We start from the raw sequence: 67,179 nt of genomic DNA, 5'->3' as shown, positions 1-67,179 counted from the left end.
GACAGGTTGTGCAATTAAGGACAATGAAGTCATCACCCAGCCAAGAACCTGCCTCTCTACAGAATCACTTCACCCTGTTCTCTTATCAGACATTTATTGAAAAGCTTTTAAGAAGCTAGTTCAGAAGTGAGGAAGCCTTCATATATTTTTTTTATTCATGGCCAAAGGTGGTTAGCATTTGGGGTAATCTTTTTAGAATATAGCACACAGGAGACTGCCTACTGATTTCTGAATATACATCTGCAGCTAGTTTGAATGGGAACTCGGCCACCTATTGTACAGTCATGCCCTACAGCCAGGATGGCAACTAAAGATAGTCCAGCGTTAATACATTCACATTTCTGATATTAATTTAATTTTATCCATGTTGAACAGGTTTTTTCTGAAATATCCCCCGGGCCTGACCTACTTACACAGCTGGAATGCTGATGAAAGCGATTTAAGGTAAGTGCATTGATGCTGTATTGTTCAGTATGATTCAAAATTCTAATCATGCTAAAAGGATCATGTGCACACATTTGCCAGTGTACACACAATCACACACACACACACACACAGACACACACACAGACAAACATACACACACACATGCAAATGCATGCACACACATTTGTTTTATTATTATTGTAAGGACCCTGTACTGATACAATTATTAATGCAGCTCAATAATGCTATGCCTACACCTAAATCTAACCGTAACCTCAACCACAGTATATATATATATATATATATATATATATATATATATATATATATATATATATATATATATATATATATTTATTTATTTATTAATGAAAGCTTTTGGCTCATTTATGTGTTTGTTTATTTATTCATTAAATAAAAGCATGTGTGTATATATATATTTTTTTTTTCATTGTGGGGACCACGCGAATATCCCCACAAGGTCAAAACAGTCTAATATTTAGCTGGAGCTCATGAGTGACACAACAAAAGACGCATTCACCCTTTTGTCAGAAGATAACAAGTTCCTATGAGATCCCAACAATGCCACAGTCATTTGTATGTATATCACATATTCCATACCCAAGCAAGCCTAGCAAAGTCACAAGAAAGATGAGAAAATCATATATCAAATTATCAAATATGAGACAATAACATATATTCACCATTTCTTATTAGTTTGTTATTGTGTGTGTGTATATATATATATATATATATATATATATATATATATATAATTTTTATTTGCTTTATTTCTTTAAACCTTTAAAATATCTTAAAACAGTACAACAGCAGAGCTTTACTTTTGAAAACTATATTTAAAGATAACACATTTTTACTTAAAAAAAAAAAAGGTGATACATAAGAAGGGCGCCATGGTGGTGTAGTGGTTAGCACTGTCGCCTTGCACCTCCAGGGTCCGGGTTTGATTCCCCTCTCTGTGTGAATGGAGTTTGCATGTTCTCCCCATGCTTGGTAAATTCCCTACGACAGGTCAACGACATGTAGATTAGGCTAATTGGTGTTCCCAAATTGCCTATAGTGTGTGAATAAGTGTATGTGTGTGTGTGCCCTGCAATGGATTGGCACCCTGTCCAGGGTGTACTCCGCCTTGTGTCCTAAGCCTCCTGAGATAGGCTTCAGGTCCCTGTGACCCTGAATACGGGATAAAGTGGTATAGAAGATGAGTGAGTGAGTGTTACATAAAAACATGCTTTTACTTTGCTGACATTGCAGTGTTATGTAAACATATTATTTCAGCAGGTCATAGAGCAAGAGTGCAGAAGATGAAGATATCACCCCGGCCAACATTCCCACAGACAGCCAATTCAATCATAACATTTATGGAGCACTGTACTGTGGTTCATCATTCGTTTAGGTTACACTTGTGACCACTCGGGTGTCTGTATCACATTAAACTGAGAGAGAGACAGATGCACACTCCTGCAGAAATACATTTGAGCTCTGCTATGGGAGTTCCTATTACAGATTAACTTATTTATCCAGACAAGATAAATGAGCGACGGAGTGCACTCAATTTTATTCGATTTGAAAAAGGCAAGGATTATGTTGAGCAACCTTCCACCTCAAATTCAATATTGTGTGTACTGTATGCGTGTGCTTGTGAGAATAGATAAACACAGGAGTATAAATAGCATGGAATGTGTTTAGAAACACACTTATTGTTGCTCCAAAATGTAGTTACTGCTTATCCATTCCTATAGTAACTCATGACATACTGCTTTATCATAATTAGCAGAATTAAAAGAATATAATATTAATGAAAAAGAGAAAAAGTAGTTCACAAATAGGTCAAATGAATTGTCATGCTCAGTGGACAAAGAAATATTATTTTTTATAGGGCAGATAGGCCATTAATGTACATCATTCATCCATTGCCTTGTTATGCCACCATTACATCACCATCTAAGAGTAGGGATGTAAATGGTTCTTTATAGCAGCAGTTCTCTTCTTTCGCAGTCAGGGACCTCTTTACTGGTAAATAAAATACACAAAACCTTCATAATCCAACTACTGATGCACTGTATACATCTCATCTACTGTACAATGTGTACATTAGTATCAAGGCTGTTTACTATATCCAGAGAGCTTTTTATTCCTGAACTGGCCTAAGTTGAAATCCATGCTAACAGTTATTAAATTTTTTACTGAGTTGTTAGAGGTATTAATGAGTTTGTGCAGTCATTTGATTAATAACTCTAACAACTAAAAAGTTTCATAATTTTGGGATGTGATTTCTACCACTGTAACAAAATACAAAATATAGACAAACTGTATATGCTTTACATACTGCACTTTGATAACTTCTGTTATATACAGCATGTCTAAGTATCTCTGGTAAAAATGTATAAATCACAAACATCTATTGCTCACTAAGGCCGCCAGTGACTGTTAGCTACTTGTCAATCAAACTTAGATTAGCATCTAATTATGTCAGTTTAGCATCTAATTATTTCAGTTTAGCGTCCAATCGGGTTTGTAAATGTAGAAAAAAAAATCTTAACTGGGTAGATATTCTTGTGCTTTTACAGATGGCTAAGCTGCCAGATTGCAGAGTGGAATTTGAGAAAGAGAACCCATGCTCTGAGACCCTACCACAGAAATATGTTTCAGTATGCAAAGTAAGCAAAGACTTGAATAATTTTTTTTTTACAATCCCAAAGCTTGTTACTGTGATTTAATTTTCTCTTATTGGCTGATGAAATAAAACTTCTGTGTTTTTATGTTTTCCTGTTTTCTTTGCTAATGAAAGGATAGACTAGCATCTCCAGCTACCATAACAAACATAATGGCTAAAGGTAAAAGTAAGTCATGTTTTTGGCCCAAAAAAAAAGCACTGCTACTTTAAAACCAAATGAACCTCTAGCAGTTAAAAAAAAATTTTTTTTAGTTTTTTTGAAGTTACTGTTTACATGGAAATATGACATTAGCTTAATTTGATAATAATTTTATTTACATTTTGGTTTTAATGCTTGGGTACATTTATAGGTAGCACCTTTTACTGTCAATTAAGTCCATTTGTAATTAAGTAATTAAGCAAATTAAGTAAATAAGCAAACTTATAAGACTAAATTATATTTTCAGGCAAACCAGCATAGTTGCTACTGAACAAAATAGTTCTTTTTAGATGGTGCAGTGGGGGCTCAGAGGGTTAAGGCACTGAGTTACTGATCTAAAGATCGGCAGCTTTTAAGCGCCAGCTTTACCAGGTTGACACTGTTGGGCCCTTGAGCAAGGCCCTTAACTCTATCTCCTCCAGGGGTGCTGTATCATACAGTAGATGACCCTGCGCTCTGACCCCAGTTACGCTGAGATATGCGAAGAAATAAACTTAACTTAAAACTTAACTTAAACATTTTCAGATAAATAATAAAAGTTATTTGAGAAGACATTGTAGCTGACTGGAGCCTATTGCCTTCTGATAGACAATAATAATCCAATTTACCAGTGTTGGAGAGAACAGCTATTGTAAGACCTGCTCTCGTTCTCATACTCGTTTCATGCAATGTCATATACAGTACAGTGGTGGCCAAAAGTGTTAAGCCATTAAAAACCAACCTGGGTCATCTCCAGACCAAAACTCAATAGAAAACTGTTGGACAATGGTGAAGAAGGCAATAGAAGGCAAGAAACTGTCTTCTGTACATGACCTTCAGGAAGCAGTCAAGCAAGAATGGATTGAGTCAGTGACACCAGAATGCTGCAGACATCTTTTTGACTCTATGCCCAGTCTGATCCAGCAGATTTTAAGGACTATATGCTGATTATTAATTGTTTTTTATAGCAATTTAACTGTAAAAAATAACAAATTACATTGATTGTCATTTTTTTTAATAAAATTTGAGAATGTCATTAATACATTGAATTTCACTTATGTCTCAATATTTTGTCACTACTGCACCTGCACATTTTAAACAATAACAAATAAGTTCCCTTCATCTTCTACTACAGGTAAGTTTTAAGAAAACTAAAGTAAGGTTTTCTATTCTTTTTAATACAGACAAACATGTCGCAATCATTGTATGTTGCAGTCCCAGTTACATTACTGATGCAGTGGAAAGCGATTAGGTATAATAAAATCCCAATAGACAGCTTGTAACTTAAATTACTTTTCTAAATTAAAAATGTAGGTTTGTCCTTGTATGAGACACATTGCTGTTGTGGAGTACTTGTAGTCCATTAGGCTTTACACTTCAATATTGATTTTTTTTTTTTTTTTGAAATTCAAACCAAGGCATTGCTTTGGTGACTGTTCCAGTGTACTCTCAGTGTCTATCTTTACATCTTTGCAGGTTGCACTTGAGATGTATAATTTCATGTGCAAGGTTTTTTTTTCATGTTTCCTAATTAAACTTGGGTGCCAAAACAGGCCTGTCTTCCATCTTCCTGAAAACATGTTTATTGTGCTGTACTGTGCAAAAGTCTTATGCACATGCAAATAAATGTTATAGAGCAAGTATGCCTTCCAATATATACTATAAAAGTTCATATTTAAAAGTTCAGATCTGATTTCTATTCAAGGTCAAAGGTCTGGGACGATTGGTGCTAAGCAAATTACTTTTATTAAACTTAATTATAACTTACAAGCAACATACATCCAACGCTTAAGGAAGTCTGAGACAAAATACATTCAAACCTATTGGATTTGGGCCATAAGAGATAGCAGGAATTTTTTTTTTGCTAACATACTGTGTTCAGCATCTGTAAGTTCAACATGTTAACATGGAGTCCACTTCAGTTCAGCACCAGGATGAGTCAAATGAGGTGCAGAGGGCAGAGGGGGTCTGGATCACTGGGAACTCGGTAGCAGCGTGTGTAGCTCCAAACCATCTTGAATCAGAATCCAGCTGAAGGTGGTCCTTCTCTGGATGCCTCAGGATCCTTGCAGGGTTTGCCTCTGTCTACTGCAGCTGGCACAATCTCCAGATGCCTCAGGATGGGTAGAAAAAGAAAGAACAGGTGGGAAAGAAGCGTAATTGCTGTTCATTATATTAGCAGCACTAGATGAGAGTGTGCATTTAAATGTACTGGAGTATGAGGTTATGGGATGAATTATGTGTATGCCAGGCTAAAGAGGTGTGTCTTAAGTCTGCTTTTAAACTGGGAGACTGTGTTTATAATTAATGAAAAAGAAATTGCACAGTTTGCTTATAAATTGATGCTTGTGAACCTCAACAGCTCCAGCTTTTAATATTAAAAAGTTTACAGGTGTTTTAAAATAAATTTTAACTACAATAAAAAAAAAATCTTAAAATAAGCATCTAAATAAGTAAAGTGTATTTGCTTTGATGCCCCCCCCCCCCCCAAAAAAAAAAAAAATTATTCAACAAACTGACCTTAAAGGACATCACAACAAGACGTTGTAATAGCAAATTTATGTTTAAGTAAAAGTTACATGGTACCCTAAGGGGCCAGTCACATTATATTTAAAACCGCATAGGAAAAAAAAGCTTTCGTTTTCTTTCCCAAGAGGCGTGGCATCTGCTGTTGCTAAGCAACCATTAGCAGCATGCTCTATGATGACAGGGAAGTTGCAGGATATAAATGGATTTCTGGCACTGGAATTTTCTTGCATTAAGCTCTGCTACTAAATTTATCTGTGGACAAGTGAAGAAAAAATATGTGCTTGGGTGCTTCCCATTCTTCAAGCATAAAGAAAACATGAAGAATTTTACCAGATGATCCAGCAAGACAGAATCAGTGAAACTGATTGGTTCGTTCTTGTAAGATGACCTGGCTTTCTGAAAAGTTTATTTTTTATCTAGTTACGGTATAGACACACATGGAAAATGCATGAACGTTGCAATGGTGTCACTCTTTATTGTAAACACGCTTGTTTTGTGTGTCTATTTAAAATAACACAATTAAGCACACAAAAGACATGTGCTAAGACACGTGAATGACTTTAAAGACAGTCAAACTACATATCATACTAGTCTGAGAAATGAGCAGTCTGACTTCAATTAGCTGCCTTAACTTTGGCATAAAAGTTGTGGTCGCTAGAAGGAGACACTAACCTTTTCTTTGCATATATGGATCATGACATCCTCACCGAACAGGGAATCTAATGTACACTGACAGACGCCAAGGTCTTGTTTTTTCCCATGCCTGCAGGACAGAACATGAAATCTTGTTGGCTGTTAGCTCAAGGGCTAATTTATTGTCCAGACTTTGAAAACCCCTGCTTTAGAGCATTTATTTGATGAAGGCTTAAAACAAAAACTTCCAGTTGCTATTTTAAGACACAAAGGTCAGCTGTTCTGCAACGATTCTTGCAAGAACAGTATTTTCAAACGTATTTGCAAAACTTATTAAGCACCATGATAAAACTGGCTCTTATGAACACCATCCTAGGAAAGCAAGACCACAACATACCTCTACTGCAAAGGAAAAATTCATTTAGAGTTACCAGCCTCAAAAATCACCAATTTACAGCACCTCAGATTAAAGCTGTTATGAAGGCTTTACAGAGCAGAAGTAGCAGTGTGTGTGTGTGTGTGTGTGTGTGTGTACAATTGTGCTCAAAAGTTTTGCATACCTTGGCAGAATTTGCAAGATTTTTTTAATGAAAAGGGAAAATACATTTATTTTATTTCTTATAGGACTCGAGTTCATATGTAAGGCATAACAGACATGATAAAGATAATCAGGAAATAATTTATTTTAGTTTTTAATATTGTATACCTGTATTCCTCCCTTTAGCATCAATGGTGACATGCAGTCTTTTGTAATAATTGTACATCAGGTCCTTAAATCTCTCAGATGGTATAGCTGCCTATGGGAAAATGCCTCCAGTTCCTGTTCAAGTACCCCCTTATTGCGCTAACTGAAAAAACAACACTACTTTTTTTTTTTAGAGCAGCCTGTATTTCTCTCGAATTGTCTGGTTTTCCTTTAGCCTCAAAAAGTTCTTCTTGCAGCAGTGAGTGAAATCGTTCTTGGTCTACCTGACTGTTGCTTAGTATTAACAGAACCTTTTATCTTTCACCTCTTTTATCAGAGTTTGAACAGTACTGCCTGGCATTTTCAAGTGTTGAGATATCTTTTAATATCCTTTTCCTGCTTTATAAAGTTCAGCTACCTTATTACACAGGTCGATTGGCCGTTCTTTTGTCTTTCCCATGGTGCAGGATCCAGCCAAGTCAGTGCATCACCTCTACTTCTGCAGAGACAATAATTACAATTATAATGAGTGACTGGTGTGGAAACCTCCTTTTAACACACCTGTGAATAAAATATTCAATTATTTGTCACATGTACTTTACAGCACAGTGAAATGTCTTCTTCGCATATCCCAATTAGGAAACTGGGGTCAGAGCGCAGGGTCAGCCAGCTTACAGCGCCCCTGGAGCAGATGTGTGTGTTAACCAGTGTGTCATTCAAGGATATGTAAGCTTTTGATCAGGGTTGTTCGTGTGATTTCAGTTATCATTAAGTTTTAAATTCGCTTTTGATGACCCCATCCTTGACTAAGAAGAAATTCCTTTCCATCATCAGTCATATCTTCCAAATAAATGGCAATGTTTAATAGTTTCCTTCAGGGTGGCAAACTTTTGAGCAATGAATGTACATCATTATTGACTATGTATATATAGCATGAGCTATAAGCAGTGATGTGAACACTGCCATCCTTAGAGGTACATAAACGTATTCACATTGCACCTATAATTCAATTAGATGTTTAAAAAAGGGCACATAAAACAATGGCAGTAAGCATATGTAAGTAAAATAAAAAGAAAGTAGTTAGTAGTTTGGTCATTACAAAGGTGTTTTTCTTCATACCGGGTGTTTAATATCAGTGCTTGGATTATTTTACATAAAAAAATCCATATCAAGTAGTATACTGTTTGTTTTATCAATCTTATTTATAAGTTAGTGAAGCTCTTGGTTACTGACAGTCGACTGTGTAGAGTGTGTGTGCAGACAGCTTTGAGAGTCATCTGTAGTGAAAAAATAGCTATTGGTAAAAAGAAAGAGGGGAAAATGTAAAACATATCATGCATGTAATCAATGTATGATTATATTCTTTGTTTTCTTAAAGAGAATACCTCAGAAGGAAAAGAAGCTTAAAACTCTTAATTTAATGACAGATGGTAGTGCTTCTGTCTTGAATGTTCATGTACTATATCAGTGTCTGAGAATACAATTTAAAATGTAATATGGTACACTACTTTCTTAGATCAATTATATTGAAAACCTTAAAAAGTGCTTTCACTGCTTGTCTTTTCAGTTCTTTTAATATATTCACTAAGTGGTGACTAATAGCACATAAAACAACAAAAGAAAAGTACATTATTATTAAAAAAAATTTTTTTTACCACTGATCATTCAAATATGGAGATAATGTATTGTTAATTACTATTTAACTATTTGGGGTTAATATCTGTGTAATATTTACTTGGTTAGATCTACAACCAATTAATGATTCACAGTGTCCAGGACAATTCATAACTGTATCATGTATGCGTTCTCTATTTAGTAGCACAGCTTATTATTTAGTTCCAGGTCGCTTGTTCAGCTTAGTCTTCAGATTTTGAGTCGACAAACTTTATATGATGTGAATCAGTTTTCACTGGGTTTCTACAAATTATTCCAGTGGAGAAGAAAAATGATACTGTCTCTATCATTTTATTTCATAGCCACGTTGACTTTGGAAAATGCATATTTTAAATATGAAGCAAAAAAAAAAAAAAAAAAAACCCTATCTTCCTACATGTATTTTTTCTTGCTTCTTTAAACATGTCGAAATTCTATCATCCCTATATGGGAAGATAGAATATTTGTATCTTTATCAAATAATTCAGTTCATGACATCTCCAAAAGGCTCATCTGTTCAACATGCAGAATATGATTTATATTCACTCAGTCTGGTATCTGACCTTTAAAAGACTAAAATTATCCAGTATCTCATATCCCATTCTAGTGTGTCCTGCAGACAAATGACGACCTCAAAACAGACTTTTGTTTGCCAAAATTTGTTTAATATTTTATGCCCCAGCACAATGTTTGATCTGGTCAACAATCACATGTGATTGCCCTACGTATGCCCTGTGCAGATGTCCTTCTCTTTTTATTTTGTGTACACAGGCTCAGTCTCATTTTTCCCCTATAATTTACCATGCTATCAAGATAGAGGAGATATCTTGTAAGGTGATAACGTCCCCAGCTGTAGGACATGAGGACAGGGAGATCGGAAGCATTTTATATGGTGGGTGTTGGAATCTTAAGCGGGATATGGGTGATGTGCTTTTCTTTTAACGGGTATTCTGCTGATTACAATTATACTGTATATTACAATGAAAGCTTAAATAAAGGCTAGTGTGTACATTGTATACTGTATATCTACATTGTACATGTGCATCCCTGTTTCCAGAAAACAAAGAAGGACTAAATCTCTATTTAATTAGGAGACACAAAATCAGGATCCCTTATGGGTTAATATCAATATGAGAATATGAAACAAAAATAAAAATAAATACAAACTCATTATTTAAAGTGTGTATACTAATATAATTTTAACCATTACAGTTGAAAAGCTACAGTTACAGCAATGATTTTATACTTGTATCAGCTAATGCTTTTATTTACCCTATAGAATGCAATTTAGATTAATAATTTAGATGTATAAACCAAGTCATGTAAGTTACCTCAACCATGTGCTGTTTTCAACTGGATTCACTCCACTCACTTATTCTCTTAACTGCTTATCCTATATGGGGTCTCAGGAGGCCTGGAGCCTATATCAGGAGACTCTGGGCATAAGATGGGGTACACACTGGATGGGGTGCCAGTCCATTTCAGGCATACAAGCACACAAATGTACACAATCATACATGGTACTGGGGATTTAAAAATGCCAATTTGCCTAATTTGCATGTCTTTTTACTCTGGGAGGAAAGTGGTGCAGCCAGAGGAAACCCACCAAGCACAGGGAGGACATGCAAACTCCATGCACACAGGCAGGAACCAAATTGTTGACCTTGGAGGTTTAAGGCCAAAGTACTAGTTATTATGTCACCATACAGCCTCAACCAGATTTATATTTTATATATATTTTATATATATTTCACAGCACTACAGAATTGCTCTACTAATTATATAATATGCAATTAATTATTATTTTAATACCCCATTATATTATATAAAATATTTTAGACCAAATCCACATGTACAGTATATTTCAAGCAACTTAATTTATATTGGGAATTTCTGAAACTGTACTCTGTAACATTACTAGGGTGATTTCAGCCCCTGAAGTAGGCAAAATCAGTTTTAGAACAAAAAAGTCTTAATTTAATTTAAATTGAATTTAAATCATAAAGTAGGTGTTAGGGGGAAAATAATAAACCCTGATCATATTGTCTCCAAAGACTCTTTTCTAGAATGAAAAATCTGAACAATAACCAGACCTAATGAAGTTAAACATACTGGAGGGGAAAGAGATGCAAATTACAAAATTCTCTGAAAGTGAGAGCATAGGCAGGTGGTACCTCTCCCTATTTTCCATAAAAAGGTTACAGAAACTAGTTGAGAGATCATGGTCCACTCCTCCAAATCCTTTGGTTTGTGTACCAGAACAAAGGTTTTCATTAGAGTTGAAATCCCTAGAAAATGCACAAGAATCAACAGAAGTTTTAAATAGGTCTTTTTTTAAATCTCTTTTTTCTTCCTCCTCACTCTCACTGTGTGAGGAACAATATGCTCTTGAATCCTGGCAAACTGTCAATCATGTAAACTTCTGTGTCAAGCCAAAGTCAAAGTCAAGCCAAAGTCAAAGTGCCTTTTATTGTCATTGCAACCATATGTAGTAGTAAAGTACAGAGTATAACAGATTTTTTTTTCCCTCCAGGACCATGGTGCTACACAAGACTATGCATAACTAAAAAACAAACAAACCAAAACATACACTAAGAATCCTAAATACAGAACATGCACAAGTGCAAGCCTAGGCAATCAATGCAACACAAACAATGGATAAGACAATTAGTTGGACAAGACAATGTGAAATATAATGATAACAATTAATAACAGTGCAGCGCCAGCACAAGTTCTGATGAGAGTAAAACAGTAACAACAAGATATATTGCAATATATTAATAACAAATTGCTCTTGTTCACATCTTTGTGAGCTCATGGGTAAACATAGTACTTGTGCCAGCATTGTTGTAATTATTGTTATCATATACTGTACAAGTACAGGGCAGGGCACATTGTCCTGCTGAAAGATGCTCTGCTATTAGAACACAATTTTGATAGGGGGTGTACTTGGTACACCCACATGAATGCATGGAGCCAAGGTTTCCCAGCAGAACATTGTCCAGAGCATCACAGTGTCTCCACTAGTTCGCTTTCTTCCCATAGTGCATCCTACCTCCATCTCTTCCCCAGGACAGTCATGCGCATGCACCTGCCCATCCACATGATGTAAAAGAAAAATGTGATTCGGCAGAACAGACCACCTTCTTCCATTGCAACTTGATCCGGTTCTGATGCTTACGTGCCCATTTTAAGAGCTTTTGGCACCTGAAAGCTCAGCTGAAGTACTATAGAATAGAACTGGACAAACCTTCTTTGACAATATTAATATTTGTTTTGGAAGAAAGGTTTTGAATCTAAACTGTGGGAGCTCTTGGCAGGAGCTGTCAGCGGTTTGAATGGAGCCAGCCTTTTGGTTGGAACACACTTCTATTTACCTTAGTTGCCACAGGCTAGTTAGCTTGGCTGGTAAAATTATATGCTAATGTTACTTTACATTTGATTGAATTCCGTCATCGATACTCCCTACATTGTCAACTATTACATTTCTTATGGTAAGTTAAACTACAGTATAACATAACGGTCTGTTAGTACAATTAACCCTAAAGCCATATTAGCCTTAAAATAAGAATATGAATGCTTTGCAAGGTGTACACAGTTGAGAAGTCAAGTCCACCGATTCCATTTAGCTGGTTAGCTTAAATTATGCATAGCAGAGAGCTAGCGGATTGACCTGTCACTCAAAATCGACCATGCTCCCAATTATGTATAATTGTTTACAGAAAAAAGAGGGGGTTTTTTATAAGTTACATAAAAATTCACCCATAAAAGTTTTTCATCTAGCTATGGAGATCAAAATTATTATTGATAGTAATAGTCAAAAATAAATATATTTTAATAGTTATTATTATCCGGCTCCAAACTTTTATTTCTATTGTTTTCTATTATTGAAAATGGTGGCATGGTGGCTCAGTGGTTAACACAGTCGCCTTACATCTGGTTTAATTCTTATGTGCATGGAGTTTGCATGTGCTTGGTGGGTTTCCTCCAGGTCCCCTGGTTTCCTCCCACAGTCCAAAGACATGCAGATTAGGCTAACTAGCGAGCACAAATTGCCCATAGTGTGTGAATAAGCATGTGTATGTGTGCCCTGCAATGGATTGGCACAATGTCCAGGGTGTACCCCGCCTTGTGCCCTCTCCTGGGATAGACTCCAGGCCCTCCGCGACCCTGTACACTGGATAAAGCACTATATACACTGAATGAGAGTGTGTGTCTATGGGACTGACTGACTTTTTGAGCCAGCATTAACTTTTTCAGTTATTTATGCTGCGGCAGCTGTTCTGTTGGTTCAGACAAGCCAGGCTAGCCTCCATCTCCCTCCACACACATCAATAAGGCCTGGGCACCTGACCCTGTCACATGTTTAATGGTTGTCCTTTCATCGACCACTTTTTTTTTTAGCTACTTACCGCTGCACCCACTGCACTAACCACCTGTAGTTTTGAAGAACTGCAATCATCTAGTCATCACAATTTATTTCTTGTCAGATTCGCTCAGATCCTTACACTCGCCCATTTTTTCTGCTTCCAACACATCATCATTAAGAACTGACTGTACATTTGTTGCTTAATATATTCCACCCCTAAGTGGTGCCACTGTAATGAGAATGTTAATCACTTCAGATTTTAATGCTTTTCATTTCTGGTTTCTGAATTCTGTACATAACTCAAAGCCTTCATTAAACAGTTTGTTTTCTGTAATACTAACTAAGCTGTACAAAACAAAATGTAGATAACTCAAAATTTGTTCTCATTTTTTTTTTTTTAAGTAACAGAATAGGAATGCGACTTGTGTTGTTTTTAATTAGGTCCGAGGCTTCACGTGCTTTTCAGTTGCGTACTCGTATATTCCACCGGTGGGTGGCGCTATATCACCTTCTGTGTTCATTTTCCAAAGAAAGTATGAACGTTTCTCTTTGATTGGGTTTGCTCGGGGAAATGTATTTATATACACGCTTTCTGTTTTTATTTGTCATGATCTAAATCAGTCTTAAAGAGAAACCTTCATTTACCAGGCAGATAATAACCATAATCTTTCTTCTGTAAGTTTTATTACTACTACTATTGCTACAGTAGTTTGCCTGAAAGTATGAGCTGCTTCTCTTTCCATTTGAGCAATTTCATCACCATTTTATTTGCTTTATTTTACTTTGATACAAATACTTTGACTTTAAAATACTTGAATTTCAATCAAGCAAGGCACAGAACAAGTTCAAGAAGGTATTATACTGTAGCATCTATAGGACACTCAATAAAATAATAGATGGAAGACGAAAATAAGTCAAATAATGTCAAAATAAATGAATAAACGGATGGTAATAATATCAATAATGAAAAGAAGAAGCAGAAGAAGAATAAAAATTGTATATTTGTAAACAACTTAATATTTATTGATGATGTTGAACTCCTGGCATGTATTAAGGAGCTTTATCCTATTTTTCTTTTACATGCGTTTTAGTGTAGACATTATTTTCTAGGTGTTTTGTGAAAACAGAAATACAGATCTGGTTTTTAAGTAATTAAAAAAAAAATCCAATGTAATGGAATGGCATTTACAAAAAGAAAAAAGGAAGAAAAATCAGCTGGTTTTACTACTTTAAAAGTGACATGTGAAGATGAACAGCTGTGTATAAGCACTTATTTGGGGTTGTGTAACAGTCAGTGTGAGTGATACAGCGTGTAGCCAATGAGAGTTAACCGTGAGCGATAACTCATCTCCTGCCCCGCCCACACCGCTCACCCACAACACTGCTCTTAACAGCCAGAGGAAGTGAGAAGTACTGCAGCTTTAGATCAGTTTACCTCTCCTTTACCGAGAGACGACAAAACTTTTGACTTACAATGAGATAAAGCCATGAAGGCAAAGCTAGGATCAGTCCGGGATGCTGCCCGAGTGTTTGCTGCACTTTGGTGTGTGTTCAGCGCGCACGCGCTTCAGCTGGTCCGCGCTCAGGAAGGTATAGTAAGTTCACCCACCTCGAGCTAAGTGACGCACAGATACTGTACACTTCTATATGAGTGTTCAGAATGTGTGAATATTTCTCTGACATCGTTTGTAAAGGAAGATTCTTCATGCATTAGGATCAGGAACTTGTGTGACCAGGCAGAGCACTAAACTTTGTATTATAGATTTTTACTTTACTGCATGGAAGATTTTCTTTTCTATAGTCTATGTGAAGTCTTTATTTCTTTTCTCCATGTGTTTTTTTCTGCATCTTGTCAGATCATACAAGAGGTAATACAATAAAACGCTTGATTTTAGCTTTGCTTATTCATTATGCTTTTTCTGTTAGACGTTATACATTTTTATGGAGTTTAATACATTTAAAAAACATAAAGAAACAGATGATATTTGCATAACAGAATCTTCAACAGTCGGCACATTGGCATAGAGGTTATTACTGTCACCTTGCACCTCCAGGGTCTGGGTTCGACCCCACCCCCCTCAGGTCTGTGTGCATGGAGTTTGCATGTACTCCCTGTGCTTTCTGGATTTCCTCTGAGTAATCTGTTTCCTCCCACAGTTCAAAGACATGCAGGATAGACTAATTGTTGTTCCCAATTTGCCCCGAGTGTGTGAATGGGCGTGTAAGTGTGTGTATGTCTGTGCCCTGTGATGGATTGGCACCCAGTCTAGGGTGTACCCCGCCTCATACCCCAAGTCTCCTGGGATAGACTTCAGGCCACACGCGACCCTTAATAGACGATGAGTGAGTGAGTGAGTGAGTGAGTGAGTAAGAATCTTCAACAGGTTCAGTTTAGAATAATGGACATTTCCCCAAGCTTTGTATATAATAAAGCACTCGACTATGTTATAGATAACTTACTCATATATTCAGTTTCACTACATGTGACCGAGATTGTGAACATAAAATTTCTATTTTGCATACATGAACAATAAAAGGTCAGTAGGCCATCACAGACACACCATTTCCCAAAAGCATCTACAGGAAGTTTAGTGACTGTGAGAGTGAGAAAGTGTTCATTATGATACTTTCAATGTGCGATATTTTAGTGATCTGAAACTTGTTTAGGATTGTAATGGACTATCTAAGCATCAGTTTCCTTTGTATTTACCTTTACACACACTAGTTTGTCCCGACATGAGTGGGGTCAGAGTGACTCACTATGGCCACGTCTACAGACTTAGGAGGTAAGGATTACTGGATAAACAGACTCACTTGCCAAGTCTCTGTGTACTCTGTCTACACAGCAGGGAGCAAGCCTCTGGATTCCAGCAGCATCATTACAGAGGAAGCTGACTGATGCTAGTGTTATTACTTTACATGATTCATCTGTATTAACACGCCACAGAGATTTTACGAGTCATTGAAGTTACGCAACGTAAGGAGCAGAAAGGAAGAGCTCCTGAGGTGAATTCGCTGTCAGTACATGATGGACAGAAAGGTGTTATGAAGGTGACAGGCTAAAGAGCTGAATATCCTGGCAGGCCGGCGGGAAAGTGTCCACACCACTGAGGTGGAAATAAAAATGACATGTCCCCTGATGGTTTGTGATGCCTTGCTGAAATCTAAAGCTCTTGTTTCACTTGGCCTTTGACTTGACTTTGAAGTGATCTCTTTGAAAAGATTAGATTTATTTATTTGAAGGGATGTGAATTACCCATTTAATTCGCTATGGCTTTTAAGTCACTATCATTCCTAAGAGAAGAATGTGATGAAAAACATGAAACATAAACGTTTTTCTCTGTTAACATGAACACATTGATGTATTAATTTATTTATTTTTTAATGGCTAGTATTAAGCTAAGGTTACAGCAATTGAAGCACCACAAATTAAAATACACCCTGGCATGTCTCAGCATGACTAGGGTCCCTAAAAGTAATTACTGCTGGAAGATCAAGTCCCAGTTTTTCACAGTCTCTGCTTCATTACAGGAAGAGTATTCAGCATAATGAGACTATGATGCTAAAGATGGACCTAAAAAAACATTAGGATAATGTTGTAAAACTACAGCATCAAAAAGATTTTCTAGATCGGAAAAATTTCTCATTTTCACTCGAGGTGGGGGCGAATACAACCACTCTGTCGTCCATGACTACAGCCCATGTCTCTGGTATTTCCAGGGAATCTCAGGGGACGTGCGTGGGAGGGAAAGAGGGCGAGAAAACAAATGAGTGGCAAACTGATGAAGATAGAGTCAATGGTGTGATGTGAAAGTGGAACTGGAACACATACTGTAAGCTCACCTCATCATGGACCTTGAGTATGGAGTGAAAAATTCCGTTTACAGATGTATCATCCAGGTCCATCTCATAAGACTTCCCGCAAAATCATAGTGTCAGCATTTTGGCTACGGTGAGTCACAGCTTTGTGAAATAAGGGTCGTTAACTGTCTGACCACAATTGTGGGTTTGTTTTCCTGTCCTGATGATATAGACTTGTTCATAGCAACAAATGGTTTCTAATGATGCTTACTTTAAACATAGGACACAGTGGGTCACTGGAACCTAACTTGCATATTTATTAAAAACGTGGGAATTTCCGTGTGGTCTGGGAATAAGAATGAAAACTAAAAAAGTCTTACGGATTTATACATGGTAAAGACATTAGTGTTTCATACAATAAGCATGGAAATGCCACAAAAAGATGTCCGGAACTCCTGATTACTCACCATCACTTCAACCTTATAATTACCAAAGACTGACTGTACTGTAATTATCATTTTGACACAAACATAAACTGAAAACCCCCTACAGTGGGGGAGAAATAAGAAAACTTGGCAGACTCCAGTTCCGCATAGGACTCAGCTGTTCCGCTTACATTGCTTAGCCATTATTACACTTGGTATGCCAGCGCATCAGTGCAATGCTATGGATGAAACCTACCACCTGCACATTGCTAACAGTGTATTATTAACACCGCCACTACACTATACCCACCCCTTACTGGTATTCTGGTGAGAGATACTGTATAAACACAACGACTTTGGGAATACATACAAGATGAAAGTAGTGTATATCATTCCCTCACAGAAAGCAAAATCTAGACATGCATTACAATTTTATCATTGATATTTATAGCTATTGTTTATAGTTGAATGATCATTTAAGTAAAATTAATAAGACCACAACAAGCTGAAGTTATTAGCATTTTGAAAACATCTGTTCCACAAGACTGCATTGTGTTTGTCCAATATTTGTGCGTAGCTTGTCTTGCTGTGATTATGTCTCGTAAATAAGCCAATTTGTATCAAATCAGGAAATAAGATTAATAATAATTGAAAAAGAAATTGAGGAATGAATGTGTTTTCTTTTGAGAAAAACACATTTTTGAGTGTTGTTTCCTCTTTAGGTGATGGGTGTGGACACACAATCCTGAGGCCCATGAGTGGCACCGTGGCCTCACGGAACTACCCCGGCACCTACCCCAACCACACGCAGTGTGCATGGAGCCTGAAAGTGCCAACAGGATACACACTCAACCTCACCTTTGGGGACTTTGACCTGGAGTGGAGTAAGGACTGCAAAGCTGGCTCGCTAACCATCACTGACAAAAGCAAAGCCATCATCTTGGGTAAGGAATTCATGCTGTCATTTTTAAACAGCAAGATACACAATACCCTGAAGCAAAATGAAATGCAAAACTATTAGCAGAACACAATCACCTTCCAAATGGGTCCCACAAGGACCAGGTGGTTCCTATGCACAGATCTGCCATAATATTAAAACCACTGACAGGTGTATAACATTGATTGTCTTATTACAGTGTCACCCATTAAGAGATGAGATTTATTAGGAAAGAAATGAACAGTCACTGTGTTGGAAGCAAGAAAAATGGGCAAACATAAGGAACTGAGCAACTCTGACCCAAATTGTGATGGCTAGACACCTGAGAGAGAGCATCTCCAAAACCACAGGTCTTGTCATCCAACGAAGGATAATCGATGAACTGGTGACAGGGTCATTGGCACACACGGCTCATTGACGCAGTGTGGCTGCCTGGTCTGATCCCACACAAGAACTACTATAGCACAAAATTGCTGAAAAAAATAATGATGACTCTGATAGAAAGGTCTCAGAACAAACAGTGCATGAGAGCTTGAGTATGGGACCTCTTGTAGTGCATGTGCTGAGTCCAGTCATCTGCTGAAAGTGATAACAATGGGCACATGAGGAAGAAGTTGGTCTGGTCTAATGGATCATGTTTTCTTTTACATCATGTTATGTATCTGGAGGAAGAGATGGCACCAGGATGAACTATAAGGGAAAGACAAGGCGGTGGAGGCAGTGTCGATGTTGGCAATGTTCTGCTAGAAAATATTGCTTTCTGTAATTCATGTGGACACTTTATTAACACTTACCACTTGCCTAAACATTATGGCTGACCAAGTACACTTCTTCATGGAAACAGTATTCCCTGGTGGCAGTGACCTCTTTCAGCAGAATAATCACTTTACCACACTGTAAAAGAATCCTTTCCAGGAATGTTTTTGGGAACTTGGTCTTTTGCAGAAACCAAAGCAGAATTGCAGAAACCAATGTTTTCTTTGCAGAAAATAATGAGAGTGCCTCCACATGACTTGGTTTCCAAATTTTCCAGATTTTATTTCAATCAAACATCTTAAAGGATTGGCTGCTGGACAACATAGCATGCCATCAGAGGTGTTGAGTCCATGCCTTGATAGGGCAAATCTGTCTTAGCAGCACAAGGGGGACATACTCAGTATTAGGGGGGTAGTTTTAATGATATCGCTGGCTGGTGTATGTAAGAATCCCTGTTATGTTTACTGTTACATTTACATTTAGGCATTTGACAGACAGGTCGACTAACAAAGGGGCTTGGAAGTTTCCGTCATCGGATAGGTCCTTAAACTGGTTACTAGATTAAACACTGTTGGCAATGTTTGTTTTTTTTTATTAATAAAAAACTGTTAAAACTATAGCTAATTAACTAAGTAGCTATACACAATGGGCCTCATTTATAATTTCCTTTTAATTAAAGTTATCACTAAATTTCTTTATAGGCCAAACCAAGCTACAAATCAATTTAATCCGTGTATAAAATTCCACCAGTGATAAATTATTAAGTCCTAAATCGAGATTCACATTAGCGAGTCTCTATATGGAAACTCAAAAGGTCCCTTAGGATACTTAAAAAAAAACACAATAAAAGTAACTGGATTTTCATTAACACAATATTTTGGTCTAAATGCTTCTGTGAATGATTTATTGTACATATAAATTTGTTCACATCCAGCCTGACTAATGAGGCCCAATGAGAAATATGTACGCTTCCATGCTCATTAATCTGATTTAAAAGATATTCATACATCTGAATTTAATAAACCAACAGTGATCGTGTGTCACCTGAAAACAGCTTCAGATCAGTTTATATCCAGAGGATAAGCTGAAGTCCAGTTTGCACTGAGGTGCTACTACTCTATAAGTACACCACTTATTGTGTTGTTGTTATTGGCAAATTCCAGATGGCATTCTCACTCTGTCCTTCAGCTCCTGCCAAGCTGTGTGCCTGTAAAAGCAGGTAGCACACCACTCAGCAGAACTTGCGTGATAGTAATTCTCTGTTGAAATGCACTCACACATACATTGTGCAGTGGCAAGAATGTGACTTAGCATGAGGAATTCAGGCTCCCTGGGGCATACTATATCTCTCTGAGGTACTTCAGGATATGCATTTGCGTGTGTAACTGTCTGTGCCATTTTTAGCAGCAAGGGAGTGTGATTGTGCAGGTCTAGTAAGCCCTGAGGGTTGTGTGTTTCTAAGTGATTCAAGCACTGAGAGACACGTTCTGTTAGCACTGTTAGTATGAGTCAGTAATTATGGCAGCTTCTCTCAGGAACACATTCCCTGCAACCCTATGTTTTGTGTTTTTGAAGTTTGCCTGATACAGTGGATTAGGTGAGATGTGTACTGTCGAGTGTGCGAGTGTGTGCGTGACAAATTGGCAAGCACTTTGAAAAACAATTGTTCATGCTTTTGTGTATGTTAAACAGGACCTGTTTGTGGGAAACTGGCTGCCTTGGACAAGAACATTTGGGTGAACAGTAGTGAAGTCACTGTGCACTTTGTGTCCAGCACTCACCGGTCTGGACGGGGCTTCCTGCTGTCCTACTCAACCAACCAACACCCAGGTATCAAACATTAGTCATTTCAACAAGTTGTGATTGCCAGAATACTTTATACTCACACTTGAAACCCCACAGTTAATGTTCCAGCCCAAAAAAAAAAATCAATATTTTGTTCCACATCTCTCTCGTACTGGTCCGCACAATACGCACGAGTCTTTAACCCAAGTGTTACAAGCCAGGTGTCTACCTTGCTAGAGAGCCTGATACTTTTCATTACCAAACACGCCTACAGTATCCTGCTTTCAGACGAAAAAAAAACATTTGAATGATGTTATAAGATGGAAAAGCATATAAAAGATGTCAGATTCTCTGAGCCTTGAGCAGAAGATCTGAGACTCGGAAAGTCTGACATCTTTTGTATGCTTTGACATCCACAAGCTTTAGAATCATGAATGTATCCACACTTCTTTTTTTTTTCAGTTCAGCCTTTATTCGTCACATATACATTACTGCACAGTGAAATTTTTATTCTTCTCATATTCCAGCTTCTTGTTAGTAGGCTGGGGTCAGAGCGCAGGGTCAGCCATTATACGGCGCCCTTGGAACAGACATGGTTAAGGGCCTTGCTCAAGGACCCAACAGCGGAAACTTGGCGCAGCTGGGGAGCTGGAGGCGCTGTTGCATACATATGTTTCTGAAAGCAAATCAATCTTAGGAACACTGTAGCACAATGTGCTTACTAAATCATGAGAAAAATCACTAAAAGGGCAAAGTATCACAGTATCTTATACAGAGAATCTTATCACAGTAAATTATCAGTCCATTATTTTATCTTTTGTTTGTAACATCATTCAGATGGTTTCTTCACTATTCTGAATAACATTCTTTCTCATATAATCAGAAAAATGCTAAGTCAATTCAATTAGTTTTTTTATGTATAGCACTTTTAACACTGCACATTGTGGCAAAGCCGCTATAAAAAACTGTATATAAATTTTCTATACCAGTTTTTACACTTGGGCGACACGGTGGCGTAGTTGTTAGCACTGTCACTTTGAACTTCCAGGGTCCGGGTTTAATTCCTGTGTGTGCCCTGCGATGGGTGCCAATCCAGGGCACACACAGGATTGACACACACGGATTGGGTGTACCCTGCCTCATGCCCTACGTCTACTAATGGGACAGGCTCCAGGCTCCTCACCGTTATCCTGTATACAGGATTAAGCAGTATAGACGATGAGTGTGTGAGAGTGAGTAAGTAAGTGAGTTTTACACTTTTAAAATCATCTCTAATTAGCAACCCAGGTTTGGATGGTGGCAAGAAAAAAAACCCTGAGACTACATGAAAAGCCTTGAGAGTTTGCAGATTCCAGATTCAAAATGGAACTCATCCTCTTCTGAGTGACACCAGATAGTACAATTTTAAATAAGTTATCTTCTGTATATAATATGGTTTAATTTGATTTTAAAATGTTAAAAAATAATAACAAACTGCAATAAATTAAATAAATTAAAGTGTATACTATATAGTCAAAAAGTGTCAATTGTGTTAACAGGACCTATTTGGAACATCAGAGATAAATCTAAATTCATTTTATATGTAACTTTAGGCCTCTTGCATTGTAGTTTATTGTTGAAATCAGACGTTATTCACTGCGCTTAGCAATTGTACTTTTAAGACAGTCCTTAAGCAATTAGAGATTTTCACGTCACTAAAACTTGCAAACATACAAAAAATGGGTTTCAGTATATTTTGGCCTTTGGCCTCCACATCCAAACTCCATAGTAGATAATTAAAAACAGACATTTTAAAAAACCCTTTTAGGGAGAAAATATTTAGAAACTTATGTTTTCAGTGTTGACGGAAAAACCTGCAGTTTTAGCTTGTAAGAGTGCACGCCGAGTGCATCATATCTCCCGTGTTTGATGTCAGAGTGTGACCTACCCTGTGATTACTTTCTTCAGGCTTAAGATTATCTACAGTTATGTCCCAGACCCTCTAAAAGCCCTGTTTTTAAAAGTATAAAAAAACAAACATTATAGTTTATACAGTTGTATATCGGATGTATGTACTGTGTACAGTATATATATATATATATATGTTGCCTCATATTTTACCCGAATCAGGTTAGTGGTTTAGAAATTTTATTTAGATTTCCTATTATTTAAGTTTAAACATGTTTCTCCCTAGGAATTAGGGCTGAAAAATTCTATAAAAAAATTCACGTTGTGTTTTTTTTTGGTTACATATTGTTCTTTTAATTTAAACTTTAATATTTTGCTATTAAATGCACAAATTTATTTATATGTATTTAAATGTATTTAATGTATACAGAATAGCAAATAATGGCTCTAGGAGTAGTTGCATGAAGCCAACTTATATTTCCTCTCACGTGTTTATTAGTTTCTGAAATTCCTCTTTAACAACCACTGACTTTTGCTAAGTAACTTGTGACAGCATCCGTGATTTTCTGTTCCATGTTTACTCATTCGGCATAATGCCTGCAAGTTCTTCATATTAATTATTTATATTAATATTCAAAAATCAAACAATTTGCCTCTTCTGGTTACCCAAACCACCCACACAACTAATTTAAAACAAATGGACTGATGAATGAGACTTTTGGTTGGATAGTTTTAGCTTAAGAGTCCATATGCTCCACACAAAAACTTACTGACCATGCATACATTACTCTTATATATTGCACCTTTTTGCCATTAGATAATTGCACAGGTTCATATGGTGATTTTGATTTTTATGCAATTAATTGGACAGCTGTACTAGGGATGGACTGAAAGTTAGTTTTCTTTGTGTCTGATCGTTATGTATGATATATATAGAGGGATATACTGTATACTACACATTATAACTAGAATAGACACTGCGCTTGCTTCTTTCCAACTGCCTATGTTTCACAATAAACTTAAGTCAGATGAATGTTCTAATGAAAGCCAGAAAGAAAAAAAAATATTGCTGTGTGCTTTTTATTTTAGTAGGTCTACGAAAACAGCATTTTGTATTAGTTTAACTTTCTGCTTTTATTGTTTGGATATTGTTATAGTTTCTATTCATCTAATCCTCCCAGTATATCTTATATATATACATATAACATCTTTATTTACAGTATATATATGATATATTTATTTACAGTGTATATATATATATATATATATATATATATATATATATACGGTATGTATATAAAGATATCATGTTTCACACTGATTCATCTGTTTACTACTTCTTTTAATGTACCAAATGTAGTGTCTTTTCAGTCATTCTTCTTCGGGGACATACTGCAAAAGAGTACTATCACATTCCAGATACATGCTGTGCTAAAAAGGTGAAAATGCTCATGGTCTAGAAGACAAACACTATGTGGCCGTAAAACGATCTTTGAGGCACATATATATGTGTGTCTTTATTTGTGTGTGTATGTGTGTGTGTGTGTGTGTGTCAGTGAGGCTAACATATTGGAATGTGACTGTCCTGCTTCACTGAGCTAAAAAGTGTTTGCTCTGTAAGCAGAACAGCAGGCCTCCTCTTCTACCCTGAATAGAGGAAGAGGCCTTTGAGTGTGGCCACACATGGGGAGCTGGGGAATAGCGATGTTCCCCTCCTACTTCACTTCCTCCTCCTCTACAGAGCACATAGCCTGGCAGGTTAACCATCACATCCCCACACTGACACGACCAGTAGCTCAGTTCATTAGTTATTCCCCATAGTTCTTCTATGAAATGGAAATGAGTTTGCAGCTAATCCCCAAAGTTGTTGTAGACTATTAATCATATTTAATCATGATTGCGATTTTGCTTCCTCATTTAATTAAGCACAGTGGGGGTATTGGTGAGCTCTGCTAATGTTAATTGACTACTGGTGTAACAATACACTCCAGTCAGGATTTGAATTGATTCACGTTTCTGGCTAGATGATTTACTTTCAGGTATCAGCAAATTTTTAACAACATTTTAATGAAGAGTAATTATTACTGAATGTCCGTCTGTATATATTTAAATCAGTGACATTTGTGATATGAACAGAGGTTTAATATCGTTTAGGAATTTGTTACAGGTTAAATATATGTTAGACGTAAAAAGTTTAAACATAGAAGCATATAATGCTACATTTTAACCATTAAAAGAGCTTTAAAGTCGGCTAAAATGATTGAACCCTGATGCTTCTGTCTCTGCACATTGGATTGCTGTAGCTTGGGGCCAGTGTTGTCTAAAAGTAGCTCTCAGTCGTCAAACGATTGTGTAACCATTAACCTATAACACATATCTGTCACTTCACAAATGCAGATGATTCACAGTAGTGGCATATCATAAGATCCGCATACAATTATTTATTTATTTATTGCATACTTGGCTTATTTATATATTGACTCTATTTTACTACAGTCAATATTTACACCCATCAGCCATAACATTACAACACAAAACATTAAGCCCAATATTGTGCAGGTTCCACTTGTGCCACCAGGGCAGCCCTGGCCCCTTGAGGCATGACTCTACAAAACGTCTGGGGGTGTGCTACGGTGTTAGTGGTGGATCCTTTAGCAGCTGTGATGCACTGGGTGTTGTGATGCCTTTCTCTTGTGGCCAGCATTGGCTTTTTTCAGCATTTTGTTTTCTATTGGCTTTTCTGAGGCAATTGACTGCATACTGGCTTTTGGTCTGCACATGCATTACACAGGCCTTGTGTGGCCATAATCCATAATCCATAGTCACCAGTTTACTGGTATATAATTGATAATCAATGTTATTCAAGTCACCTGGTTGTGGTGTTAATGTTATGGCTGACTGGTGTATATGACGTGCTTAACTAATGTGATCAAGGGCAAAGCTTTTATTCTCAATGTGTATTGGCCCGGGAAAAAAGTTGCATACTTTTAAGATTTTACTGACTGCCTTTAGATTTGGTAATTATGGTGCAAAATGTTATGGTGAATTCCGGTGTGACAATGCTCCCAGAACCACTCACATTTTGAATCCTGTTACATCAGGAAAGAGGTCCATGGATTGTGAGACCTGGTCATTCAGGACATTCAGGTCATCACCTGACTTTTGGGTTGCTGAGACTAGAGCTGATCAACTGAAGCAACCCTAGATCATAACACTGCCCCCAGAGGCTTGTACAGTGGGCACTATACATCACTTTGGAACAATCTGGACTCATCAGACCACATAACAAATAATTTTTGGAAAGCCACACAGCTGTTTATTTCTTGTCTTTTGGTTTGCATAAGATTTTTGGTGTGGAAACGCTCTTACTTTCACAAATAACCATAGCTGTGATTTCTATTGTCCGTTTTTTACCACGCATAGGTTTTTAACTGATCTCAATCCATGATTTGTCTTCTGGTCACTTTTCTTTCATGAAGTTGAAGATTCAGTACAGGTTTAACAATGTGTTGGAGAACAATTGTTTTCAGTGGCCAGTAATTTGATGCTTCTGAAGTGGTGACGTTTGTTTTGGGCCACGCAGTGTATTTACCGTATATGTACCTACTTTCTCTACTGAAAAAAAATGACTCTTGTTGATTATAATGAGTGCATCTATTTCATACTTCATCTGGTTTAAAAATAATTCTAAATTCAGCATCACGTTGCATAGTCCTTCTTGTTATTGTAGTTGTTATCTTGCCGTCCTTGTATACAGCAGCAGGGTATGAACGTCCTAGCATACTGCTGTGTTTCAGAAAAGCATTTGGCTCCGCACCAAACTTACATCTTTAGTCAAAAATGGTCAGTTGTCCAAGGACAGCACTGTTGTTTACACACAGAAGAATGTTTAGAACAGTCTGGTTTTTTTGACGTGAAAACATGACCTTCTGTTATTTGTTTGTTCAAATCGCATCTGGAGCCAAGGCTGTAATCCTGACAGCTCCGATCCACTGCGTCACACTGTGTTCAGATTCTGGGCTCCTGCTCACACCCACGTAAATGCCTTTAAGTCTGCATACAGAGATCACATGCTTACACTTTAATCATTTCCCAAGCACACACAATCATCGTCACAAATTGAGGGATGTGTAGGCAGCATGCAGTTTGTATATACGAGCAAGCCTGTGGGATATTTTGTGTACATTTATTCAGTGGCTGTCTGATTGATGCAGCTTTCATGTCCTTTTTTCCAGACCTCATATCATGTCTTCACAGAGGAAGCCACTTTACCTCCCAGCAGATCAGGTAGGAGGTCATTTCCACTCTTAGTTATTTCATTTTCTTTTTCAAATGTGCATAGTTTGCTTCCTTCTCTTGTCTTTTTGAGTTAAAGTTTCTTCTACTTTTCTTTCTTGTGAACATTTATGTATAATGACATTCTGTATTTTTCTTTAAATAAAAGTAAAACACTCCCATGCAGTCATGCACATGCACACAATTTGTTGTTCTAATCATATGTGACATATGTGTGACATATGTCCACCTGTTTTCCAGTGTGTTTTGTCCTGCGGGTTGCAAGGATGTGGCAGGTGATATCTGGGGTCAACATGGGCAAGGCTACAGAGATGTAAGCCCTCTATTTCTTAGGCATTATCAGCTACATGAAAAAAAGTGTATGATTTAATTGGGAAAAAAAAATCATATTGACACTGTTTTGACATATTGCTATTACTAAAAGCAAATAATTGTACTAGGAGTGGTTTAGTTTTAGGGGTAACCTATGTTTCAGGTCTCATGTATTTATTAGAATCTGTAACTTCTTTTTCACAACATGTCCACCATGACCGTCACTAAGTAATATGTGACAGCGTCTTGTCTCTTTGATGTTTACTCATTCAGCCCGATGCGGCATATTCATTGTTTATATGATGTTCAAAAAGCACCAAATTAGTTTTTCCTGGTCACCAAAACCACACACACACACAAACACCACTGATAAATGAGTTGATTGGACAGTTTTAGCATGGGTCTCTCAGTCCATACTGTAGGTCATGCTTAGTATACTTTAGGCAAAGTACCTGTACCTGTAATAAATTAGACCTTTTGCCATTAGGTAATTGCACAGCTTGCTATTGTGATTTCTGTGTGATTCATTGTGCAGCAGTAGGTAAAATCATTATTAATATATTGTGTAATGAAAATCCTTGAGAACTACAATAAATAACCACTGACTACATTTTACTAACTAGACTATAATGTTTCGAGGTATTAGCTCTTCCTTTTGTTTAACTTTCCACATATTAGTATTCAGTTGTTATTTTTATAAAGAGAAATGAAAATACTTGTGCTGTTGCAAACTCTGTAGGCCAGCAGGAGGTAGGAAATGTGAAAGCCACATGCATGGTTGTATTTTCAAACCCACTTTGTTCCAAAATTTGATGCTGGTGTTACTGCCTGCTGAGGTCGCCTATAAGCACGAGCACAATGGCAAAATGGTGTTTTCTGACTTCAAATGCAGAACAAATCCTGTCCTAGTTTTCTGGATGTCAGCCCTTTCAACATGAACATGCTATTTCACCCAACCAAACAAATACGGCTGATTTATTTTTATCTCGAACAAATAAGACCAAGTCACAGACAGAATCAATAAAATGTATAAAAACTAATTAAATAGCAGACGTATAGAGACAAGGAGTTAAAGTAGAACGACAACAAATTAGTTGTAATGTCAGCAAGCTGCTTATTTTACCACCTTCTCAGTGAAATCTAATCAGCATCAAAATCATCAAAATGTCACTGCAGTGAGCCATCAGAGCATGCTTTGTTTTTTTTTTAAGCGAAGTGGGAGCTTTCACGAGGTGAAAAAAATAATCTGTACGTTTTCCAGTCAATGTTTATTCAAACTTATTTAACCCCCTAATTTCTGTAAGCCTATGCTCAGTAGTCTGAGTTTCCTGTTTGTGGCTGACAGGAGAGGAACCTCATGAACATCCACCTCACAGTTCAAGTAAAATAAGTTTATTCTAATTATTGTCAGGTTGAACCAGTCTGGCCATTGTCCTCTGATCTGTTTTTTCAACAAGGTGTTTTCACCTGTAAAACTGCAGCTAAATAGATGTTATGTTAATGTTATCACCAATGCTGGATGGAAACTAAGTGAATTTACTTCGTTCTTCTGTACTTACGTAAATATTCTATCTAATTTTCTTGAGTAGTTTTATAAGAAGACACTTTTTACTTTTAATCCAGTACATTGTACAGAAAAAAAAAAATCTGTTCTTTTACTTCACTATACTTCTGCATGGCATTGCGTTACATTACCACAGTTATGTGTAGTATTTGAAGCAGGAATTTCACCACCTGCTGACTGTTATGTGTAATTGCATCATTGCGCTTAGTACTGTTAAAGCTGTTTGAAATTAGAAGGGGAGCTGGTTGCGGACAGCAATGAAAACAGCATGTTCACAGTTGGAAAGCAGAAAGAGAGAGCGAGATAGAGAGAGAGAGAGTTTTTTTTTACTATGACATAAAGTCTAGATTAATATAATCTCAGTAGTGTTTATACCTAAGTAAATTTGAAGGTGAGTACTTTTGTGGATTTACTCAAGCAGGCATGGTAATGGAGAATTTATGCTTTTACTTGGGTAATATTTGATCTAGTGTATCGCTTGGTGTACTTTGCCCTCCACTAGACATCACCAACCATGCCACGGTCAAAATCACTGAGAACACATTTTTCTACATTCTATAATTTGATGTGAACATTAACCAAAGCCTGTCACCTATAATTGCGTAATTCTGTGCCGGGTGTTGCTGCCACCTGATTGACTAATTGCTAAATGTGTTAATAAGCATGGATGTTCCTAAGTGGACAGTGAGTGTACAATTACCCTGAACTAACTAAATGTATAAATATATACACAACTGTGTGTGATATGTCATGAAAGTGCAATACATGCATTATTAATAGAATTCGCAAAATTTACAGTCAAAATACATTGACTGAGAGGACCTATTCATAGCTGTTAATGAGAGCTGCTGGCAGCGGGAAGATGAATTTTGCACTACGGTTTCCTCTTGGCCTGAGCAGAAGTAGCTCCGATGCAGACATTTGTGAGGGAGGTCAGGATGGACTAGCTGTGTGGATCCAGACCAGTACAGCCTGAGGGAGATTAGATTTTTTTTTCAGCTGTTGCGGAAATAACAGCTTTTACTGAGCCAAGCATCAAAATACAATTTGGGGGTTCAAGATAAAATTGCCTGCAATGTTACATATAATGCTGAAACTAAACCTATGTTTTTTTTTTGTGCTTACTTCATGATCACAGGCCTATGTGTAATGTGGTTCCTGTATTGTGTGTTTTATAGACTTCAGTGCTGTGCAAAGCTGCAGTCCATGCAGGGGTTATATCAGATAGCCTCGGAGGCATAATTAACGTGACCCAGCAGAGAGGCATCACGCTGTATGAATCAAGTTTTGCTAATGGAGTTCTGTCCAGAACGTGAGTGTGCTACTTTGTCAGCTAAGCACACAGAGAGTTCTCTGTAGGAGACCTGCTAAAAGTACTCACTATGCAAGCAAATTTTCATCCATACTTATTATCTTTTCAGCTCTGCTGTAGCTACTGTAATAGTTGCTCAGCTGCTTGAGTGCGCCATTGAAGCAATATGCAAATCCTTCCCTTACCCCAAAATATCTTCTTTTCCCACAGAGGGTCACTGTCAGATAAGAGGCTAGTCTTCAGCAAAGGTAAATCCAGTGGTGCTTGCATTTATTAGAAGTAACACTGATTCTGTGAATAGCAGCACATTAAATAAAAAAAAAATCACTTGTTAAATGACCTGAACGCTATATAGATAATTATAGACTAACTAATATGTAGTTACAGGTTACCTACATAGTATGCATTAATATTAATGACACATTTTCAGTGTGTAAACATGGTGTACACACATCTGCACTTTTCACTTATTCGCTGACTCATAATGTTAGAAATAACATTGTTATTGTTTTGCTACGTTTTTTTCCCTCCCATGTTCCGTGAAACAGCATGTGAGGGCCTGTTAGAGATTACAAGCTACAATGCGTCTTCCATGTCAGAGTTTGTGGACAGTCCGGAGAGGATTTCAGAAAATGAGGACTCGAGAGACCAGTTTGTGAAGTGGCATGCCAGCCCGAGCAATCCATACCCATGGCTAGAGCTGAAGCTGTTTAATCGGAGTAACATCACAGGTCAGGAGGCCAGACGCATGTATACTTTTTATATATTATATACTTAACATTTTTTAAAGTATGTCAGTTGGTGTCTGTTGTACTTTTTGACATAATACAATAGAATGTTGCAAAATGTTAAGATGAACCGGTAATACTTGTATGTTTGGGCACTGGGTTAATGATATAAATGGTTGTTCCAGGAATTATAACAGAGGGACTGTCGAAATCATTTATTCAGACTTACACAATCAAGTTTAGCAAAGACCGCAGTTCATGGAAAACGTACAAGGATGCATCCACCAAAGTGATAAAGGTACACCCATATTAAACACCAAATTTATGTTTTATAAAATAAATAACACCTGCAAATATTTTTTAATCAGAGTGTTTTTTGTGTGTGTGTGTGTGTGTGTGTGTGTGTGTGTGTGTGTGTGTGTGTGTGCAGGTGTTTGAAGCCTCTTTTGATGGTCACACAATGGCTCTCAACAGCCTCTTTCCCCCAATAACAGCTCGTTACCTCCAGATCTGTCCCCAGTCCTGGCACAACAGAGTCTCTGTACAGGTGCAAGTGCTTGGCTGCCCATTATCTGGCTTTCAACCACGATCCAAAACTGGTAGTGAGTTTCTATCTCTCTATTCACACCTAGCCTTTGCAGTATTTTTCTTTTTTAAAAAGTTGTGTATAAATTACTTGTCTAAGTTTTTTCTTCTATATGAGGTCCAAGGAAAAACTAAATTCTATGTATAGCACAAAGGTAATAATGCCTAGGATTTTTAGAGCAGATTTCTTTCAGAGCTGATAATTACATGGTGCACAGCATTCCATTAAGTCTGCTTAGTTTCCTGAATACCATACTTATTAGTTCAGTCAATCCTCTCCTCAGGATCCAGTGTGGTGAAGCCAGTTCCCACAGAAACCCTGCTGCCGAATGAGTTCTCCACCGAAAGTCCTGTGGTCATAAGCTCAAGCCATAGTAAGTTTTTTAACACTTACTGATCGGTAGCTAAGATGTCATTTCCATTACATTGAAACACAGTGTACTTATCCTTCAATTATATGCATAAAACGTAATTAGCAGGTAAGTATGGATGTACAACATGGCTTAATTTGATAAACTCTCAGCTGCGAATTATTAATTAACTACAGTGTAAATAATAGAAACAGTACGAATTACAAGTATAAAGAATGGAAATCTGCACTTTCCATCAGTTCCTTGGATTTTAAAGCAGTGGACATACACTTAAGAAAGGCACAGGGTACTGATCTGAGTGTTAGAAGAGTGACTGCACATTTGCTGCCCATAACAGGGTTCGCTATTCAGGCACCATGATTACAGCCCAATATGGTTCTTACAGCAGTATTTGCAGTTCAAATTTTTGACCACAAGCTGCAATAAAAATGCTATGGAGTGGAAATGACACAGATTGCTGGCAATTGCTCAAAATCAAGAAAGCCGTGCAAATCAAATGAACATTGGCTTTTATCTGTCAAATGTTAGAGGTTCAGATGAGGCCACGTGGGCAGATCAGCTGTATTATTGAACATAGAAAAATGGAAGACAAAAAAATCTGAATTATAATCTGAAAACAGATCAGGCGATCAACAACATGAACTAGGCAAAGCAAGAGCAAGACAGGAAAAATAGAAACAGGATCAGAACCAGGTAAACAAATCAAGGTTCTTGAACTTGTAGAATAAACACTCTGAGCTGCCTGCAGTCCTCAGTGCAGTAGGATCTACATAATACATTACACCAAATAGCATTCCTTTTTTTAAAGATTTTTAGTTACTCAAAAGGGGGTTTAAATGGAATTTAATGTGTATGGCATTGTAAATGAAGATTTAATGAAGAATAAAATTTGCCGAACATCTGATTAAAATGTGGTGGCAGAGTATTACAGTCATGCATGATCACTGTAATCAGATCAGTTTGTTACATCTACTGTATATTATCAGAAATTTAATAACAATAATAATTATGTCACCTTACAGCACATTGAAATTATTTTTTGCATATCCCAGTTGGAAAGCAGGGGTCAGAGCGCAGGGTTAGGATAAAGCACCCCTGGAGCAGATAGGGTTAAGGGCTCAACAGTTTAAAATTGCCGGTGCTGGGGCTGGAGACCCCCGACCTTCCAATCTGTAACTCACAGCCTTAAACATAATTGTGTTATAGTTCAATTCAATTAAATTTTAGGTATATAGTGTTTTTTATCAATGGTCATTGTCTCCAAGCAGCTTCACAAAAATTAAAATAAAATTTAAAAAGAAACAGTATGGTAATGTGAGAAAAATGTGTCTAGGTAATAATGAGATTGTCTCTGATGAGCAAGCCAAGGGTGAAGGCGACAGTGGCAAGGAAAAACTAAGTAACATTTAACTTTCTATTGTTAAGTATTGTAGTTAAATGTAATTAATTCTATTTAATTTGTTTAACCAAACCCTTTAAAAAAAATTACCATTATATACATTAGTTGTTTTTTTAAACTTGCATGTTTTATTTGCCCGCCCTTAAATATGCTGTTACATGAATGTTTTTTCAGTGTAGTAATGGAAACATGAAGAAAGAAAAGCAGAGCTCCTGTTATACTTTATGTTCTTCATTCTTGTTATCATGCTGCATTATTACATTATTCTAAAGACCTATGAAGATGAAAATGTCACATACCATTGTTTCCTTATAGGCAACAGCCATCCAGTGATATTAGCGGTAGGTGTGGTTCTGGGTGTGGCTCTTTGTGTATGGTGTCTGTTGGCAGGACTGTTGTGGAGAAGAAGGTACGTTGCAAGAACGCATCCCTCTTACAATATAGCATGTGCAGTGCTGTCATTTGTAATGTTTACTTTTCAGTCCCTTACAATTATTTTTCCATTAAAACTTTTGTTTCAGAAAAAAAGGTGCGCACAAGAAGAAGTGCTGCCTTGACACAGGTAGGCCCTGGATACATTGTTTGATATTTTATGCTTGAGCTGCCAGTCATGCTGTCTTGTTGCTGCACTTTTTTTTTAGTTAAGTGCTTTTATCTCTTGTCATTGTCAGGCTGTCAGGGTGTCCATGGGAAAAAACTGCCGTATACAGAATCAGAGCTTGTGTCCTACCCTCTGGCTAGGAGCGTTCATGACAGCCTGCCTACTCCTCCTCTCAATGGTGAGGTGTACTAGTGTTTTCAAATTAGCTGAGAAGCTTCTTGAAATGTTTAAGATTAGTCTGTGAACAATCATGAGACAAATACAAATTGTTAGTGATTTGCCTTGTTAGTATATCAAACACTTACATGGGGTATTTATTGTTCTCATTTGTGTAAAGATAGAACCACAAAAATGTTTAAATCTAGCATTAACAACATTTGATTTGCAATAAAAGTCAGTCCAATGTGATTTATTACCTTCCATACTCCGGGGGAGAAGATCTCCTAAAGCATTAATGTAGTAATTCATACAGAGATAAAAAGAGTCAATAAAAAGCTTGACAATGTTTGCTGAGCTGAAGCTGTAGGGCATGGGTGTTCTTCCACAACACGGACAGTAATCATTCAGTACACAGAAAGAGAAAGGTCAGGGTGGCTGCAGCAGCAGCAGGTCAGGGGGTGATCATTACCCTTCTGTTCCCCTCCTGTCTGCTCTGTGGTTCAGTTAAACAGTCAGCGAAACTCAAGAGAAGGCCCAAGTGCATTCTTCTCTTTCGTTCCTTCTCTCCATAACCCTCCCTTTGAGTCGCTCAGCAGCAGCATAAATGTGCTTTTCTTTAGTCAGCAGAGCCTCTGTGAAAGGATCTCTGTAATTGGTTGCCTAAATGAGGGGCACTTATGCTAGAGCAGCGCTCATGTCCACCAGCACCCCCCTACTCACTCCCTCAGGCTAACAGCCTCTACAGTGAGGCCTTCAGTCACAAATAGGACAGAGGGTCAAGACAATCAGACTCCCTTTACAGTCATTCTAATGACAGCACATTCACACTTTTGGGATTCCTTCAGCTTAGTGAATAATACACAGTAAGACATGCCTAGGGAAGGGGTTTTTTTTATATTAATGGGCTGGCAGAGTTGAAGCTCCCTATCTATTAAAGATAAAAAGACATTAATGTACAGTTTTGGCCTCAGCATTTATTAACATTTATTTTCTATTAGCAAATATGTATAGCTGCCTATTTTCTATATAGTGACCATATGGAAAATACAAAGAATGGTCTGAAGCAGGCTGGAGCTGATTTCTTTCTAGCCCAGACTATACTATATATTCATGCGGCCTATCAGTGGTTTGAAGACCCTCGACAGCTAATCTCCTTTCAGGCTAATTATTTAATATGTGCCTCATAAACTGGCCACACAGGCTATATTTATGAACATTCACTATCACCCGAGTGACTTGAATTGTTTAGTAGTAATTATTTATTTATCCTTTAATAATTGTAGAGCAAATAAAGCATTTGCTCTGATTCAAGAAACTGATTTTGGATTAAAAACAGGTTCTTTGAGTTTATGGTCTTTCCACTACTCCCAATTAATTACGTGTACATTTTTGTCATACATACTGTATACGTACTGTGCAGAAGTCATGAGTCCCCCCTCATTTTTTCATATTTGGCTTACAATGAGCCAGACAGTCTTGTATTTTCAATGTAGATTTAAGAATTAGTTTTCCAGACTTCCTGAAGAACTTTTTTGCCTCTCATTTTCAGTCCAGTCCCTGTACCTGACCAGTTTCAGAGGAATGTTTTTTGCTTGTTAAGCCACAAAGTGACCTATGAATCATTCAAGCATGAAAAACTACATAACTTCATCCAGTGCATGAACCAGTGAGAGACAGGTCCAGATGATGACAGATAAGCAGGCCGATGATAGTGTACTGGTGATGCTGAATGCTGAGTGGTTGGAACAGATGAGAGGGGAAATAAGGTTCCTGCTCATTTAATTAATTAATCTACATAATTTAATTTAGGAAGTTAGGGGTGGCTCAGGACTTTATTTTATATATATTTTTTTGGAATATAGACAGTGTACTGTAGTTGGTAGTAATTTAGTAAAATTAATAAATACTAACAATATTCAAATGGTTTTCATGACTTTGACTGCAAATTTCTCTCTACAACCACAAACTTTTATTAAATACATTCCTTTTTTCCCCCAGCCTATGCTGAGCCTGATGTTCTCGCCAGAGCACAGAAAGTGGGTGTTACATTCCGACCACCTCTAGATGAGGGCTACACAGTTCCCTTTTCCATTAACCATTATGACACTCCGAATCAGCTTCCTGAATACGCAGAGCCCCTGCGGCTCGAACCAGAATACGCCACTCCATTCAACGAGCCAGTCATAGATCCCTCCATCACTACACAGCTAAAGACTCTGCAGAAACTCGCTGACCTTCACACAGCTCCCACTGCCTTACAATACGACTGCCCTGCTCACCGACGCCTTTCTAATGGATACTGCACTCCTTTTAGCAATAGCTCAGTGAACTATACGCACCCCCAAACTGTAGATTTGGTAGTGCAGCATACTTATCATGAGCCTCTATGAGAGATGAATGCTCAGCATTAAATCTTATCGGCAGAGCTCGTGTTTGCAGTTTTCACCTGTAAAATTAAAGTTTCCAGTCTGCTGTGAGACATAAAGAATCCACTTTTAACTCTTGCGAAATGCAGATGTAGCCAGTTGGACCATACACTAGTATATTTTGTATTTATTGATACTGATGTTATTTAGAAATGGACAAAATTTATTTAATTTTTTTTGTACACAACTTGTAGGATGGGGTGTACAATGATGATCCATGTTTATGGATTCACTTTTTAATTCCTACAACAAGCACCTCTATAATAAATAATTGTTTATTAATGACTATGATCGGATAAGAGACATGGCTGCAGTCAGTGCCATGCACTGTAACTACGGGTTTTCCTCTATGGATGTTTCGAGATATATCCTTAATTAATTAAACCAGAAAACACAACATTGTATATCCAAAGCACCTTTAAAATAATAATTAATTAATTATAACAATGAGCTACATGTATGTATTATGGGTGTAATACCACTGTATCTGTTAATGACTAATGACTGTTTTATATGAAGTTAAGTATTTGGATTCTATGATGGCCCACTGACCTTTTTATGTTTTTTTATGAGTTTTTTTATTGAAACTAATATTAATATACATAAAGTGCATACCATGTACTGTATGTATGCTTATGGTACACAAATATGCTTAAGTGACAAAACTGTTTTATTACAGGAAAAAAAATAAATGATACCTCTTTTATAGAGAACAGAATCAGTCTTATCTAACACTATTTGGGCATTTTGGGATTACTAGGCTTATGATACAGAAGTATTATTTAGCCCAAATGTATAGGTTAAGGATTATTAATTATGGATTATTGACTACTTGCACACATGCTTTTTCAAGGGAAAAAAATCCCTTTTTTTATCCTATGTTCAATGTATAGTACTTGTTACAAATCTCAAGAGCTTTTGTTTTCCTCACCCAACCAACGATTGAACAACTTAATAAACTTAATTTTGATCCCAGATCAATAAGTTGACGACAAAAATTTATGGGCCAACTTTTACAAGGTTAAAGAAGATCCCATTTGCCCTCATATGAAATAAGGTCTTGTTCGCCTTCTTATAGCATTCCATTAAAAAAAAAAAACGAGGTAATTTTTGCTAACTTGCTAACATTAGCTTGTTATGGTAAGCTAACTTAGCCCGTTTGTTAGTTTTTGCTTAAAATGTAATAAAAAAGTTGGACCATTCCCTTTAGCTAAATTCATAGATTATGTCAAATGCAGGCAGGTTTCAGACAAAAACTGTCTAGCTGTTTAAAGAAAATTTCAAGTGATAAAAGTCACTCTTCATGTGAAAACATGGCTAATGTTAACACTTACTTTTTCATGCTTGATGACATTTAAATGCAGCAATTTTTTTCTTTTAGTTTTTTTTATACATACTTAAAAGTTGTACAAATTATCTATGATTTTATTTAGGTATAATTTATTAGAAAAGTAGATTGTTATCGACTGACTATCAGCTTTATTATTAGATCTGTAGTGTCTTCTAAGACTGCTTTAATTACATTCTACTTGCAATTGCCTTAGAGACTAGATCTAAACCATACTCTATATAAAAAAATATTTAAATCACAAATTATGAGGAACTGAAATCAACTAATAATCCATTAATGTGGTGTAGCATAAAACTTATACCCTTTACAATAGCCCTTTCATGTGACAGATGGAGCTAGTGAGGAGTAGAGATCTGCCGCCACCTTGTGGCTCGTATAAGAATAGCCCCTAAATAAAGTCTGATTATACGCTCAACAAAAATATAAACGCAACACCTTTGTTTCTGCTCCGATTTTTCATGAGATGGACTTAAAGATCTAAAATTCATTCCAGATAGACAATATTACCATTTCTCTCAAACATTGTTCACAAATCAGTCTAAATGTGTGATAGTGAGCACTTCTGCTTTGCTGAGATAATCCATCCCACCTCACAGGAGTGCCACATCAAGATGCTGATCTGACATCATGAGTAGTGCACAGGTGTACCTTATACTGCCCACAATAAAAGGCCACCCTGGAATGTGCAGTTTTATCTCACAGCAAAATGCCACAGATGCCACAAGCATGCAGTTGGGAGCGTGCAATTGGCATGCTGACAGCAGGAATGTCAACCAGATCTGTTGCTCGTGCATTGAATGTTCATTTCTCCACCATAAGCCATCTCCGAAGGCGTTTCAGAGAATACGACAGTACATCCAACCGGCCTCACAACCGCAGACCTTGTGTAACCACACCAGCCCAGGACCTCCAGATCCAGCAGGTTCACCTCCAAGATCATCTGAGACCAGCCACTCAGACAGCTGCTGAAACAATTGGTTTGCATAACCAAACAATTTCTGCACAAACTGTCAGAAACCGTCTCAGGGAAGCTCAACTGCATGCTCGTCGTCCTCATCAGGGTCTTGACCTGACTCCAGCTCGTCGCCGTAACAGACTTGAGTGGGCAAATGCTCACATTCGATGGCGTCTGGCACGTTGGAGAGGTGTTCTCTTCACAGATGAATCTCGGTTTACATTGTTCAGGGCAGATGGCAGACAGCGTGTGTGCCCTCGTGTGGGTAAGCGCTTTGCTGATGTCAATGTTGTGGATCGAGTGGCCCATGGTGGTGGTGGGGTTATGGTATGGGCAGGCATCTGTTATGGACGAAGAACACAGGTACATTTTATTGATGGCATTTTGAATGCACAGAGATACTGTGATGAGATCCTGAGGCCCATTGTTGTGCCATACATCCACGAACATCACCTCATGTTTCAGCAAGATAATGCACGGCTCCATGTTGCAAGGATCTGTACACAGTTCTTGGAAGCTGAAAATGTCCCAGTTCTTGCATGGCCAGCATACTCACCGGACATGTCACCCGTTGAGCATGTTTGGGATGTGCTTGACCGGCGTATACGACAGCGTGTACCAGTTCCCACTAATATCCAACAACTTCGCACAGCCATTAAAGAGGAGTGGACCAACATTCCACAGGCCACAATTGACAATCTGATAAACTCAATGCGAAGAAGATGTGTTGCGCTGCATGAGGCAAATGGTGGTCACACTAGATACTAACCGGTTCTGAGTCCCCAGACCCCCAATAAAGCAAAAAACTGCACATTCCAGGGTGGCCTTTTATTGTGGGCAGTATAAGGTACACCTGTGCACTACTCATGATGTCAGATCAGCATCTTGATGTGGCACACCTGTAAGGTGGGATGGATTATCTCAGCAAAGCAGAAGTGCTCACTATCACACATTTAGACTGATTTGTGAACAATGTTTGAGAGAAATGGTCATATTGTGTATCTGGAATGAATTTTAGATCTTTAAGTCCATTTTATGAAAAATTGGAGCAGAAACAAAGGTGTTGCGTTTATATTTTTGTTGAGTGTATAAGAGAAAATAAAAGATTTAGCGATCGACAAAACTTATAACATATATTGTAAATTAATAAATAAATAATTTTAAATGAAGTAATATTTTACAATCAAATAAAACAATGAAAACTCTTAATTTTACTTTTAATCATTTAGTTATCTTTAGTAAACAAATCTTTTTCAGAGTCATGATGGATCTGGAGACCAACCCAAGAAAAAATAGGTGCAAAACAGGATATTTGAGTAATTCTATTATTAAATGTGATACATTATTAACCTCTGACTTACCAAAACATGACTATACCAATAGCTCTTACCAGCTCTTTGGCATGGCAAAATCTGTAGCCATAATGAGTTTCCTCTACATGAAGCTGTAAAAGTTGCTTGAATCTGATGCCATAAGTAAGTGCCGTTAGACTTTGAAGGGAGAGACTCAAAGCTGTTAGCCTGTGTTATACTTTACACCTATCAGCCATAATATTACAATGCAAAACATTATGAAAAGTATTGTGTTGGTTGTCTTTGTGCCATGTGGGCAGCTCTGGCCCCTCGGGTCATAACACAAGACCACTGGTGGTGTGCTGTGATGTCTGGCACCAGGATATTGGGCTCCTAAATGGATCGGGCCTGTTTTTCCTGTGTTCCTAACCTGCTTGTTTCCTAGGATGCACTCGGAGTTCTGGTGCCTTTGTATCATGGTCCAGCATTTACGTTTTACAGTGATTTGTGCTGCATTGGCTTTTCTGGATGGCCTGATCTTTTTAGGTCTCCACATACCTAGATCAGCCATCGGTACCTATGATCCTATCACCAGTGTACTGGTATATAATTGATAATCAATAATGAAGCTCTATGCTTCTGTATAGTTAATGATAACCTTTTAAAAGCACTTGTTTTCTGTGTTTGTTGATCCAATCTTATTTTACCTCTATAACTGTTAGACTTTGTGATACATTAATACACTGTAAATCTTACAATGAATTCTGAACAAGTTATAAATCTTTTCTTATATAAGACAGATCTGATTTAAGGGATAAATGTGTTGGGGTGTGTAAAAAACTGGGATAGGATAAGGATAGGAGCTAACAGAACTTTTAAAGAACAGGAGCTAACATACTGTAAGATTTTATATTTTTCAAGTATGAATAGTTGTTGTAAATCTGTCTGAGCTTTCGTCCATAAAACTGTCAGTGCTTTGAGTTTATGGAAATTATAACTTCCCTGTTTGGTTCACAGTTAATGTTTTGCTTCTTTGCTGGTGCATATGAGCTGATGTAAATTATTTACACTGGCAAAACTCATCACATGTCCTTTTCTGACCCCATGTGTGCTACAAAAGCATATAAGAAGAACAAAGTGCAACACAGTTAAATCTGTTGCTGGTTCTTCCTGTCTGAGTCTTTAGGGAGGGAGTGCACTTGAAGTCCGGTTCCGTTTTGAATGCTTAATTTAAGCAGGAATTAAGGATAGAAGGGTAAGGGCTAAATAAATATGTGGTTTAACAACCTCAGAAAGTACTGGAGAGCACAAGAAGATCACATGATTGTGAGTAGGAGTTACCACCTTATTACTGTTGAGAACTTTCCTCCATCGAGATAATTTCTCTCTATGCCTACATGGTATGAGTAATGTAATGAACTGGACTTAACAGGAAATACTGGGCTTGTCCTGATATGAAATTGCATGGTCCTTCCTCCTGGCACGCAAAAGAAATTCTACTTTTCTCTCAAACCACACCCTTTAACAAGTATGAGCAAGCAACAATGATGAAGCAAAGGAGAACAGGTTCCTCCCCTTCACCAGCGCAGCTGCTCTGGACGAGATTATTACTTAAACCTGACTCTAAGGGACATTAAACACGACAGCTCCAGAACCTAGTCTTGTCAATGACGATGTATGAAGTGAAAGCTTACTCTGGATCTCGAGCAAGACTATCCCACAATATAGGACTGAAACTGCTGACTTTGTGAGTCTGTGAAGATCTGCTGTGATACAATCTTCTTAGGCCTGCAGAAGTTATGGATCTGACACTGTGGCATTATCAATTCCGCATCATCATGCTGGGGGACTCTACGGTGGGCAAGTCATCCATGCTGAAGCGCTACACGGAGAACCAGTTCCTGGAGTGTATTAATGAGACTGTTGGAGTGGATTTCTATGTGCATTTCCTGGAGGTAGAGCCTGGTATGATGATCAAACTCCAATTCTGGGACACAGCTGGACAGGAGAGGTTCAGGTACAGTAGACTGACTAGTAATGTATTTACTTTTGTTCTAGATACATTTGATCTGACCATTCTTGCCATCCTGTTTGCTCTGTGTGAATTATTTCCTTTTCTTTTTCCAAGAGTTACTTGGGCAGTCTTAGCCCAGACCTTGCTGCAATGTTAATCTTATTCTTTTAGGATTTTAAGAGAGGGAGCAAGCTGTTTCTTAAATTATTTGATATGAAAGCATTTTTAAATAACAAATACAATAACAGTACTGTGGCTTGCAAAATTCCAATTCCAGATACACATACTTGGAAACATAAGCTCCAAATTTTGCTTATGTAGGTTTTTTTTTTTTTTTTCGAAGAAGTGCATTCACGTAGCATTTCTAATCTGCCTCCTCTGCTTTTTGTTACAATTTCTTTTTTACACTGAAGCAGTTACGTTATTATTGTTGCGATGTTAACACCACCTGCAATGGATTGGCACTCTCATGCCCTAAGCCTCCTGGGATAGGCTCCAGGCCCCCCGCGACCCTGAATACAGGATAAAGTGGTATAGACGATGAGTGAGTGAGTGAGTGAGTGAGTGTTAATACCATGGTGTATGTGGATTTCCTGGTAAAAAGTCTGTCAATGAAAAACATTATACAAAATACATTTACTACTAACTTTAATAGGGGACCCCCCCCCAAAAAAAAAAAATAAATAAATAAATAAAATAAAATAAAATAAAATAAAATAAAATAAAATAAAATAAAATCTGTGCATTCAAACAACTTTCCAAATCAACCATTCATGCAGGATATTGTGTGACTCATCTGGATACAACCCAAAAGAAGCTTTAGTCAATATGCCAGGGGCCAAAGGAGCAAAACTGCCCATCTTGGTACTTTCCTCAGAGTGTGTTACTCTACACTGTGATACAGCATGAACATGATGCAGCAATTTGGAAAGATGTGGTTGGCTGCCTTCTTGTGTCACAGAGGAAGCGCAGTTACCCCCCACCCCCACCCCAAACCCTCTAAGATGGGTAAATAAAGCTGGCTCATTTGAGTTTACACAAAAAAAGTGGCGACAAATAAGCATGCCCTGGTCACTTAGATCACGTTTTCTTTGATGTGAACGTTCACTGAGACTCTTCACCCAAACTTGCTCCATTTTATGCATTGTGCAACTACATGACTGACTCATTGGATAACTACAGTACATGAATGAGCAAAGATACAGGTGTTATCATTAAACTGGTCGGCAAGTGTATCAAAATACAGATCTACTTGCATAGAGCCACAAATAGAACATCTAATCTAAATACCTGAAACTTCTCAACACCTAAGATAAATACCTCATTTTATTTTAGGTGTTAAAAAAAAAAAAAGTTGCCATTTTGAAAGGGTCAAATTATTGGGCTGTATCAAGCAAAGAAAACAACTAAATAACTGGGTTAAGAATTCTTTATTAAACCTGGAGGATAGTGCAGAACTTTGTGGAAGAAATGTGATAAGAAATAAAAAACATGAATGAAGATCACTTAAACATTTGAAGTTGCATAGTAAAGAAAAAAACAACAGTAAAAAAAACATAGTTATGTTTAATAGCAAAAGTAAGAGTATTTTTATACAGAAACAATGTGAAAAGAACTCACAGGATTGGGGCTAAACAGCTGTGTGACTCAAATTGTGAGCAATCATTTTGAATTGGTGTTGTAATCAAAGCTTGAAAGAAATCTTGGAGGGTGTAACTTTTTTTTTTTTTTGGCCAGGGAGAGGTTTTGCATTGCAGAGGTTTTCTCACAAATAGGTTGAAACATACCTAACCTGAAACTAACCCTAGTTGCTTGTGAAGCTTGTAAATGTGTAGTCCCAGCTATAATTAACAAAGGTCATACTATAATAGAGGAAATTAAACATGAGGTGGCTAACATGCCCAGAAGTTTAAATATTCTAATATTTCTGCTGTAACAACTATTTCTATTGTAGGTCAGTGACACGCTCCTACTACAGGAATTCAGTTGGAGGTATGCTGGTGTTCGACGTGGGGAATCGTGCCTCGTTTGAGCATGTGAGAGACTGGTACGCAGAAGTGTGCGAGCATGTCATGCCTAATTCCATGATCTTTGCACTGGTGGGCCATAAGAGCGACCGCGAGGTGGAAGGACAGCGCACTGTCACCAAAGATGAGGCAGAGAAGCTGGCTTCTCAGCTCAGAATACCATATGTGGAAGCCTCCTCAAAAACGGGCCAGAATATCCCAGAGTGCTTTGAGGTATTGACACAGCGAGTGTACCAGGCCCTGCAGAGTGGAGAGGTGAAGATGAGAGATGGCTGGGATGGGATAAAGAGTTTAGCTGTACAAGAACAACAATTGAAGCGTCTTCAAGGCAATAAGGAGCAAAAAGAGAAAAATGGTTGCTGTTAGCCCTTTATAGACTGTCTGTTAATTATACTATAAAGAGGCCGTGCAATTATTAATGTGCAACTTCAAAAGATTCCTCTAAGAGACTAGTCAATATGGTGACCTGATGCGGATACTTACTACTGTAAGTTGACCATCAAGCTTTATTCATTAAGCACCTTATTTCACCAGCTGGAACCTACAGTATGAAAACTGTTGCTTTAAATATTACTTGCAGAAAGAAAAACCTCATTTAACAATGACCATGTGGAACAAAGGTTCCCATTTAAAAAAAAAAAAAAAAAAAACAGACAGATTTTGTTGAAGGTTTACAATTATACCTGTGTCATTTTAATATTACATCATGTTCATCTGATTTGCAGTTCTCATTTAATATTAGATGGTGAAAAATACCTGTAATGCATCTTAGTGACATTTTTATTGAATTTTGGATTTATTTTTGAAAATTCTGGAACAATACTGGAGATTTTGAACCATGAAATAACACATGTGGCATTAAGTAAATAAGAAACAACAACAACAGAAATGAAGGTCAGCTTTCCTGGAATATGTCTTACAATAATTGTATTGTCAGTGTGTGTGATCACACAACACACACACACACACAACACAACCAGTCACTTGACAATACAGTACTTGCCAGACCTATTTCAGAATATATATATATATATATATATATATATATATATATATACTACCCACACACACACACACAATTTAATGCTTTGGTTGTTGTTGAACCCTAAAATTCCCAGGTCTTTTTTCCTGTAATTTGTACTATGACTGGGATTATCTCCAGACTCTGTCTTTTTAATGCATTATAGGCATTTTTGCATTTCATTTTTTTTTTGTAAGAATGACACTTTGGGATACGTAATGTAATGTACATCAGACAATAAAATTTCCAAAAGACAAATCTTAGCTCAGAGTTTTTCTAAGTGCATTTGCATATTGTTATGTTGGGATATGGAAATAATTCCCAGCTGAGTTCCTGTCATGTGCAAGTGGCATTCATGAATACTGAGTGTAAAGTTCCCACAAACAGATCCGTCTCTTTGGTAAGTTGATGGAGAGTTATTTGTCGATTTTCAACAATCAGATGTTCCACTCTGAATATTCACGGGAACAACTGCAGTGGGCTCTGAGCTCCCTAGTGCCGGGATTGTCACTCACAGACAAGTGGCCTTCTTTTAAATGATTGCTCTGTCCAATTGTTTTACTGCAGCTAAGAATCTCATTAATGTACTCTAACTTATAGTCTGTAAATATTAAACCACTTAAAGCATTACATGAACTAACTCTACTCTTCTATGAAAGATTTCCACTAGATTACTGAGCGTGGCTTTGGGGATTTGCTTATTTATTTAGCCGCCAGAGTACTGGTGAGGTCGGGTACAATGTCCGATGAGACCGTCTGGTGTGCAGCCTGCTTTCCAATACATTCAAAAGGTGCTCAACAGGGTTGAGGTCATGGCCCGGAACAATTCAGTCAAGTGCATGCCGAACTTAAAGGTTTTTTTGAACCTCAGTTTGTGCTTATGGGCATTGTCATGCTATTAGAAGTTTAGGTTTTTTAATTTCAGTGCAGGAAAATCATAATACAACATAATGCATAGTGCACATTCCACAGTCCTTTATCGCAACACGCTGTGAAAGACTCACTCATACCTGTATATCGGACAGTATAATCCACGTTAGTTTTAAATTGAGCTAAAGTGTAAAATTTACAGACCAGAAATTACATTTCTTGGTCAGTATTCTGGTATTTACCGTCAGGTTTTCCCTTTCTTAGCCTTCATCTGTAACTACTGCTTAATCACTGGATTAGGAAGTTCTAAAATTCCCCCTAGGTTGAATATTGTGTGTGTGTGCGTGCATGCGTGTGTGTGTGTGTGTGTGTGTAGAACATAATATGTCGTTCCATCCAGGGTGTTTCCACCTCATGCGCAGTTATTTATTTTGTTGTTCTGTCACAGACACCAGACCCAATACAACCCTGATCAGAACAAAGGAGGTGCTAGAAAGCAATATATTAATTACATTATTTGCTTAATATAACAAGGAAACTAGCTGATTAGTACACTTTGGGGGGAAAAGTGAAATATTTGGATACTGATTACAACAGATGCCAGATTGTTGATGTTATACTTTAAATCAAGGACTCCAACACTGAAGGATAGTAAAAATAATAATGATCACAGTCATAGTAATTGTTTGTGATAAACAACTTTTTTTTTGCTTTACATGCATAAGTAAGCTTTACTTCCTGCCCCCCCCCCCCCCCACCACCACTTTTTGTTCCCGCTTTCTGCATCGACTTCCTCACAAGCAAGATCTCTTTAAGATCTAAGATCGAGTCTAAACAACTCACACAACTCACATGTAGAGATGAAAAGGCAACTGTTCGGTAGAGAATATTATTAGTGGCTTTAAAAACTACCATGTCATGTTAGTCTACTGGTCATAAATTTCAACATCTGTCTAAAGTGTTTCCCATCCTGTAAACCTGTATATCTCCAGTCACATTGTTGAAAAACACAAAGCTAAATCTTTTTTTATTCCAAACACTAACATGTCACATGTCCAGTATGTTGTTACTCAAACGGTCACATGTCACAGAGCTTACCCTAGGCTTGTTTGATGGCAGGATTCACTGTGAAGACCATCACTGCTCTACTGAATAGACTGACTATACAGTGGTTGGACTGACTGCCGCACAATACTGTGGCCCTATTTGCAAAGAAAATGTGGTATCTACAGTAACCAATGGTATACACCTGTACAATGTTTATTAATTAAAATATTAAACTCTGAAGACAGATGCCCATTGTAACGCGAGTTCCACATAAGATGATGCTTTGAAAGCGGCTGCAAAGAAAAGACCTAAACAGGTATCTCCAGTATTTTTAGAATATAGCACTGCATTCGGGATTGTTTTTTTTCCTGTACAAAACATTGTTAAATGATCTTCCATTGCATAATCTTTACAGAGATGACACCATCGACAAGAACAATGTGCACAGGTGTATAAAGTTTAAAGAATGGGAAACTGTCATTAACAAACCACACAGTGGGAGACCATCAACTGCGACAAAGAGTTTCAAAGAGGGTTCGAGTGTTGGGTTCAACAATGGTACAAATGAATGGCTTGTGATGGAGAGAGACTATGCTGAGTAGAACCTTTGTATAAGGTAGAATACCGGCATGTACAATTTTAATGTATGTCAGTTAATAAAAAGCCCTCGTATCACTTGTTTCTCAAAAGGGTTTAAACACCTTGGTTTGGCATGCATATGAGAGAAGCACTTTGATAATCAAATTATTTATTCTTGGAAAAAAAAAAAAAAAAAAAAAAAAAAAACCAGTCCATCTTATAAAGAACAATGATACTCATCCGAAAAATTTTACAAACCCCACCAAAAAATAAAAATAAAATAAAATCCCAACTCTGTTAACATGAGGCTTCTGACAATTCTGTGGTTATTTTGGCTACACTATGACTGTGAAACAAATTGTACATTAGGACTACATACTACTGTACAAACACTGCAAAAACACATGCCATGTGGGACTGCCTGTCCTGGTACTTTCCCCAAAAGAAAAAAAGCAATTCAATTGTGTAAAACACTTACTAAAATGGGCAAAACTGCAAATGACCAATGTTACTTAAGTACTAAGAAAAGTACTGCATATGTAAAGTCCTGGATGGAACATAATACAGCAAGACTCAGTTCACCACCATGCACCATGACAAGCACAATAACCATCAATCAAATAATATGCATTTCTGCAAGCTGTGCTGCAGTAATGCATATTAACATTCAGTTGCCATAGCAAAAAATATAATAATAATAATAATAAAACCTAGGTAGTTTTGAGTGGAATTTTAGAAAAGAATTTAATTAGCTATTTGACGCCTGTGTTGCTAAGGCTACTTGACCATTTGTGATCAACTGAACATGATTCCTTTTAACTAAATTACCATAACAATTACATTATAACTGAATTTATTGAAGAAGCAAATAATAGCACCTTCATTTATCAGACTTAGCAAAAGCCATTAGGAGGGCAGGTAAATTATCACACACATTCAAATGATTTTGCAAATTAAAAATATATGATGCAAGCAATAACAATGATACATTTGTACAGTTCTTCTTCTTATGCCACAAACTTCATTATGTTTCCTTTCGAAATAATGTTCAAATAATCACCGACTCAAATTAATCCTAAAATCCGGAAACATCACACACACTGAACTTGTGAATAAGGGCAGCCATAACAACTCACCCTGTGCCCAGAAGTACTCTTTAGCACTACAGGTAGTAATAAATTCTATCCCAAGAGGGGACAGTCTCAGAAATTAGAAATAGAAAAGGGGATAATGATAAATATACGGCGAGATACAGTTTATATTCAACTTCATAGTGGCTATGGAAAGACAGCCACGGTGAGCTGATCTAATTGTCTTTTATGCAGCATTTGATATGCATTATAATATGTAGGTCTAGAACCATACCAATTATGAAACACGAATGAAAGTTTAAACACCAGTTTGGGCAAATGATTCGGATTCTGTGAGAGAAAAATGTTAGAAGTAGTTGATAACAGCACTGAGAATAGTTCCTCTATCAGGCTGCCTTTTTCTTTTATTCTCCTCGAAGCCAAACCCCATAAACAAATAAAAAAGGCAAAAGAAATCTGAGCCTTCTGCATTCTTCTTATTTTTTGGTTGTCTTCCGAATCAGTGCCATTCTCTAAAAAAAACAAAAGACATTAAACAAAATGATCATTTTGCTGTTGTGTTTTTTTTGTTTTGTTTTTTAGCATGCAAGATATGAAAGCATGAAGACTGACCTGTTTGTGTGCTTCTGTAGTGCACGCCTTTTTGTACGGTCGGATTTCGTCTGAGCCGAAGCCGGGGATCCACATGTTCCACTGACGCTCTGTAGAGTCACAGCACAGAAGCAGGTCTTAAACAGTGTAAACCTAAAAATCCTAGCTCTTTTAATTTATATTATACATTACAATATTATATCCACGGCATATTATATACGACACACTTTGGGAGCTTAATGTCAGTGTTATCTATATAATAGACCACAAAACACACTTTCCTCAAATATACAGAGCAATTTCTGTTCAACACAACAGATGCCAATTAAGGTTTTTTTTCACCTTATGAAATAAACGGCTTATTATTTATAGTTCGAATTAAAGATGTTAGAGATGGTGATTTCTTTTAGGTAAAGATGAGGAAATATTGTGCAATAACAAAATAGTATAGAAAAAACTAAACACAGACTCTCAGACACATGATTTGCCCAGATTTTACAAAACATGATTCACCAGTCACAAAACAAAGAAATGCTGTAAACAAGCACTCACCAAGGTGTAGCTGCACATCCTTTACTTCCAGAGTGTTAGACTTGCGATGACGAGCGAGCTGACAGGCCGCGGTCACAACGCTCTCTATAAAATCATCAGCAACTTGCAGCAACATCTGAGAGACAGGACAAAGGTAGGGGATGGTGTTCCAAATTTAGAGGACAGCAAGCAGAAATTTGGGTGAGCGTTTATACAAGCGCTAGTTAAAAGGTCAAGTAGCAAAGTCCAGCAGTTTTTGAATAATAAAGGACTTCATACTAAATACTAATTGTTGTATAGTAATTACAATTTACAAAAAATTATTCTTCAGTTTATCACAATACTTTAGGCCACCACTGTACACTAGAAATACTGGTGCACTCTGAGCACCTGATGTGAAGCAGTAAAATGTTATACTGGCATGTACAATGTACGGTTAAAAACCATGTTTAGTAATCAAATAATTTATTAAGGCTTTCAAAACTGCACTGGCAAATTATAATAAATAAATAAAATTAACATAAACTCACTTGCCCTTAGATTCACACAAGCTTTCCATCTAATTTAAATGAATTTAGGATTGAGAAAAGCAGAGTGATAAATTACCTCCTCAACATCTTCATCAAGCTGCTCGTTGGGGTCGATTTCCCGCACAAGGTCCTGCAGTTTCTTTTTACTGAGCACCTGTGAAAGAGTCAGTTAGCAGGACCAAACTTGTCAAATAGTCAAATATCTAAATCGCATTCATAACGGAATGTTATGTAAACGTTTTGCAGAACCCAAAACCTCATACTTGTTCTAAGGCTAAAGGGGCTTCAGAATTTCACAATTTTATTGTTCAAGCTTGTTTATTTGTTGATAAAATGACAAATGAGAACATATCCCATTTTTTTTTTTATTAAACGAGGCCATGCAGTGAGTAACTGAAGTCCTGAAGTTTGTTAACAGAAAAAAAAAATGTGTAAGCAGGACTACACCCTTTAGTCTTCAGTGTTTTTGAAAACATCAGCAGGTCTCTGGCTTTGCACCTGCCATGACATTTCAAGACAACAAGCTATAACAGTGTCAGGAACAACAGGAACTGCGACATTTCAGAAATGCCTCCGTCCATGGTTACCTGGGGTGTGGACAGCCTCACCTGAGATCCCTCGGGACTCACTCTCCCAGCAGGCCCAGGTGTGCCCAGGCCTTTTCCTGGTACTGCAGCGCTGTTGGCCATGCTAGTGGCGAGAGTTGGAGTTGGTGAACTCTCAGCTTTCACAGCGCTGTACAGGTTGGATCGACCAGGCTGCTGTTGATATTGATTCATGCTACACTCAGTGAGGGCAATCAGTCAGTCACGTGCCTCTGGTCGGGCTTCGTTTAACTGTTCAGACACACAGATTACTAATCAGATTGTAAATGAGTTGGAAATATATCAATCTTAAAAAATGAACTAGCTGTTGTCTATTAGTCTAAAGCATTGTTTTTATTTTTTATACATGAAGGAAAGAGTCAAACAGAAGTTTTTTTTTTTTTACAACTGTAAAAAAAACTGTCTCTAAGAAATCCTGGGACTGACTTGAAATATACTTGTGTCTGAGGATTTATGATCATAAACAATTTAAGGCAGCACAATTTCTTATTTATTAATCCCCTCTAAATCTGATTGGAGCAAAACATTTCTGTCTAAATAGATCTGCAACATCTTAGGGTCATGTTATCATAAGTTATCATGTCGCATAAATGTTAAAGAGCACGTCAGTACATCATTTGCCCCAGATCATGTCAGAACCTGATCCAGGCCCTCTCAAATATAGAGTTCTTGCTTTTCTAAACTTATTTACATGCCCCAGGAACCTCAAAAGTTTTTTCCTCCTTTACTAAGAACAACTATGATGAGCAATGAGTCACTAGTAAATCACAGCACACTTGTGTTTAGTGACACATCGATCAAATGTGCCTGCCCTGCCCAACCCCCATGCAAAGAGCAAAAGGAGGCAGTTGACTTTGTTTTGTTTTTGAAAACAACTACACAGAAGTGGTGGAACAAACCATGATTCTAAATATATAATTCACTGAAAAAAAAGAAGCCATTTCTGAAACTTGTTGGATCATTACTTACAAAAAGCAACCTAGTACCATATGGACATTCTTGGGTATGCAGTTGACATCACTGTGTTGTGAGAGAACCTGGATTATTAAGCATTGTCCTTTTCATGTTAATCATATTGATGTTGTTTAAAAGGTACTATGTACGTTGGTGAGGCCCAACGATCTGACTTTCTCCCTCCTTGGCCTCATACAGGCAATTTTGATTGTTTAACTGGTGTTCTCTCATGGTTTACAAATCAAGCCCCAGAGGAGGTGTAAATATTAGATACATGATCCACATTAGTCCTGGAGCTCCTGATTCAGCAGTAATCCATTCAGATCTTGTATGATGAACACTTCACACTTTATCTATAAAGCTGACTGTCCAAAGTCAGTATCAGAAACCATCCAACTACTTTGAGGTTGTGCTATATGCTGTGGCCAAAGTGAAATGGACACCTGACCATCACACCCATATGCACTTGTTGACCATTTTAATGCAATCCTACTCCCACTTTTACTGATACAAAGGAAAATCAAAAGATTCACGCACCGCAGATCTAGTCACTTTTGCCTTCTGTCCTCCCTCAGATGCCCTAAAACTTGGCAACAGAATTCGCTATTGATGGTCTGGACCCAGGGGACAAATTCTCAATGCACAATGCTGCAAATGTCGAAAAAGATGATGAGCATGCACTTGGTCTAGCTGCGAATCTGCCTCGCCTTTTTCGGTTGTGGAGATGATGGGCTCTTCCACGGTGAAGACTGTTACTGTGTCGTACCGGTACACCCAATTTTTTCTCACCGGTAATAACCCCTGACCTGAAGGATGGATCATCTACGTCACCCTGACAGAGGTCTTGAATGAACTTGAAGCTGTCCTTGAAGAAATCGCAGACGACTGTGGTAATGCACATGGTCAGAATAGCACCAGTTGCACAGCTCCCGATATACACAGAACAATGTCTTTTGGCACACTGACTTATGTAGATCGGTGCTCCCTGTGACTGTGCACACAGCCTTTGCTGCCATATTACAAAACTAGACTTGAAACCTTTTGATACTAATTCATATAAAAGTGTATTTTTTCTATTCCCCTACAAATGCTTTACAGTAGACAATGAAACACAGCTATAAAAACCTGATATCCAGAATCATTAGTGAAGTCGAGCGGTCAGGCTTGATGTCCAGTCAGTGTTCCAGTTCATCCTAAAGGTGTTCAGTTTGGTTGTGTCAGCTGTGTGTCAAAAGTTTGGTTGGGGCATAGACACGAGTGATGTAGTCAGGTGTCCATATAGTTTTGGACGGCTTGGATATATTTCTAAACCTTCTACATTCCAAAGGCAGAGTTTGACAAAGTTACCTCGTTTTGAGTTGTTTTTTTTTCGCGCTAACGTTTCTGTCAGATGTTTACGCCTCACCGGAAGTTTAGCGCGCACGGCATTATGGGACTGAGAGAAATTGCGGCTACTAAAAGAGAAATGTTTTTGATTTACCAGTTTTTAACTAGAAGATACTTTTTAACACATTGGCTAACTTCAAATTAACAAAGCGAAAAACAATAATATATAAACGCCTAGAAGTTAGTTTATCGCTTTTTAACAGTTAACATAAACATAGTTAACTCACAAATAGCGGAACAACCGCTAGCTTATCATTAGCAAAGATTAGCTAGTTATCTGTCACCTAAATAAATAAAAAGAATACATGAACCAATAATCCGAAAATTCATAACATTTATATTTCCACAAGCAGCTTAATTTATCAATATTATTTTATTTATTTCCGACCCGATATCGCTGAACTTCTAACAACACAGAACGCACAGCTAACTGTTGTAGCAGACAATGATATGACAACAAGTGAAGAAAGTGGCTAATGTTTCTTTTCATGTCTACACCATAATTATATGTATAATATAATTTATTATACATCTTTATTGTTTTGAGCCTTTCTCCGTGTTTACGATTGCCGACATTTTAGGCTGTGTGCGCTACTCTGTATCAAGCTAACTGCTGGGGGCTAAAAGCTAATGCTAATGCTAAATCCAGCGAGCACGATATTAATTAACCTTAAATGCAACTTCGTATAAATACTTTACCTTCTATTAAAAGAGTGGTCCTATTTATCCATCTTCTTAAGACATATAGTATTAAATGGGTAAAGAGGTATATGGTCTAGTAAATGTAGAGCTCCTGCACTAGCTGTGCGTCCAGACACGGCGGTGTTAAATACAAGCGGAAGTTGGACATGACAGCATAAAAGCCTCTTGCCTCTGAGTCGAGTGAACAAGTTCTATCATAACGTACAGTACATACACAGTTATATCATCATATTAACAGAAACATCTGTCTGCCTTCTAGTTCTTAATTTTTTAAGGATGTATATTTATAATGGACTCCGTAAATCGTGTACTTTCAAAAACTAGTTAATGTACCAATTTACACCTGAAATTAATTTCACCTGGAAACTGTAGATTTGTATCTATGAATTAATCACAGTACACATATAACCAATATACTCATAGTGGACAACCTTTTATATATAAAACCAGTAACTACAGTTATATACAAGACCAGTCAAAAGTTTAAACACAATTGCGATTTAGTTTCTATATTCTGGAAGAATGTTTCTTTCTTCTTTTTTTTTTTTCAAAACTATGAAATAACACAAATGGTATTAGGTAATTAAGTAAACAGACAGTAGTTAATTTAAGAAATAACGGTCAGCTGTCAAAACCATGATGAAACTGGCTCTCGTGAAGACCTTCCCAAGAACACAAGATCAAAACTCTGCTCTAGAGGAGAAGTTCATTTACAGTTACCAGCCTTACAAATCATCAATTAATTAACAGGAAAGACCATAAAAAATTAGAAGGTGTGTCCAAACTATAGTCAAAATGTTTTTATATGACCTTTAGAAGCTTTTAAAAAATAAACAGTAGGCAGTATATATACATTATTAAAAAATTTTTATTAACACAGCAGGAACCAAGAGATTGCAAAGAGATTGATAATCTGTAAATAGTTTAGTGATCAACATAATATTTGCTACATTTCTTCATATTTTTAAAATCTCCCACCCAAGTTTACATATTAATGAACAACGGTTAGCTCTGGTATATCACAGTAACTTCCAGATTTCAGGAGATCTGAATTTAGCAGGCATCAGTGTTCTGCACCATATAAATGAATTCACTCAGTAAAATAGTACAATAAAAAAAGATATCAGAATGTACAGTGGTGGCCAAAATTATTCAGACAAAGAAAAAAATTCAATTATTTAATTATGCTCTCATTTATTTTTTAATAATGACAATTGTTATACAACAATCACTATTTAAATATATAGTCCTTTTAATATTCAAAACCTGCTGGATCCAGCAGGACCTAAAGTCAAAAAGAACTTTGGTCTCACTTGATCAGTCTATGCCTGCTTGAATGTACAGATGAGATTTTTTGATTGCTACTGCCTTTTTCACCACTGTCCAACAGCTTTCTATTGTATTTAGGTCTGGAGATGAGCCAGGCCACAGCTCCAGAAGCGGAATACCATTGTCACGTAGCCACATACCATAGCATACTTTTTTACTAGTTTCTCAGTTAATTAGCATAACTCTTTAGCCAGATAGGCTAAGACTAATTAGTGGAATCACCTGTTTTGTGCACAGGCAGAACGCATGTTGTCGTAATACTTTCGTTTTCCCTGTGTGAGCATTTGATATTATACAGTTTTTTACCTGAATACAGAGTATTCCTTTAAAATTGTGGAGAGGACAATGAGCATTAAATGATGCACTTATGAGAGATACAGTATCAGTATAACTTATATAATAAATAATAAATTTGGCATAATTCCAGTTTATTACAGCAATAAAATCATGTACTCTTTTGGCAAAGATGAAACATGAATTATAATCCAAACTATAACCTCGTTCCTCACATGCAAAATATGTTAATATACATAAATGCACATTATTTAGATCCCAAAGACTCTATAAATAGTAATTTAAAAGTTGTATTTGAGTATATTAAATCATTTTGTGTTCTGCTGTAGTAATGGCTTAAAATATTGACAACTTTAAAAGTCAATACATCCCTTCCATTCTCATATAAATGATCTATAGAAGAATCACTACACATAAAAAAAACTTAGACATGATGACAGGATTTGTCTTCAGGTCCAAATTTAACTTCCCTTCATATGGTCCATTGTGAGTGAGCATATCCATTCTATGAGAGTGATGGGAATTTGATTTCAGAGAGCTCTAAATCGGGAGAACTGCTGCCACTGTGGTCACTGTATGTGTCTCTGGGGCAAAGGAAAAAAAAATCCCAATAAAATTATTAAACACCAACACATTTTGCATGCAAGTTTATTTTTTGTTTTATTTCAGCTAATGGCTAAAATTGAACATTTAATGGATATTTTCATGTGATGTGCATTCTATCTTCACAGGGACAAAGCAGTGATTATAAGACACAATATATTTTTTAAAGAAGACTTAATTAAATAAAGATTTCAGTGGTTTAGTTTACCGTGGTGAAAGTCTGCACCCTTTGAGAAGATAGCTCTGTAGTTTTCCTGCAGCTGCTAAAAGCAGACCAAAGTAGGGTGGTGAAGGCTTAATGGGCCGGGAGGTGAACTCCGGATGGTACTGCACTCCCACAAAATAAGCATGATCTGCCAGGACAAAAGAAGAAACTGTGATTAAAAAAAACTTACATGTTTTAAAAATAAAATACTGTAAGTTGACCTACCTTCCAGTTCAATGATTTCCATTCGTTTGCCCTCCTCATCCTGGCCCACAAAGCGGAGACCTTTTTCCTCCAAGCGGTGCTTTAGTTCTGGATTTACCTGAAGGAAGTGCCCAGGAACAAGTACATGCCACTAAAAGACCATCCAAGCACAAACAGATCGATTTCGATCTATACACCTCTATACACCTAATCGATTTAAATACACACCTCAAAACGATGTCTGTGTCGTTCATCAACATATTCGGCATCTCCATATAATGTTCCTGAAATATTAAAAGACAGTAAATTAATTTCAATCAACTGCATCAATCAATATTGTTCAGCAACCTTTTTTGTAATAACCCAAGCTCAGTAAACACAGCATTAAAACAGTTTGGTACAAAATCACTCCCAGTAACGTACTGAGAATACTTGAGGTGCTTGTGAAGATGGTTCGCCTTTTTCCTAACCTCATGGTGCCACCCATTTGTCCTGGATTATGTTCTGGCATTTCAATTACCTACATGAACATGTGAGAGAAAATCTTTAGAGCTGCACAGTGAGCACACTTATTAAAACACTAAGCGCTTTAATATTGTAAAAACATTGCTTACCACAGGGTACTTTGTGTCAGGATCAAATTCAGTGGAGTTGGCATCTGTTCATAGAAACAAGACAAATATGAGATCGGACAAAAGAAAAATACAAAAACTGTTGTGAAACTCTAACAGAGAACCTCTCGTGCAGCTGACCTTTCCAGCCAAGTACATTGCGGGCAAATTCACACACAGCGAGCTGCATGCCCAGACAAACACCTGCAAACCACATTATAAAAACAGTGAACAGGGTGAGAAATCAATGGCATACTAAAATTCCAAAATCAAAATTCCTGTCTTTTTACCTAAAAAAGGCTTTTTCTTTTTTCTTGCCCAATTAATAGCATGAATCTTTCCTTCAGTGCCTCGTACCCCAAAGCCTCCTGGAACCAAAATGCCACTGGGAAAGTAATAAATAGTCATAATTGCAAGGACAGCATCTGTCATATATAAAAAGTTTAGACTTAGGTGAGTTATTAGTAGTAAAGCACATCATAAAAGAATGGTGGTTGTTTCAACATAGATGTGAACGAACACTATAATGTAGAAATGTGGGGAAGGCGATTCAATGTTGTGGGTTTTTTTGTGTGGCAATTAATGCATCTCTACACTGAGTTTAAAATATATCTTTTTAATAATGATTTTTTTTTTTTATTATTATTTATATACACTGCCTGGACAAACACACTCTAAGATTTCATTCAGTCACCTTCAGCTTTGATTACAGCACACACTGTGGTGGCGAGTTCATGTGTGAAAATTATTCCTTATGCTCCCAGAACCACTCTTTCACAATTTGAGTTATATTGGAATATGCCTGTGCCATCAACCTGGTCACTCAGTACATTCAGGTCGTCAGCTGACTTCCTTTTATTGCCACATAATGCTGCTGAGTCTAGACCTGATAAACTGAAGCAACTGCAGATCATAACACTGCTTTTTGTTTAGCCATGTGTTGCATGTCACTGGGCTCACTCGGCACTGCAGAGCTTCTGCCATGCCTCGTGATACTTCACTGGATCTTCCTGCTCTGTGCTCTGCTCCAGATATGCAGAGTCTATGAACTGAATCAAAGAAAACATTCATAGCTATATACTGGTATAACTAAATGAAATATCCATAACAGCATTAATGAGCATAAATGACTTATAATGGGAATCATTAATCAAGAGCACGCCTTACTTTCACCTCTAGCTTGTAGTTGATTGCAAGGGCAGAATGTTCCAGTGCCTTAATCACTGATGCATAGGAGTCAGAAAATTTGGTGTATTTTCCAACTAAGGCAATTGATGTGCTTTCCAAAAGACGGTCAGTTCTGTCAAAAACATACCAAACCAACAAAACACACATGAAATGATAAAAAGAAAATTCAATTTGTTTGTAAGTTCGGAAAAATAGTAATCCTTACCTGTCTGACATTTCTTTCCACTTGGTGAGCATCATGCGCGGTTTCGTCTCAACAGGCAGGTTCAGCCGTGTGCAAAAGAAATCCACCACTCCCTGATCCTCCATGAGCAGTGGAACTCTATATACGGAGGACACATCATGTATGCAGATGACCTACAAATAAGAACAGGCAGAAGATATAGATGTGAGGCAATAAAACAGACAAAGTGTTCTCAGATTAGAAACATTTCTTAAATGTTGCTCATACTGTATGTAAATACCTGCTCTGGCTCGACATGACAAAACATTGAGATTTTCTCTTTCACTGCTGTGTCTAGTGGTGTAGCGCAACGACAAACAATCTAAAAAAAAAGGAGGAAGCATATAAGCAAAGAAAAGTGTTAATATTCCCAGATTGGATAGTGGGAAAAATTTAGCTCTGGGTTAATAATCCTTGTTGCGATGTGTGTGTTCTTCTTAGGTGGCAACGGTCACTTGTTTAAATTGTTAGTGGAGGAACAGAATTCAAGAGTCAATGTTATACAATAACATTGCTGAAGCCTCAAACCTGAATGATCAGAAGATGTCGACCAGCACTCAGCACTAGCAATAGTTCCAATCACAACCTAAAATCACAGCTATACTCATAGATACAAAACGTGTATAGTAGCGACAGGTTCTACCGACTTGTAAGTCAGGTGTTTCACATAATATAAGCCTGATAATAAACTAATAAAATGGGTTTATTTAACAAAGAATGTACAGTAGGAGATATTTATTACACATGTGATTGGAATGATTGCCAGAGCTTTGTAACAGTCAGCAGAGAAAAAAAGAAAGGCCAGTGAGGGAACAACTTGGCATACCGGCATTCCACAACACAGCTGTAAACGTTTACAAAGTATGATGTGTGGTCAATTGACCCTTTCACTAAGAAAAAAGTATTGGATTTTATTTAGCAATGTTATAATAGCAATGTTTTTTTAAGTAGGCCTCACTCAAATGGTTGAGATACTGGTTCATGGTAAATGTATCTATATATTTACAAATCCAACATTAGAAAAAACTGTAAAAGTCAAATAAAATATAATTTTTTTGCGGCACTCATCTTTGGCCATTAGATCGCCTTTATTTCTTATGGGTATGCTAAAAAACTATTTTAAAAAGGCATATTTTTTAAAGATAAAATGCCACCTAGTGGATTTCTGTAGCATAGCATACCTCAACCGAATGGTGGAGATGGCTAAATTAGGTTACTTTCAACACACTGTTCAATGTGCTCTACCAAAAAGTGGAGCATGATGTTAAAATAATATTAAGTTAATAAAACACTATTGGACAAGCCGTAATCGGAAAATAATCATAATAGCTAATGTAAGTCAATTATTTAAGCAGTAGCATTGTGTTAAGCAGAATTAGAATTTGTTTTGACTTTTTTTTGCATAAAATGTGTCATGCACACTCGGTCCGCACTAGGACCCGGAAGTAATGTGGTCGTGAACCAGGAAGCATAAAAGGAGTAAACAAACCACAACACGCCGCTCAGTCATTAAGTTCACCCATGCCACCTCGGATTCGTTCGCCGATTCGTGAGTACTCACTTTCTTGGGTTTGCTTTTAGATTGAGTGTGTGTTCATAGGACACGGGTTAGATTGTGTCTTTCCCTTGCTCCCTATTTGTGAGAGTCCTTAAACTAAATAGCGTGATTATCCTGCCTACTCGTGCTCTTTCGCGTTTGGGTTTACCATTCATGCAACAAAGGGCTAACCGCTAAAGCTACGTCTTCTGGTCACCTAAGGTTAGTTCTTGACAGAATGTCACTCTTGAATTTTCAGTATGGAAATTCCCACATTAATATAAAGCAACCTTTGAATGTTAATATTTGCAAACATGGGATTTATTAATAACAAATAAAGAGAGAGAATTTGCCTGACCAGATCAGGTGACAGGCCCAGACCACGGAGCTCTCGCACACTGTTCTGTGTAGGTTTAGTCTTCTGCTCTCCTGTAGTACTGGGCTGAGAACAGACACAACTACGTATATAAAACAACAGTTTGCAACACCCTGCTGAGTGTGCAGGTAAACAAATAATATGACTGTAATGTGGGTTGTCTCCTACCTGAGGAACAAGACTGACATGAATGTTGCAAAAGTTCTCACGCTTCACCTTGAACTGAAACTGCCTGAAGGCTTCGATGAAAGGCATGCTTTCAATGTCTCCCACGGTGCCTCCTAACTATGACACACAAACCAATATATGTTTAAGGCAAAGAGCTTGAAGGTAACCCAGCATCACCATGAATAGCTAAAGGAGTTGCACCTCTATGACACAGACTTCTGGCTCGACCCCATCATCATCCACTGACACTTTGGCTTGCCGCATAACCCTCTCCTGAATGGCATCAGTGATGTGTGGTACCACTGGGAAAAAACAGCACAGATCAAAGCACCGTAATCCACCAGCACATTTACAGAAATGCTTAAAAACGTTGTCATTTTTTTAACATCAATGTTTATGCGTGCCATGCAGGTGATTTGCATTTCCCTCACCGAACTATCATAACTATGCATCAATCTCTTTAGATTGTTAGAGTATTTATGTTAATATTGCTGAAAACAACACTTAAATCTGTTTGTCACAAGTCATATTTTGTCACAAGGAATCAGTTCTTGAAAAGGACAATGCCGTTGATGTGCTTAATTTAAACAAATTATATCACATATATAATTTCTATACTCAGTTTATTAATAGAAAGATTATATATACTGTCTGGCTTGTAAGTCAGACAGTATATATAATCTAAAGTTATATTTTGTATATTATAAAACAAATTGAATAAAGGTGAAGCTTTCTATAAGGAAACATGTATTTATCATGCATAGGAGAAGTCTTGGCTGAAAGATCTAATTTTAAAGAATACCCCCACCCTTATGCTGGCATTACCATCAGGCATAATGCTTGTGGGTCGAAAGATACCATCTCCACTTAAACATGAGTTATGAGACATTTACTATGCTGTGCATGTAACATGAAATATAACAAGGAAGTTAACAGTAAAACTGTATTTGAAAAAATAGGTGAAAAAATTGACCAATCACTGTAATGCCCCACATGTGGGGGGCGTTAGTGTACCAGTATATAATTGATACTATTCAGTTTAGGAGATAGTGTTAGTGTTGTGGCTGATTGGTGTGATTTTTTCCCCTTTGTCTTCAAGGATGATTTAGAGGCTGCTGAGAGGATATATTTTTATAGCAGTTATATATTACGTTTTAACATGAAGTAAATTGACTCACTCATATTCTACAATACTACGTGCAACTATAAACAGTTAAAAGGCCCAATGTGTTGTTTATTAATACTTAAAAAAAGTATAACTTGGCAAACTGCTGTAATAGAAGAAGAATAAAACACTTCACAATGTGCTGATATTGGAAAATAATCAACAGCGGGGTGGTAACAGCACAACACAATGTCTTCCCTATAACAACATGTCCAATTACATTTTATTTATTTATTAATTGCTACGGACTGTATAACAACTTCAGCAAAGAATCTCAGTTGCATTGACATGGGCCATATTATTCAATTAATAATGGCACAATCATAATAAAAATGCATCACTTAACAACCTCAGTTGGAACAGTCGGGTTTGCAGAAATGCAAACATTGTTCTCATGACATGACCATGATTTTTACTGTTATCATTATAAAGAGAAAAAGAACACAATGTGATCTATTAACAAGACACACCTTGCACAGTTTTGCCAAGATAATCTCCTCTCCTCTCTTTCGTTATAACAGACTGATAAATCTTCCCAGTGGTCAGGTTGTTGTCTTTGGTCAGCCGGATGTCCAGAAAGCGTTCATAGTTTCCCAAATCCAGATCAACTTCACCACCATCATCCAGCACAAATACCTCCCCTAAAAGACAATAACACTGTGTGTGTGATGCTGAAAGGCATGAAGAGTGTATGGCAACACTCGACTCGCTGCATGCAGGCAAACTCACCATGCTCATAAGGAGAGAATGTGCCTGCGTCAATATTAATGTAAGGATCAATCTTGATAGCTGTGACGTGGAGGCCGCAGGATTTGAGGATTGTTCCCACACTGCTGGCAATAATGCCTTTACCAATTCCCGATATAACACCACCAGTGACCAAGATGTACTTCATCTTTGGGACAAAGCCTGGACACAAAGCAAGCAGAATAAAAAATTTTTAAACTTATTTGATGATCCTATGATTTAAAAATTCCTATGATTTAAAAAAAAATCATAGGAAACACTCTACATAGAGACTAGAGACTTCTCAGTGGTGGAAATTATAACGATATCAAAGATAATTAACTTATTATGTGTAATTAGCCTTGAGTTAGTTTGACTGGTCTCATTAATCTAACTTCATTCATTTTACTGGCATTATACACAATTTCAATATAAGCATGTTTTTAGGGATAACATATTTAACCACATATGTATTTAACCACAAATATAGTCACATTACTCAAGTATAAAATATAATTATACAAACATTGAAAATAAATGAATAGCACAGAGGATATGCTTACCGATGCTCTGTTTACTAGTACTAGAGCTTGTGAAAGGAGAGAGAACAGACTAGATAAGCTTGACCTTGTGCTATCAGTGTGTAAGAAAGCATATCTATTGTGCTCCTCACAGTGGGAACACACCTGCTGATGAAGTAATTGCTGATAATGATATGAGGGCTACATGGGAAGAGGAATTCTGTTTTGATTTGTGAATAACATCATTCTTTGGTTAACAGAATATAAGGAGTGTGCATTGAAATGCTTTTCAGTCTGCCCTTTGCTTGTTCTTGAACAGGCATTGAATTGGCTCACTTGAGCTTTGTTGCTGCAATAAATTCCAGCTCATTCAGTTCAACCGACTGCTGAGTCTTTTTTGATACTATTATAATTTAAGTTACAGCTTATATTTAAGTGCTAAAGTGTAACTGGCACTAACAGTGGAAGATCTAAATCTCCAACATCAACTTAAGCCTAATGTGTGCAGGACAAAAAAATCAAAAAGTCTATGACAGTAATAAACAGACTAAGTTCACGGATATTAAGCCCAATATTGTGCAGGTTCCTTCGAGTGCTGTAGGTTGCGTAGTGGTGCCTCTGTGACTCAGACTTGTTTGTCAGGTGCATTCCATGGATGCTTGGTCAGACTTTAGAGGCCAGATCAACAACCTTGAACTCTTTACCTACTTAGTCCCATACACAGCAGGCTGTAATGCACTGGCTGTTCTGATAACTTTCTAAAAAAGTAAATCTCCCTGCAAAAACAAATTCCATAGAGATCACGAAAGACATTCTAAATACAAGTGCTGCAGTTTTCCCTAACTCAGTCATAATTTTTCAAATCAAAACTATGGTTCTGAGGGATACACATACTTTTAAACAATTATGTTTTTTTTTTTAAACAATGGGTCCCACAATAAATAAATGAGCTCATAGCTCATTCTATTTTTACAGAAGATTAATTAACACCAACTGATTTGAGAATTCATCCAAGCTGGCCTTTATCAGTATTAATAATTCTTTTGTTTGTGCAAAGCTGCTTTGCGACAATGACAATTGTTAAAAGCGCTATACAAATTAAATTGAATTGAATTGAATTTATTACCAGTGAATGTTTGCCTATTATGAAAATTGACAGTCCGTACACATACATCGTATTTTGAGGAATATATATATATATGCAGCGGAACCTCAGCATGTGATTGCCCTTCCTTAAGACTTGAAATTTTGCAAGAAATTTGCATCGGTGTACGAAATTTGCATTGCATCTGCTGGCATGAATGTCTGGGAGCCGTTCAAATCTTGCTTATGTCAGTGGAAAGCAAAGCAAGTTACCATTTTTTAATGATTTTTGGCAGTTTTTTTTTTGCATTTTGTGCAAGATTTAATGAAGACATAGCACCAAGGGTTCCAAAAAAGTTAGAAAGCACAGTTTCAGTCGATGAAGATGTATCCAAATTGTTTTAATACAAATAAAATAATAAAACCAAAACACAGTTTGGTTCTTCAGTCCTTGTGGGAATGTGTCGCAGATGATGCACATAATTTTATTTGTGTGTTAGTTTGTTCTGGATAAAAATTACAGTACAGTCATGCACTTCACAATGTCTGTTTAAGTAGTGTCTGACTGTTTATCCCATGCTCACAATATGTTTTCACATAGTTTATAAATGCTTTTTTATAGATCAAATTAATCTGGCTCCACAAAACTGAGCAATTGAAAAAGCTTCTGCGTCAGCAAACTTATGCCTAAAATTATTCAAGCGACTATTCTGACCAGTAGTGGTAAAGGGCACTTCTTCATTCCCCGTATCCCACTCATACCCAGCAACAACCATTTGACTTTAAATGCCTTCGATTTCCAGTTCGCCTTACTTTCTTAATATTGTTGCCATAATCTTAAAAACTCCATATGTCATATCTTCAAGAGTGGGCACACCAAGAAATCTTCACATATGCGCACGAATGGCCAAACTAAAAATATTGTATATCGCAAGGTGTCTGAGTAGTTGAGCTCATTTACTGTATACTGAGTTAGTATTTAATTATTGCAGTGATTGTTTTTACTATCTTTTAATACTTTCAGTACATTGTTTGTAGTTGTGGAATACTATGTTCAATATTAATAGAACTTTGCAAGATTTTATGGGTCAAGTCAATAAATGCCATTACTGACTATATACAATGCATTCTGTTCTTTCGCTTGTACTGAAATCATATATATATGTGGGCGGAGCCACGGGTAACCTCTAGTAATAAGAATAAGAAGCAGAAGAAGAATGTTAAATAAAAATAAAAATAAATAAATAAATAGTTACAATTCATTGATTTCTAGTTCATTCTATTTGGGGGAAAAAAGATCTATTTTTTCCTGTTTTATTGTGTTAAAACTCTATTTTATTTCTATGCAATCCAACTGGAATAGAAATATCCTATTCTATTAATAATGATGAAAGGTAATATTAGAAAACCTTACAATAATTTCGTTTGTGCGACTTCACAAAACCTTCCTTGTACACATAACATGCACCCTCTTCTATGACGTCATCTGGCGGCCCTTTAAGCGCGGACTACTTTCCCCTGAAGCTTTCTCCTAACTTTGCACATCACACAGGAGAAGCAGCTATTGTCGTTCTACATGGTGTTTAAATGGTAAACATCATAAACCGCTGGAACGTGACTGTCGGACACTGCAGCACGAGCAGCCAGACGCGCGCGACCAGAAAATCAACATCATGTTACTGTATCTTCTTTCCATTACATAACACTGCAGCACTCCAGATCTACAGCTGATAGAACACAACAACACAAGAGCGCAGGCGTTGTCATTATCTTACCTTATGCCTGAGCATGTGTACATGAAATCATGCGCGTGAGGTTCCTGAGCGCCGCTTCACACGCAGATCATCATCACCCCCTCCTGCAACGCGATCCAGGCCAAAAGCACGTGTACTGTAAGCTGAGGAAACCCGCCCATGTGTGCTGCGCTAATCTCCACCGAGAGTGCTCGACCGATCAGAACAGGTCATTCCTATTCACAGTGTTTACAGATCAGCAGTCAGAATAAACTTCCTTACTTGCCTTTAACGTCTGAGGTCCGTCCCTGTGTGCTGCGGAATGTGTGTGTACATGATTCATTTACAAACTTATTTAACAATAAACTTGATTAAACCTCACAGTGTAACTTCTGAAGTAAACACATCCTTACTTATCAAGTACCAAGGTACTATGATACTTTACTGATTACTGTGGTATCACTATAGTGTGTATGCTGTGAATACCATTGGTACTTATTGGGTACCTATTGGGTTCAGCAGGTATCTAAAATAGGCTGTACTGTACATACTGTACTATATTAGTACATACTACTACTGGTGTTGTATCGCACAGGCAGCATCATAACGTATGACATAAACATGTACAGTACTTTAAGTACCTAGTACAGTATCCTAGTACAGTAAGTCGTCTATACAAACATTCAAGTTACTAACTTTTAAAGATACAACATGCATTTGTGAAGGTTAGATCCAGTGTACATGTACATGTTCGTAAGCAAGTGAAAAAACAGCGGTAATGAAGATGGTACTGCTAAGAAGCCCCAAAAGGAGACAGAAGTGAAAATAATTGAGAGAATGGAGTGGGGTGAAAAGATTACAGACATTACTTGTTTTAATCAGCACAATTCTAAAGAACAAGGACAATATCATGGAACATGTTAGTTTTAAGATGTGTATAGCAAATTGTGTTAGTATCCTAGTTCCTAGACAATGTTTGTTGGACTTTGAACGTTGAACAAATTGGGCTTATGAACAAGCTCTCGGAACAGAACTCATTAGTATGTGGGGGACTTACTGTACATGTTCTATAGAATAGAATAGAAAAGAATAGAATAGATGATGAAATAATAAAATGATATTTAGCAATAATTCCTTTAAAATATATAGTCA

The 67,179-nt window shown here is 37.2% G+C and overlaps 4 protein-coding genes across 6 annotated transcripts; 2 read left to right on the top strand and 2 right to left on the bottom strand.

Moving 5' to 3' along the window:
* The first annotated feature begins 14,581 nt into the window (after positions 1-14,581).
* si:dkey-34d22.1 (discoidin, CUB and LCCL domain-containing protein 1) lies at positions 14,582-37,281 on the top strand. Of its 3 annotated transcripts, none has more exons than XM_053495386.1 (15): positions 14,582-14,761; positions 18,120-18,341; positions 20,783-20,920; positions 26,998-27,049; positions 27,299-27,371; positions 30,113-30,246; positions 30,457-30,494; positions 30,795-30,977; positions 31,160-31,272; positions 31,405-31,573; positions 31,844-31,933; positions 33,645-33,738; positions 33,851-33,891; positions 34,001-34,108; positions 36,088-37,281. In XM_053495386.1, exons 1-15 carry the CDS (start codon positions 14,659-14,661, stop codon positions 36,477-36,479), a joined length of 1,950 nt encoding a protein of 649 aa, XP_053351361.1. In that variant the 5' UTR covers positions 14,582-14,658; the 3' UTR covers positions 36,480-37,281. The 3 variants fall into 3 exon arrangements, with proteins under 3 accessions (XP_053351361.1, XP_053351360.1, XP_053351362.1); XM_053495385.1 differs by having other exon boundaries at positions 31,405-31,576; positions 36,088-37,280; XM_053495387.1 differs by having other exon boundaries at positions 14,633-14,766; positions 31,405-31,576.
* Positions 37,282-41,306: 4,025 nt separating this feature from the next.
* Positions 41,307-45,433, top strand: rab42b (RAB42, member RAS oncogene family). The gene is made up of 2 exons (XM_053493723.1): positions 41,307-42,130; positions 44,082-45,433. The coding sequence occupies exons 1-2, from the start codon at positions 41,913-41,915 to the stop codon at positions 44,518-44,520; spliced, it is 657 nt and encodes a 218-aa protein (XP_053349698.1). The 5' UTR covers positions 41,307-41,912; the 3' UTR covers positions 44,521-45,433.
* Positions 45,434-49,148: 3,715 nt separating this feature from the next.
* On the bottom strand, positions 49,149-54,196 carry taf12 (TAF12 RNA polymerase II, TATA box binding protein (TBP)-associated factor). The gene is made up of 6 exons (XM_053495290.1): positions 54,059-54,196; positions 51,023-51,250; positions 50,491-50,568; positions 49,906-50,020; positions 49,375-49,463; positions 49,149-49,274 (listed from the first exon to the last, which is right to left on the bottom strand). Exons 2-6 carry the CDS (start codon positions 51,191-51,193, stop codon positions 49,239-49,241), a joined length of 489 nt encoding a protein of 162 aa, XP_053351265.1. The 5' UTR covers positions 51,194-51,250; positions 54,059-54,196; the 3' UTR covers positions 49,149-49,238.
* A 1,034-nt stretch (positions 54,197-55,230) lies between these two features.
* Positions 55,231-66,160, bottom strand: ctps1b (CTP synthase 1b). The gene is made up of 18 exons (XM_053495454.1): positions 66,070-66,160; positions 62,694-62,873; positions 62,435-62,605; positions 61,001-61,101; positions 60,800-60,916; positions 60,614-60,697; positions 58,960-59,040; positions 58,701-58,852; positions 58,475-58,607; positions 58,268-58,356; positions 57,598-57,692; positions 57,449-57,511; positions 57,311-57,354; positions 57,120-57,216; positions 56,925-56,980; positions 56,718-56,814; positions 56,496-56,640; positions 55,231-56,268 (listed from the first exon to the last, which is right to left on the bottom strand). Exons 2-18 carry the CDS (start codon positions 62,857-62,859, stop codon positions 56,190-56,192), a joined length of 1,770 nt encoding a protein of 589 aa, XP_053351429.1. The 5' UTR covers positions 62,860-62,873; positions 66,070-66,160; the 3' UTR covers positions 55,231-56,189.
* Positions 66,161-67,179: the final 1,019 nt, after the last annotated feature.

The sequence above is a fragment of the Clarias gariepinus genome, chromosome 4, assembly GCF_024256425.1.
Source record: "Clarias gariepinus isolate MV-2021 ecotype Netherlands chromosome 4, CGAR_prim_01v2, whole genome shotgun sequence".
Classification (NCBI taxonomy): Eukaryota; Metazoa; Chordata; class Actinopteri; order Siluriformes; family Clariidae; genus Clarias; species Clarias gariepinus.
This window is presented reverse-complemented; position numbering and strand designations above follow the sequence as displayed.

Coding starts and splice junctions, on each gene's coding strand:
- si:dkey-34d22.1 (XM_053495385.1), top strand. CDS start 14,659: ATGAAGGCAAAGCTAGGATCAGTCCGGGATGCTGCCCGAGTGTTTGCT. Junction 18,342..20,782: donor AAGCAAAGCCATCATCTTGG/GTAAGGAATTCA, acceptor TATGTTAAACAG/GACCTGTTTGTGGGAAACTG. Junction 31,934..33,644: donor GGTCATAAGCTCAAGCCATA/GTAAGTTTTTTA, acceptor GTTTCCTTATAG/GCAACAGCCATCCAGTGATA.
- ctps1b (XM_053495454.1), bottom strand. CDS start 62,859: ATGAAGTACATCTTGGTCACTGGTGGTGTTATATCGGGAATTGGTAAA. Junction 58,357..58,474: donor ACTACAAGCTAGAGGTGAAA/GTAAGGCGTGCT, acceptor TCTTTGATTCAG/TTCATAGACTCTGCATATCT. Junction 57,512..57,597: donor AAAGAAAAAGCCTTTTTTAG/GTAAAAAGACAG, acceptor TGTGGTTTGCAG/GTGTTTGTCTGGGCATGCAG.
- rab42b (XM_053493723.1), top strand. CDS start 41,913: ATGGATCTGACACTGTGGCATTATCAATTCCGCATCATCATGCTGGGG. Junction 42,131..44,081: donor GCTGGACAGGAGAGGTTCAG/GTACAGTAGACT, acceptor TTTCTATTGTAG/GTCAGTGACACGCTCCTACT.
- taf12 (XM_053495290.1), bottom strand. CDS start 51,193: ATGAATCAATATCAACAGCAGCCTGGTCGATCCAACCTGTACAGCGCT. Junction 49,464..49,905: donor GGATGTGCAGCTACACCTTG/GTGAGTGCTTGT, acceptor GTGACTCTACAG/AGCGTCAGTGGAACATGTGG. Junction 49,275..49,374: donor CTACAGAAGCACACAAACAG/GTCAGTCTTCAT, acceptor TGTTTTTTTTAG/AGAATGGCACTGATTCGGAA.